Here is a 72089-nt window from a genome sequence, read left to right as displayed (position 1 = left end):
AGACTGGGGATGGGGTTGAAAAATGCACTTCATTGTGGGGACGGTGTGGAGATAGGGATTAAATTTTGTCCCTGCGTCACTCTTTATTTCAGAATGAAGTGCAAGAGTTTAGCCTCCGGAAGGAGGGGGCTTATGAGAGAGAGAAAGCAGCTCAGTTAGAGTGTACCAGGCTGGCAGGAGTGAATGGGTTATTGACCTAGGAGCTGACAGAACTGCAAGAGAAGATGTATATCAGTGTGCAGAAGCACTGAGGAAAGATTGAAGTTCTGGAGAGCTGAATGCAGCCACTGCAAAGCCAGCTGCCCCAGACACCAGCCTTGCTAATCCAGATAAAAGTCTCCAGGAGGGAAACCTTGAAGGAGTTGGAGTATATGCCTATCCTACTCATGAAAGCTGATCAGACAAGGATTCGGTTGAAGAACCAGCTCAAGGAAATCAGAAGAATGACCAAAAGGCGGATGATGCAAAGCACACATGTCTTAGCTCAAACCAGGGAAATGTCTCTAAAGTGGAGGGCTTAAAGAGACAGGTGGGAGAAGATTCTGAAGTTAATAGGGCCATAGGAGATGCCTTAAAGATTGCCAGCCAAGAGCTTGAGAGAGTTTGAGTGCTAAGATGGGATAGAACGCCTTAGGCAATCAGATGGAAACTACGCAGAATCTGATACTACCAAGGCAGAACTGCTAAACGAATACTTCTGCTCAGTATTCACCTGTGAAGCACCGGGAGCTGGTCCACAACTACAGATAAGAGACAGCCAAAATGGCCTGTTTCATGATTACGAGTTTACACCCAGTAGCGTCTACCACGAACTCTCAAGACTCAAAGTAGACAAAGCCATGGGACCTGACAATCTACACCCCAGGGTACTCAGAGAGCTGAGTGAAGTTCTGGCTGAACCACTATCCGTGTCTTCAATCTTTCCATGTGCACGGGAAAAGTACCCCTAGACTGGAAAACAGCTAACGTAATTCCACTCCACAAAAAGGGCTGCAGAACAGAGACAGAAAATTACAGACCGGTGAGTCTTACATCCATAGTGTGCAAACTCATGGAAACATTGATCAAACAGAAACTTGACAAAATTCTAGACGAAGAAAATTTACGTGATCCACACCAACACGGATTTACCAGGGGAAGGTCCTGCCAATCTAATCTGATTGACTTCTTTGACTGGGTGACCAGTCATCTGGATGCCGGGGAGTCCCTGGACGTGATATATTTGGACTTCAGCAAAGCTTTCGATAGCATTCCACACCGCAGGCTGTTGAACAAACTAAAATCGATGGGATTAGGGGATACATTCACTACATGGATAAAGGATTGGCTAGATGGTAGGCTTCAAAGGGTGATGGTAAACGGTACCCCCTCCAAAACGTCAGCAGTGACGAGTGGAGTACCTCAGGGCTCCGTCTTAGGGCCGATTCTATTCAATTTATTCATAGGAGATTTGACCCAAGGGCTTAGAGGAAAAGTATCACTGTTTGCCGACGCTGCCAAACTATGCAACATAGTAGACAAAAGCAGTGTGCCTGACTTTATGACGCAGGACCTACGGCAGCTGGAACAGTGGTCATCAACTTGGCAGCTAGGCTTCAATGCTAAAAAATGTAAAGTAATGCACCTAGGCAAAAAAAATCCACACAGAACTTACACACTAAATGGTGAAACCTTGTCCAGGACCACGGTGGAATGTGATTTAGGAGTGATCATTAGCAATGATATGAAGGCTGCCAATCATGTGGAGAAGGCTTCGTCCAAGGCAAGACAAATGATGGGCTGTATCCGTAGGGGTTTTGTCAGCAGAAAACCTGAAGTCATAATGCCACTATACAGATCCATGGTGAGACCTCATCTCGAGTATTGTGTTCAATTCTGGAGACCACACTACCAGAAAGATGTGTTGAGAATTGAGTCGGTTCAGCGAATGGCTACCAGGATGGTCTTGGGGCTCAGGGATCTCACGTATGAAGAAAGGCTAAAAAACTGCGGATGTACTCACTGGAGGAGCGAAAAGAGAGAGGGGACATGATTGAGACCTTCAAGTATATCACGGGGCGTATAGAGGTGAAAGATGATATCTTCAGTCTTACAGGGCCCTCGGTAACCAGAGGACACTCGCTGAAAATCAGGGGAGGGAAATTTCAAGGTGATGCTAGAAAGTACTTCTTCACCGAAAGGGTGGTCGATCATTGGAACGAGCTGCCTCAGCAGGTGATTGAGGCCAACAGCGTGTCAGATTTTAAAAGAAAATGGGATATTCACGTGGGATCTATAGGGGAGTAAAAGTCGGGGAGTGGGTCATTGGTATGGGCAGACTCGATGGGCTATGGCCCTTTTCTGCCGTCAATTTCTATGTTTCTATGTTTCTATGAGTTGATGCCAGGAAGCACAAGTCCAAGCAGTTATAGAAGTGGTTCAGTGGCAAACCAGGTATGTGTCAAGTGAGCGACTAATATCTGAAGAGCCACATTGGAGAGTGGTCTGACTAGTGTCCCTGAGTTCTGGAGAACAGTCACCAAAAATACAGATGTATTGAGTTGCTTGCAGGCCTATAAGGAAGCCACCATGAATAAGCTAAAGGACATTATTATGACGTTTTCAGAATGGAAACCCAATGAGTTTTGCATTAGTGTTTCACCCAGAACCATTACAAGATGTGCAGAGTTGGAGGTCCCAGCTCAAAAAAAAGTTTAGAGCAAACGCTCTGTTGCTGCGTTATAAGCAACTTGAGGAGCACTTGAGGAGTAACTGGAGAAAGAACAAAGGTAGCTGGAAGAAGTACAGATTGCTAGCCCAGAGTTTGTACTTCCTCAGGAGCGCTGTGAGTTGGAATCCTGAGAGCAGATGATGATGTCAGAACTGGAAGCATCAGGTCAGGAAGAGTGTAGCCTGACTGATACTAAAGAGAATGGTCAATCCAACACCCCAGAGGGGGAGGACAACAGTTGAGATGCTGACTTGAGGAGTGAAATGCTTTATGAAGAGGATGGCAGCACCATGGAAAGACTAACAGACATCAGTGTGACAAGTGAGCATCCTGTGAGCTGGGGAACAGCCTACAATTCAAGATGATGATCCTTTCCATATAGAAGGACAGTGGTGAACATTGGAGAAGATGATTGGAGTGCAGCCCTTAAATGTCCCTGTGATAGGGTTGGATAGTCTATAACCATTGGTGTGATGGAGTCCAATGGCTGCTATGTTTACTTTGCCCTGTTCAAGTGAGTGTGCTTGAAACATGGAGTGTGCAGGGTGGTGGTTTGTTTGCCACCCTGGGACAGTCTTGGGGATTCCTAGTGGTTGGGGGGGATCCTGGGTACCCTATGGGATGGTTATCCTCAGCCTTGGGGGGGGGGGGGAGGGCTGGTTGTGGCAACTGCACAACCTAGTAGGGTTGAGCTGAAGGGTGGGTATAAGAGGGAATGAGTTGCATAGTAGTAGATATCCCTAAAAATACACCCTCACTGATATGGCATTTAAGCTATCTTTCAGCAGGTGGCACCAACTTGAGGAATGTTAAGCTGTCTGGCCAGAAGGCAGAGCTCAACAGGAATCACTCAGGATGCAAAAATCCTCTGATAGGACAGAACAGAGAGGCTCTCAATTTAGCAGCTTCCAGGACGGAGGTCCTAAGTCAAGAGGACTCTGTGAAAAGGTGAGGCATAGTATCTGAAGAGACTGGACCAGGGAAACAGGATGGCTCAGGTACCTGTGTGTGGGGAGACACTATTATAGTAGGAAGTCTCTTACCGCTTTGGGATCCAGCTAGGTACTTGGGACCTGGGTTGGCCACTGTTAGAAAGAAGATTCTGGGCTTAATGGACCTTTGGTCTGTCCTAGTATGGCAATTCTTATGTTCTTATGTGAGCCAAGTATAAGACAATCAAACCATTGTGACATCAGTGATGAGTCTGGCTCTTAGGCATTAGTGGAATGAGGCATTATGACATCACAATCTCAGCTCTGAAATGTTGCTACTCTTTGGGTCTCTGTCTGGTTAATAACATATCTAAAAAAATTTTTTTTTAGTTTACAGATGTTAAGGAGGGTTCGTTGTTTTTTTTCATCAATATCACTTTGCTATATTGGTCCAAGCTATTATATTAGCTTATCTGGACTATGCCAATTTTCTCTACATCAGCTTAAGTAAGTGTAACTTGAAGAGATTACAGCTTATTCAGAACATGGCTGCCAAATTGATTTTTGGTAAAAATAAATACGAACATGTTACTCCATTGTTGAGGGCTCTCGATGTATTAGAGGGTTCAGTTTAAATATGCCAATGTTATATTTAAGAGCTTATATGGTATTTTCTCCTCATTATTTTCCCTTTCTTTTAATTCTCATCGACCCCTTTCCCTTCTATTAGAGGGATTAAAACTTTAGGTAGGTTTTCACATTCTATGGCATTTAGTATGGTGAAAATCTAGAATGATCTCCCTTCAGATATTAGAATTCTTTATTCGTTGACATGCTTTAGAAAAACTCTGAAAACGTATCTGTTTAAGAAATTCTTAGCCGATAATTGAAAGATGATGTATCTGTTTAAGAAATTTTTAGTTGATAACAGAATGTTAGTATTAGTTGAATTTCTCCTGCCCTATTACTGTTTTTTAATGTTTCCTTCATTAACTTTTGTTAACCAGTTTGAGTCCCTTAGGGGAATGACCCGGTATATAATAATAATAATAACAACAGTTTATATACCGCAGGACTGTGAAGTTCTATGCGGTTTACAATGATTAAAAAGATGCTACAAATTGAGTGGAACTTACATAGTTGGAGATTAGTGGCTAACAGTTTAAAAGATCAGTTGTTATGGGAGAGATTGAGATGAGAGATTGTGATGGGAGAGATTGTGCAGATCAGCTACCTAGGTACTTCAAGAACAAATATGTTTTTAGGTGTTTCCTAAATTCACCATTGTTATTTGCGTGCGTAATTAGTTTTTCCAGGTCTTTGTCCCATAATGCTGTTTGATAAGAGAGAAGATGTTGATGGTGTCTTTTAAATTTACATCCTCTAACCGGTGGGGAGACGAACTTCAGGTGTGTGCTTCTCTTATGTCTATTGGTTGGAAAGGAGAAGAGGCCAGTTATATATTTAGGGGCTAAACCGGATAGTACCTTGAAGCAAAAACATCTCAGCTTGAACTTCGCCTCCATTGGCAACCAGTGCAGGAGTCGGTAGGAAGGGGTAATGTGATTAGACTTCTTCAACCCAAAGATCAACCTGACCGCTGCATTCTGCACCAGTTGTAGTCTCTGCATGTTCTTCTGGGAGATTGCCAGATGGGCAATATTACAGTAATCGAGATGGCTTAGTATTAGGGAATGTACCAGAATTCTGAATGATGAAGCATCAAAGTATGCTCTAATGGACCTAAGCTTCCAGAGAGTAAATAACCCTATCTGACTAGTGAGTCCACTTGGTCTTTCATGGTTAGGCCTTGGTCCAGTATTACACCCAGAACCTTCATTGTAGGTTGAATAGGATAGCTGAGTTTGTTGATGCATAGTGATGTTTTAGTGACAAGTGAGTGTGGCGAGGCTACAAAGAATTTAGTTTTTTCTAAATTAAGCTTCAGTCTAAATTCTGTCATCCATTGTTCCATCAAGTTTAGTACTTCTGTTGCCATAGGGGTATATAAGACTAAAGATTGATTTGGATTGGATTGGTACTTGGGACCTGGTTGAGCCACTATTGGAAACAGGATACAGGGCTTGATGGATCTTCAGTCCATCCCAGTATGGCAATTCATATGTTCTTAAGACCCAGATAATAGGGTCAATAAAAATTTAAATATATAAAAAATAGTGAGCCCTCAAATTATAAATCACTGAAAAATTATGAACATGAAGGGATTCTGAAAAGTCCCTCAATTCTTACTAATGGCCTAAGTACCTTCACAGGCATTTATTAGAGATGTAAATGCTTCTATTGACATGGACAGCTGATTCTATTAGGACTACAAGTTAATCACAGTTAATTATGTGATTAATGCATTAATTATTAATCACAATTAAGAAAATGAATCACATTGCAGCATCTCCTGTCTCCTCCAAATATCTCTTCTTCTCTTTTCCACTCCCAACCCCTGTCCTTGGCACAATCCAGCATCTTTCTCCCCACTCACAATTCAACATCACCAGCCCCCCTGCTCCAGTCTACCTTAAAGATGGTCTTCTGTTGCTGGACATTTATGGTCTATATCCCTCAAATGAGATGATTTGGATAGGCTGGAGTGAGCTTCAACGCAACTCCTCAAAATGGGCATATTTATTAAGAAGATGTTAATGCATTTCTTATGGAGTGGTTTCTTTTTAGAAGGCATGCACCTTTTTCTTGTATGATTGCATAGGTCTTTCATAAATGTTATGGAGTTCCTTTCTTTCTTTTATTGAATATATGTTTTAATTGTTAGCTGCAGAAAACCAAATTTTAATAAACGTACACATAAATTTCTATGGTCTATGGCCCAGAAATATCAAATAATTTAATGTAACCATGAATTTATAATATTGTAACTACCGTATTGGCCAGACTAGATGGACAGTTCAGGTCTTTATCTGCTGTCATTTACTATGTTACTATGTTAACCTGCAACCTGATCTGAAGTTTTCCCTCTGAACGGCACTGCCTATGCAGAAACAGGAAGTGATATCAGAAGTGGCGGGACAGGCCAGAGGGAAAGCTTTGGAGCAGGCCACATGCAGCATATGTGCAACACAGCCACTACCAGAGACCAACAGAAGACCACCTTTAAAGTAGAGAGAGGAGAGTGAACTGTGGGCCCGCAAGCAGAACTCAAGGGACCATCAGTAGAATGTATGGCCAATGTGATGATCTGGAGGTGGGAGTGAGTGAGATTATGTTATGTTATGTATTTATCAGGTTTTCTATTCCGCCTTTACCTACAGTTCAAGGTCAAATTACATTGCAAGAGGTAGAGTCAAGTTACAATGGACAGTTTGACACAGACATTCAATAGAATTGCTAGTACAGGTAGATCAGTATAGTTATTAATAGTTAGGTCATAGTTATAAATATAGTTACAAGTTCAAGTAGGTCATTGTTGGCTCATTGTTATGTCCCAGGAGTTTCATTAGACCAGTGTCTCTCAAACTTTTTTTTTAGCTCTGGCACACTAAACGGAGCAAATGTTTTTCATGGCACGATATTATTGAAATTATAAAATTGCATAACCATCAAAAAATAAAATTTGAGAGTTATTTATTTAAAGTTCTTTAAGCTAAGTAGGGGTAATTGAAAGAAACAGTACATACCAGCTTGTATGACAGCTACCGGAGGAAGTGATCCGGCAGAGTACAGTACAGGGATTCAAACAGGGATTGGACAGATTCCTGAGGGAAAAGGGGATCGTGGGGTACTGAGGGAGGTGCTGGGGTGTTGCATAAGTATAGACAGCTCACCAGGTCGTGCAGGTGCAAGGCCGGAGGGTTAGGACATTGATGGGAAGATAGGACTTCGATGAGAAACCTAGGGGGCAAGGGGGCCCCTTCTGGTGATTAAGGCAGGTCATGACCTGTTGGGCCGCCGCGGGGGCGGACTGCTGGGCAGGATGGACCTCTGGTCTGACCCGGCAGAGGCACTGCTTATGTTCTTATGTTCTTATGTTCTTATAAAATATCTCTTGTATTTCCCTTCACTGATTGTCAGTTGTCTATGTTATTGTGAACCGCTCAGAACTGTAATGGTATTGCGGTATACAAAAATAAAGTTATTATTATTATGGTCAGTCCTAGTAGAGCAGCAAGCAGGGCTTCATTTGTGGGGAAATGGCTTGGAACGCAGTTCCACCACTTATTCTCAAACTCCAGAGAAACAAAGGCATTCTTCTCTAGTCCCTTTCTTCCAAACAGCATGCAGGTAGGGTTACCCGATTATCGGGAATGAAAACAGAGACCAAAGGCCCTGTCCCATTCTGCCCCTAGCCCCGCCCCCTCAACCTGGTCGTTTGTCAGGAGGGCATCTGTTCATGGATTTCAAAGTCCTCCTCGAGGGCCGCAATCCAGTCGGGTTTTCAGGATTTCCCCAATGAATACGCATTGAAAGCAGTGCATGCACATAGATCTCATGCATAGTCATTGGGGAAATCCTGAAAACCCGACTGGATTGCGGCCCTCGAGGAGGGACTTTGAGACCCCTGCGCTGGTGTGACGCTATGATATCACACGCATGCACGCATTTGCGTGACATCACTGCGTTGCATCCACGCATGCGCAGATGCTGTCCTGACATCATTGCTAGCTGGAAAGCTTTTCAAAACCCGGACAAAGTGTCGGGTTTTGAAAAGCCGTCCAGACCCCTGGACATGTCCTCGAAAAGGAGGACATGTCTGGGTAAATCCAGATGTCTGGTAATCCTATCTGCAGGGAAGAGGAGGGTAGGTGGTGAACCTGGAGCAAAGCAGTTACTGTAATTCCTTTCTATCTGCAAATTTCACATCTGCAAGTTCCACTTCCTTTTTTTTCTGCAAATTTAAACTCTGGCAGCAAGCAGGTCCCTGGAGTAGCCTAGTGGTCGCTGCAGTGACTATAGAGAAGGGGACCAGGCCCATATCCCACTCTAACTAGTACACTTGTGGTGGTGGAATATTTGAGCCCTCCAAAATCCAACCAAATCCTACTATACCTACATATAGGTGATACATACAGGTATTAGAGCTACTGTTGTGTGTAGTTGGATACAATAGGTTTTGGCAAGCTCACCACACTGTAATGGGGTAGGTCTCTCTTATCTGTACTAGAGAATGATACGGTGACAAAATTCATCACCGTTCCCGTCCCCGCGGATAACCACGGGAAATAATCCCATGTCATTTTCTAGAGTCTATTTCAACCTCGGTCCTTCTACACCAGCATTCTTCAAAGCAAAGCTTGCAGGTCAGTGGTTGTGCCCAATTATACTCTGATTTTTCTCTCTCTCCTTAAAGAATGACATGAAGATGGTTTCCCGCGGTTATCCGCGGGGACGGGGACGGTGATGAATTTTGTTACCGTGTCATTCTCTAATCTGTACCCTTCTCCTGTACTGCCCATCCATCCCTTCTATCTTACTGCACTGTATGCCTGGAACAGACTGCCTGAGGCAGTATATCAAGCTTTATCTCTGACAGCATTCAATTTCAGGCTAAATGCCCACTTTTTCGAGGCTGCTTTTAATTCCTAACTCCCACTCAGTTGTAAAGTACTCATGTCTGTTTTATCATTCCCTCTGTGAGAAATTCCTTAACTCCTATTTGTCCTGTTTGTTTATTTTAAACAGATTGTAAGCTCTTTTGAGCAAGGATGGTCTCTTACAAGTTTAATGTATACATCTAGCAGTGCTATAGAAATGAGCAGTAGTAATGGTGAGATGTGAACTTGGGACATTTTTTTTTTTTTGAATTCTTTATTTATTTGATTATTCATTACATTATCTTTGTAACAAACATGCATGAATGAACACAGAAAATACAAATGTAAATTCCCTAACGGGAATTAACATAATATAAGGAAACTAATTCAACCATGTCCTAGTCCACATTAAAACTGATCGCCAGTACAAATAAAACATCAAAGCAAATCTTTCTATCTACTATCTAGGAACAGGCAAATGGCTATTATATATATTATACATCATCCTCCAAAAATAAACTGAATATAAGGAATTAAACTTTCAACAAAGGTTTCTCTTTGATAAAATCTTCCACCTGGGCTGGATCAAAAAACACATATTTATCATTTCCATATGATATCAGGCATTTACATGGAAATTTTAAGAAGAAAGTAGCTCCGACTGCCAAAACCTTAGGCTTTAGCTGAAGGAACTGTTTCCTCTTAAACTGGGTTTGTCTAGAGACATCTGGGAAAATTATCACCCGTTGACCACAAAACATCTCTTGCTTTTTCAGGAAATATAATTTCAAAATATCTTGTTTCTCAAGTTCTGTCTTGAAGGTCACGAGAAGAGTTGCTCGTTTCTCAATTATGTCTTGGGACATTTTATGTGAAGGCCACTGCATTGACCCCTAGGATCCCCCACTGCTCTGCTCCTCCAGGAAATTGTCCAAACCTTTCTTAATACCAGCTACGCTATCCGCATTTAACACAACCTTTAGCAATGAGTTCCAGAGTTCCAATAATATCTGCCCGGCCTCAAAATCCCCACGCTGATTCACACCAGCCCACTTCCTCCCAAACCCCCCCCCCCCCCGAAGAATCAACCATGCTTCTTTAAAGTTTGTTTCCCCTGCCAATCTCCTCAACCTTGCCTCTGACTCGCTCACCCCAGTCCTAACACTATATTGCAACGCAAGATCCGCTTGCAACAAGATTCAAATTCTGAAGGACCTACTTGAAGATTCTGACCCTGGTTTCCTATGCATCACGGAATCATGGATTAAAAAAGATGACCTATTTACACAAAATGAACTCTGCTCCCATGGCTACCAAGGTCTCTTCTCACCTAGATCTAACCGTAAAGGAGGTGGCCTGGCAATTCTCTACAAATCCTTTTTCGATGTTCAGCTCCTCGAAAGGGGTTGCCACACCTCACTAGAATACATGCTTGCTTCCGTCAACGATGAACTTCACCCTCACCCACTGGGCATCCTGCTCCTATATCGCCAACCTATCCCTTGGAACAACTCCTCCGAACTAATCCTTGAGACTATAACAAACGCCTTCCTCAAGTTCCAAAGGTTATTGATCATCGGAGACATCAATCTCCACCTAGACGACATCACCAGCAAGGATACGATTTAACTTATTAGCTTCCTCACCTCCCTTAGCCTCCCCCCCTGCACTATCCCCAACCCATGAAAAGGGGCACACACTAGATCTCATTAGCTTCCTCGATCTTACCGCTCACAAGACTCAGTTGACACTCGCTGGGAACATGTCCTCTGGTCTGACCACTTCCTAGGGGCTTTCTGTCTCCCCATCTTTATGTCGCACCTTGGGGCTCCACCCCGCACTTCCAACCCCATTACCTTCCGCAAAAAAATCACAAGCGATCTGTTCTGGTCTAAATTTCTCAATCTATTCTCCTCTGCCCCTAAGCCTGCAGATTCAGGTACTAATTGGCATAACTGGGTCGCTCTCTCCGAATTCACCTATCTTTCCCTCGCCCATCTTTCCACTAAATCCATCTCCTAGCCCTGTAAGGCCCTTTGGTACCTCCCATATCACAGAGAGCTAAAACAGAAATGTCGAGCTCTGGAGCGCATATGGAAAAAATCAAAATGCCCCATAGACAGACAGTCCTGGAGAGTCAATATCAAGCTGTACAATACTGCGCTAAAAAAAGCAAGAAAGAACTTCTATGGCAACAAAATCTCCAGGTCCAACAATCAGAGCAGTACACTATTCAACATCTGGCGCTCCCTAACCTCCAAAAGAGACCCCACCGTGCTCCCCTACACTCCCTCTGCCGATGTTCTAGCAAAATTCTTCAACAATAAGGTTTCTTCCTTGAGATGCTCCTTCCCTCCTTCAGTCTCCTACAACTCCCTAGTGCCCACTGATTCCACTCCCACCCTAATGGTCTCCAACCCTATCCCAGCTGACAGATCCTGGACCACCTTTGAGTGCGTATCTGAATCTCTGGTCCTCAATCTCTGCCTCAAACTGAAATCCTGTAACTGCTCCTTGGACCGATTCCCCTCCTACCTATACGAGAACATTCCCGCTCAGGCTATCTCTTCTATCACCAATCTCATAAACTCCACCCTTCAGTCGGGCCATTTCTCCCCAGAAATGGGTCATATCGCCTTGACCCCACTACTGAAAAAATCTGACCTTGACCGTTCCATACCATCCAGCTATCGCCCAATTGCAAATATCTCTCTCCTAACCAAGATGCTAGAGTTCATCATTTCTACCCAACTCTCATCATACTTAGAGAGATTCTCTATTCTTCTACCCTATCAATATGGCTTTTGTCCTAACTTCAGCACCGAATCCCTACTGTCTTCCCTGATTTCAAGGGTTCAACAACTTCACTCTCGAAACAAGTTCGCCGTCCTCCTACAATTTGACCTTTCCGCTGCTTTCGACGTTGTCCACCATGATATTCTTGTTTACCAACTCTCTGAGATCGGCATCAACTCCACAGTCCTAAATTGGTTCTCTAAATTCCTCCGCTCTCGTTCTTACATTGTTAACATGAATGGCACCTCATCCTCCCCCTGGAAACAGAATTGTGGAGTCCCGCAAGGCTCTCCACTTTCTCCTATCCTTTTCAACATCTATATGTCCTCCCTAAAACTCCTCCACCTATCCCCCCTTGAATCAATTTACACTTATGCAGACGACATCCTCGTCCTCCTCGAGACCGATTCGAACCTCACCGACCTGTCTAAGAACATATCCTCTTGTATAACATAAGTACATAAGTACATAAGTAGTCGCCTCCGCCGGGGCAGACCAGAGGTCCATCTAGCCCGGCGGTCCGCTCACGCGGTGGCCCATCAGGCATATTGCCTGATCTGCGGTCCTTGACTAATTTTATGTCTACCTCAACACTTATCTCTAAACTTTCCACTGCTCTTATCTGTACCCCTCAATCCCTTTGTCCTCCAGGAACCTTCAATCCTGGGCCCACACTGTGCAAATGAAATTGAATGAGTCCAAAACAAGACTTCTTTGGCTCGGCCCAAAACTAGGCCACCTACCCACCTCCATCCCACTACCCTCTGGCTCCTCTCTGCAGCTTGAGTTCTCGAGCAACGTCTTGGGCGTCACCATCGATTCCACATAGTCCTTCAATGACCACCTCCAATCCTTGGTAAAAAAAATGCATTTTCAGCCTTCATATGCTGAGGAAAGTTAGATCCTGCTTCCATCAAAAACATTTTACCCTCCTTGTCCAATCCATCATCCTCTCCAGATTGGACTATTGCAACTCTATCTACTTAAGCCTAACTAAGAAAAACCTCCTCAGACTCCAACGGATTCAGAATGCCGCGGCCAAGCTCATCTTCGCTAAAAGTAAATTTGACCATGTCTCCCCGCTCCTGGCCAAGCTCCACTGGCTTCCGATAATCGCCAGGGTCCACTATAAATGCGCCTGTTTAACTTTCAAAATCCTATATGGTATCCTCCCTCCCTTTATCCCTCTTTCTTGGAATTCCTCAAACCCTAATACCACCAGATCCTCCCACAAATTAAAACTATCCTTCCCCTCGCTAAAAGGCATTTCCCACACAGGAAAGCTAGGGACCTCCCTCCACTTCAAAATCACTGAGCTCTGGAACAACCTTACTTCCCCTCTTCGGAACTTGAGCTCTCTCCAAGTTTTCCGCAAACATCTGAAAACCTGGCTTTTCTCAAAAATGTAAGTCTCCCTCCAACTTAGGAATCAAGGAAACTCTTATATCTTGGCATCCCAAGTCCTCTAAATTTTCTTCACACTTCTATCTCCAACCCTCTGTTGTAGTTCCTATTTCTTCTACTGTAAACCGCGCCAAGCTCTACGAACGTGGAGATGATGCGGTATACAAACCTAAGGATTAGATTAGATTAGCTTAACTATTCTCTGAGTGAAAAAATATTTCCTCCTATTGTTTTTAAAAGTATTTCCCTATAACTTCAGTGAGTGTCCCCTAATCTTTGTAATTTTTGACAGTGTGAAAATTCGATCCACTTGTACCCGTTCTACTCCACTCAGGATTTTGTAGACTTCAATTATATCTCCCCTCAGCCGTCTCTTTTCCAAGCTGAAGAGCCCTAATCTTTTTATCTTTCCTCATGTAAGAGGAGTATCATCTTGATTGCTCTTCTTTGAACCTTTTCCAGTGCCACTATATCTATAAGGAGACCAGAATTGAACGCAATACTCCAGGTGAGGGCATACCATGGAGCGATACAGAGGCATTATAACATTCAGTCTTGTTAACCGTCCCTTTTTAAATAATTTCTAGCATCTTGTTTGCTTTTTTTTTGGCTACTGCTGCACATTAGGTGGAAGGTTTCATCATATTATCTACAATGACACCTAAATCCTTTTATTGGGCAGTAACCCCAAGGTGGACCCTAGCATCTGGTAACTATGATTTGGGTTATTCTTCTCAATATGCATCACTTGTCCACATTAAATTTCATCTGCCACTTGGATGCCCAGTTTTCCAATTTCCTAAAGTCTGCCAGCAATTTTTCACAATTTGCATGTGTTTTAATACCTTTAAACAGCTTAGAGTCATCTGCAAATTTAATCACCTCACTCATCATTCCAATATCCAGATCATTTATAAATAAATTAAATAGCACTGGTCCCAATACAGATCCTTGTGGCATTCCACTGTTTACTCTCCTCCATTGAGAAAAATGACCATTTAACCCTACCCTCTGTTTTCTATCCAATAATCAGTTCCTTATCCACAACTGAACTTTGCCACCTATCCCACGACTCTTTAATTTTCTCAGGAGCCTCTAGATATACTACATCAACTGGCTCATCCTTATCCACATGTTTATTCACACTTTCAAAGAAGTCAAGCAAATTGGTGAGGCAAGATCTCACCAATGGCTGAACCCATGCTTACTCTGTCTCATTAAATGTCTCTGTATTCTCGAATGTTGCCCGAGTAAGACCTGGGCATCAGTGTCTCTCTCTTAAATTTTTAAGTTTTTAGTTATATGTAGTTTTATTTTGTTGATTTCTATTTTATTTTGTTCCTTTCATCTACCTTATTCATAGTTTTACGGGGTTCTCTACTTTTTTCTTTTCATTTTCACTCGGGTGAGTCAGAAAACATCTTGGATAGGAGGAGTTTGACAGTTATAGAATCTCAGTATAACTGTCTACTAACTTAAAGGCCTGAAATGGTTAATTTTCAGTAGAAGCCCTTCCAACCTGCATGTGGTGATTGGAGATCGCTGCGGGGAGATCATTGCTGGAGGCAGGACCAGTGGAGGCATGGTTGACCGCTGCTGGTTGTTGCCTAGGATGGGGCGGCATCTGCTCTCTCATTGGGGATGAGCTGGTGGTGTCTCCGGATCCGTGGAGTGGGGTAATGCTGTGGACTCCTCCTACCGATTGTCCGCCGATGGAGGCAGAGTGCTGTATTCTTCGGGAGCTGCCCACCAATAGCAGTGCAGCCCAGCACTGGACTATTCGATCTCTGTGCATCTTCTGCCTGGAAGCGATGAGTAGGGGCTGCAGCAGCTGGAAAGCCTATGCTGATATCTGTCCCATCAGGTCTTTTTGCCGTTGGGATTATTTAAAATATGCTGAGGCAACAGAGCTGCTTCAGAAAATTGGACTTCTGTCAGACTTATTTGATTTTTTTTTGTCCCCAGTTTATGAATTATTTTAAATTTTATTCCATTGTTTTTACCCCTTTTCTTTTCTTTTTATTTTATTAATTGAGTTTCCTGAATTCTATTGTTTAATGGTTCCTTCCTTCTATTCCTTTTTACATATAACTTTAACTCATTTAGATGGTGCTCCTATCTGTAAATTTAGGAATTTCTATAAAATATTCTACATGCTCCTTTCCTCTTCACTCCTTCCTGCCCTCCATAGTCCTCCCTACCCTCTTCTAACCTCTTCCTCTATAATGTCACCTAGAGCTTGTATAGGTATGTGCGATGCACAAATGGAAGAAATAAAATAAATCATGTTTGTCTACGTGTTCCACAATTTTATTTTTTATCGTTATTTCCACCATTGTGCCCGGTACTGAATTCAGGCTTACTGGTCTGTAATTTCCCAGATCTCCCCTGGAACCCTTTTTAAAGGCGCAACATTGGCCACCCTCCAACCTTCAGGTACTACAGATGATTTTAGTGACAGGTTACAGATTACTAACAGCAGGTCAGCAATTTCATGTTTGAGTTTTTTTAGTATCCTGGGATGTATACCATCTGGTCCAGGTGATTTATTACTGTTTAACTTGTCGATTTGGCTTGGTACATCTTCCAGAGTCACCGAGATTTCTTTCAATTCCTCCGTATCATCACCCTTGAAAACCATTTCCAGTTCAGGTAGATCTCCACACTGAAGACCTACTGAAACTGGTCTGTTCCTGGTGGTGCTTTATCTCCTGCATGAGGATTCCGGAAGACTGGGGACGATAGTAAGGGCAGGACCAGTACAACCACCAGCTAAGTATCGGCATTCTCTTTACCTTCTATTGTGTGGATTTGTTGAACTGTGCCTATTTTGGGAAGATTTGGAACCCTTTTTCCTGCAATTGGAGTGGTAGCTTTCTTTGGATATACATGTACTTGGAAGAATATGTGTAATACAATCATATGAGACTGAAATTGATAAATATGAGAAAGTGGAGTTTTTTGAACCAAATGAAACTAAACTGAGGTTTCTCTTCACTTTCTCTTCTTTTTTGTTCTCTACGCTCTTTAGTAGGTATTTTTTGAAACAGGGTTGTATCACTTTACGCCATACACTCAATTCAGGGGAGTTTGTTGAATAGTGCTGATAGAGTATGATGGTTTGATATTGTATGATTGAACATACTCTCTCCTTGCATTTTTGGTAATCGAACTCACCCATTATTTATTTATTTTAAAAATTTCTATACCATTTAAAACTAAACGATACAAACAATCCCCAGAAATCATGACTACAAAATAATGCCATAGCTTGCATACTAAAGAACACAAATAGTTCATCAACTCTGCCAGAGGAAAATTAATAAATAAATGAAAAGAAATCACCCATTATTATACTGTTAACCAATTCTCCAGCTTTCCTAATCTCTGAAAAGTTTCTATTTTGATTTTTGTCTACAGATGTCTAACTTTATGTCTTCTATTCTGTATCTGTGACAGTCCTAATAGGCACATTTCCCTCAAGGGAGATCTTCTGTTGGAGCAGGTCAGTTTCTGTTTGTCTGTATGTATAGGTTTATTTGTTATTACACAAATACTCTTAGGCATTCTATAATGAGAGGAAGAGTCCTTTGCAGACTCTGATGGCGGGGCCCAACCCCTACTAGCAGAAGAAGACTTGAGGATCTGCCCGGTGGGGTTGGGCTGCGGGCAATGTTATAATTTGTCTGCCACAACAATGAAGGAAACCATCCAGTACAAAAAATGAAGTTGAAAACAGGTATGGGAAGGGAAGGAAAAGGAAAAAGAGGAAGGGGGCAGTTTTGAAAGGAAGGAGACTGAAAGAGAGGAGGGGGAGAAGGGCAAGAGGAAGGGGACAGAGGTAAAGGGGAGAGGGGAGGGGTATAGGATGGGTGTCCAGTCCTATTTGCCTTTTTCTGCTCCCTCCTGCTCCACTCCTCGCCTTCACCTCACCTCCAATACGTTCACACACACATACTCAACTCCACTCTATCCCTCCCCATGACACACACTCCTCTACCCCTCACACATATGTGTGACACCCTCCCCCCCTCCGCCCTTTACACCAGTGGTTCTCAATCCAGTCTTCAGAACACACCCAGCCAATCAGGTTTTTAGGATATCCAAAATAAATATTGTCCTTGATCTCTCACTCTGCCTCTGAGGATTGTCAGCAGCTTAAACTCATTGAACCTGTAGCTTATAATATTATCAGACTGGACTCTTTATTCCTTAAATAAACTTCTTTAATATATACAAAAACAAAGAAATAAACTCACAGTTGAATTGCTCATAAGACCACACTCTACCAGCACATTCCAGAGGTAGAAATGGGCAGGAGTATATCCCACATACTCTGTGGGGGATAATATTGTCCTTCAGAACTTAGTCCACTAAACTGTATTTAGACTAGCAGATTCAAAGCTAACAAGTTCCAAGCTAACAGATTGAAAGATAAAAACCAAATGGGGAACACTTATTTTCTATGACCATGTGCTGGCTAAAAATGGAGTCTGAATAGAACACACAACAGAAGCAGGCAAGAAGGAAAGGGGAGCAACATCCCACCAAGCCTACAGCAATACGCATACACACACACACACACGCACACAGACACGCACCTTCTCCACCCCTCTCTGGCATACCCCTTACTCCATCCTTTACTCCAGGGTTACCATATGGCTCCAGAAAAAAGAGGACTGATTGAGATATCTGGGTTTTACTTCCGTTGAAAGCAATGGAAGTAAAACCTGGATGTCTCAATCCATCCTCTTTTTTTCTGGGGCCATATGGTAACTCTACCTTATACACATACTCCTCATCCCACTCCCACCTTTCTCATATACAATACAAACACACTTCTCATCCTCATTCTTTTCTTTCTCAGACACCCCTCACACATCCATACCTCTATACTCAAGATAGACACAAATATGCACACAATATCCCTCACACACAGCTGCCCTGACAGCCCTGCAACCCTGATAAGATACACTTCAGCATTTCTGTTCCCATTGAAACCCCTACCCAGAAATGTCTAAGCTTGCAAATGAAGGCTAGGAAATGCACCATACACACATGCCACACTTTTCAGAATCAGCATTAACTCAATTCCCTTTCTTTACAGGTAGAAACATAGAAACATAGAAATAGACGGCAGATAAGGGCCACGGCCCATCTAGTCTGTCCACCCCAATGACCCTCTCCTACCTTTCTCTGTGAATAGATCCCACGTGTCTATCCCATTTGGCCTTAAAATCAGGCACGCTGCTGGCCTCAATAACCTGAAGTGGAAGACTATTCCAGTGATCAACCACCCTTTCAGTGAAAAAGAATTTCCTGGTGTCCCCGTGCAGTTTCCCGCCCCTGATTTTCCACAGATTCCCCCTTGTTGCTGCGGGACCCTTGAAAAAGAAGATATCTTCTTCCACCTCGATGCGGCCCGTGAGATACTTGAATGTCTCGATCATGTCACCCCTCTCTCTGCGTTCCTCGAGTGAATACAGCTGCAACTTATCCAGCCGTTCCTCGTATGGGAGATCCTTGAGTCCCGAGACCATCCGGGTGGCCATTCTATGGACCGACTCCAGTCTCAGCACATCCTTACAGTAATGCGGCCTCCAGAATTGCACACAGTATTCCAGGTGGGGCCTCACCATGGATCTATACAATGGCATAATGACTTCAGGCTTACGGCTGACGAAACTCCTGCTTATGCAACCTATGATTTGCCTTGCCTTGGATGAAGCTTGCTCCACTTGATTGGCAGTCTTCATGTTCTCACTGACGATCACCCCTAAGTCTCGTTCTGCTTCAGTTCTTGTTAGGATCTCACCATTAAGGGTGTAAGTCTTGCATGGATTTTGGCTGCCCAGGTGCATGACTTTGCATTTTTTGGCATTGAAGCTGAGTTGCCAGGACCTAGACCAGCGCTCCAATAGGAGTAGGTCGTGCATCATGTTTTCGGACATTGAATTTATGTCTGTTGTGCTTTTGCCCACTACATTGCTTAGTTTGGCGTCATTGGCGAATAATGTTATTTTACCTCGCAGCCCTTCTGCCAAGTCTCTTATAAAGATGTTGAATAGGATCGGGCCCAGGACTGAGCCCTGTGGCATTCCACTGATTACCTCCGTCATTTCGGAGGGGGTGCCATTCACCATTATCCTCTGAAGCCTACCTCCAAGCCAGTTCCCAACCCATTTTGTCAATGTGTCGCCCAATCCTATAGAACTCATCTTGCTCAGCAACCTGCGGTGTGGTACACTATCGAATGCTTTACTGAAGTCCAGGTATACAAAGTCCAGGGACTCTCCAACATCCAGCTTCCTCGTCACCCAGTCAAAGAAGCTGATCAGGTTGGATTGGCAGGATTTCCCCTTAGTAAATCCATGTTGACGGGGATCCCGTAGATTCTCCTCGTTCAGGATCGTATCCAATTGGCGTTTGATTAGAGTTTCCATTAGTTTGCACACTATTGATGTGAGGCTCACCGGTCTGTAGTTTGCTGTCTCCATTTTGGAGCCTTTCTTGTGGAGTGGAATGATGTTAGCCGTCTTCCAGTCCAATGGGACGTTACCCGTACTAAGGGAGAGATTGAAGAGCGCGAATAGTGGTTCCGCCAAGACATCACACAACTCCATGAGCACCCTGGGGTATAGGTTGTCAGGCCCCATTGCCTTGTTAACCTTAAGCTTTGAAAGCTCTCAGTAGACATCTCTCACCAAGCAGTCCTATGGGGCAAAGACCTAGACCAACTGCTTTCGCCCACTACATACGGGGAATTCAGGAAACGCCTAAAAACATACCTGTTCCAGAAATACCTGAACAATTGACCCGCTCTCCCTCTTCCTCCCCCCTCCCTATTCCACCTGAACTTGCAGCACTGTTATAAATATAATCTGTTATCTTCATCTTATCGTAACTTTACGTTGCTATTTATCCCCAACAGGTCCTGTCGGACATTACCTACTAAAATGTACATATTACATTTTCGCTCAGCAAATTGTATTTCTATACTATTGCCTCCTGAGGTCTCTGATCTCTGTATTTCCTCTGAATTTCCTCTGTATTTCCTCTGAATATCTACTTATTGTATATCTACTTATTGTATTAAATATCTACTTATTGTATTTCGCTGAATGTCCAGCACTCTTGATTGTAAACCGCCTAGAAGTCGCAAGATTGTAGCGGTATAAAAGAATAAAATTATTATTATTAATATTATTATCTGCGTCAACCCTTGTCTGTAGCTGAGGGCCGAGTCCTGGCGCCTCGCGGGTGAAGACTGAGCAGAAGTATTCATTTAACAATTGGGCTTTTTCCGAGTCCGCTTCTACATAGTCTCCATCTGGTTTCCTAAGACGTATTATCCGCCTGAGTTCTTATTTCTGTCACTGATATACCTGAAGAAGGATTTATCTCCTTTCTGGATATTCTTCGCTAGAGACTCCTCCATGCGGAATTTGGCCTCCCTAACTGCTGTTTTGACGGCTTTTGACTTGGCCAGATAGACTTCCCTAGAGTCCTGTTTCCCTGATTGTTTGTAAGACATGAATGCTTTTTTCTTCTCCTTGATGAGATCCGAAATCTCCGCAGAGAACCAGTGTGGCTTATTGTTCCTTCGCCGTTTACTTACTGATTTAACATAGCGGTTTGTTGCTTCTTGTATGGTGGCTTTCAAAGTCGACCACATTTCTTCCATGTTATCGGTTTCTGCTTGGCTTTGTAGCGCCTGGTGAATGAAGTCTCCCATTTCTTTGAAGTTTGTGTCCTTGAATTTGAGGACCTTGGTCAGTGTGGTAGATTTAGTGAAACCTTTCCTGAGATTGAACCATACCATGTTGTGGTCACTGGAGGCCAATGTGTCGCCCACCGAGACCTCTGTGACACTTTCTCCATTGGTAAGTATCAGGTCCAGTATTGCCTGATCCCTTGTTGGTTCCAACACCAGTTGCCTGAGTCTTGCTCCCTTCATAGAGTTTAATAGCCTCCTGCTGCTGCCGGAAGCAGAGGAAAGTGTGTCCCAATCCATATCAGGCATGTTGAAGTCACCTAACAATACTGTGTCCCCACGCAAGGTGATATTCTCTATATCTCCGATTAATTCCATATCTAGGTCATCCTGTTGTCTTGGGGGGTCTGTATATTACGCCAAGATACAGGCATTTGTCCTTCCCTCTGGCCAAATTTACCCAAAGGGATTCCCCCATGTAGTGGACATCTATGATTCTGGTGACCTTAATGTCATCTTTAGTATATAATGCTACACCTCCTCCCATTTTGCCCTCCCTGTCCCGCCGAAGCAAGTTGTAACCCAGTATGACCATGTCCCACCCGTGGTAGTCCGTGAGTCAGGTCTCAGATATCGCCACCACATCCAGGTCGGCATTCCTCATTTCTGTTTCTAATTCCAGGATCTTGTTTCCCAGACTATGGGCGTTTACGTACTATGTTCTATGTTTGTTACGTCTCAGTGGGGATGTTCCCGCTTGAGCTACTTGGACACCTTTAGCATTATTCGCATGTTTTGTACTTTCCCTAGACCCAGAGTTATAACGTGCACCTATCCCGGACTCCCCAGACCCAGAACTACAGTGTGTTCCTATCCCAGACTCGGAAATGTGTGTACCCTGTGGGGGTATTCCCGCTTGGGCTACTTGAACTCCTTTAGTACAATTTGCAATGTGTGTTCTCTCGCTGGACACAGAATTACAATGTGTACTCCCTCTAGACCCAGAATTACAATGTGTACTCCCCCTAGACCCAGAATTACAATGTGTACTCCCCCTAGACTCAGAATTACAATGTGTACTCCCCTTAGACCCTGAATTACAATGTGTACTCCCCTTAGACCCAGAATTACAATGTGACCAGAATTATAATGTGAGCCACCACAGACTCGAAAGTGTGTATACTCTCCCCTGACCCAGATCGGTGTTTACTTACCTTAGTCTCAAAAAAGTATTGGCAGCTTAGCTCGCCAGGTAGGTTGTTTGTGCCCGTACCCTCCCCCAACTTACCTAGTTTAAAGCCCTGTGTAGTAGGCGGGCTAGATGGTAGAGGAAGCCATCAGCTCCCTCACGATCCATCCCCTTACCTATTCCAGTCAGCAAAATATCCTGCTTCCATTGCTCCCCTCATATCTCCACCTGTACCCTTAGGACCTTAAAACATTCTTACCAGTGACTCCAGCTAAGCAGGCAGAAGAATTTCCTTTTCTAACTGCCTAGTGGGGCATCCAGCGTGGCTCTGATAATGCTAGTGGTATGTACCGCTAGGGTTGTTGGCAAGGCAATGGCTGATGCCAAGTCAGCATGAGGGAGTGGTGCTGTCTCTGTGGAGGCTACAGGGGAGGAAGGGCTGTTTCGAGTTGTGAGGAATGCTTGCGGGAATCTGGGAGGGAGCAATGAAGGGACTGTATTTTCACCATCCAAAAATAACTAGGAAATGCCCGAATCAAATCTCGAAAATCAAAAAGATATTCTATTACAAACAGCACCGAATAAGACTGTTGTTGCTTTGCTAGACAAGCAGTGTCACTCCAGGTAAAGTAAAATTATCATCATTAGGGCACCCATGTGTTTTCACATTCTTGTACTAATACAGATAAATATTTATAAACCTTGTTCACTTTGATGAGCCATATATTGGTCATTGACTTGGGCAGGTGAAATTAAGGTGATGTAACCATATCACTTTGGTGAAGGTTGTACTCATAGTGGTGTCTATTTATTCTTAATGATTCAATGGCTTACTAGCACCTGAAATGATATGCTGGAAAGGAGATAGACTCTGGAATGAACCATTTCTTCAGACAAGGGGTGATGGTGTGAGAATAAGAGAACCCCCGGTGGAGCGAAGGTCAACACAAAAGATCTTCAACAGAGGCTAGTACAGGGGAACAGGAGGTGGAGCAGGATCCACTGTACTGGCAAAGGAAGGGAGAGGGGGCAGGGTTGGATAACTCTGGAGGTTTTGGCCCACCATCATTTTAACACTAGGGACTCCTTTTACTAAGGAGGGCCTTAACGTGCGGAATAGCGCGCGCTAAATTACCACGCGCTAGACCTTAGGGCCAGCATTGTGCTGGCGTTATTCTAGAAGCGTACCGCGCGGTGTAGCGCATGGTAATTTCATGCGTGCACTAAAAAACGCTAGCTCACCTTAGTAAAAGGAGCCCTAGATGTTTCAATGATTGATCCATCACTTTTCGCTTATTGTGCTTCTTAATCCTCCTCTCCTCAGAAAGAAATCTAAGAGGAGAGTGCCTTCAAGCACAATTTTACTCATAGTAACATGGTAACAAAGTAGATGATGGCAGATAAAGACCTTAGAGTAGAGAATGACACGGGGACAAATTTTTCCCCGTCCTGTCCCCTCAAGTTTTGTCCCTGTCCCATTCCCGTAAACTCTGCCTTAACCACACAAGCCTCGAACACTTATGATTTTAAAGTGGTTGAAGCTTGTGCAGATGAAGACGGAGCTTGCAAGAATGGGGCAAGGACAAGGAATGAACTTGCTGGGATGGGGAAAAATTTATCCCCATGTCATTCTCTACCTTACAGTCCATCCAGTCTGCCCAACAAGATAAGCTCATAGTATAAGGTATGATGCGATACTACATATGCGTAATTGATTTGTCCTTGCTATTTTCAGGGCACACACAAAATTAGAATAAAATATACAGAATTTCACCCCTCCCCCCCAAAAAAAAAGTGTTTATCCCATACATTTATGAATTCCGGTGTAGTTTTTATCTTCAGCACCTCCCACGGAAAGGCATTCTAGGTATCTATCTACCACCCTCTCTGTGAAAAAGTTCTTCCTGACTTGGCCCCCTGCAACCTAAATTCATCTTCTTTAGTTCTACTGCCTTCCCATCTCTAGAAAAGGTTTGTTTGTATATTAATATTTCAGTGTTAACAAATTATATGAGGACGCACAACATATAATATTCTCATATAATGATTCGAAATGTTGTGTGATCGTGGCACCGAGGTTTCCCCCCTCTTCAAACCCAGCAAGAGAGGGAGAAAAAGCCTCAGCCCAAAGTATCAAAAGCAGTTTTGATTTGTACCTTTTGGTTTTATACTGCTACATTAGTCTGAGGTTTTCCTCCCTCTTTTTGGGTGCGTGCTGGTACCTCGGTGCCACGATCACACAATATTGTCAATTATTATATTCATATTTTTCAAATATTTGAAGGTCTATCATATCATCCCTGTCTCTCCTTTCCTCCAGGGTATGCATCTTGAGGTCACCAAGGGCTCCTTTTACTAAGGTGCGCTAGCGTTTTTAGCGCACGCAGGAAATTACCGCGCGCTACACCGCACGCTACGCTTCTTGAACTAACGGCAGCTCAATGCTGGCGTTAAGGTCTAGCGTGCGGGGCAATGCCCTAACGCGGCTTAGTAAAAGGAGCCCCAAGTCTCTCCTGATACATCTTGTGGCACAAACCCCATACCATTTTGCTACTTTTCTCTTAACCACTTCCAGCTTTTATCTCAATATCAGTACCGCAGAGACATCTGAAAGAGAGACTGATTATAGCCTGGAAAGCTCATGTGCTACATTATCTCTGATAATTCTTATGCTGGTTCAATAAACGGAACCACAACCAATCCAATTTTTTGTCCAATTTTTATTTTTCTCTGTCCTGCTGGATTCAGCACACATGAAAGTGCTGAGCTATATGATGCAGAATCATAAATACAATACCATAACATTAAATAACAAATACACACACGCTTTAGACTTGTACAGGTGACCCTTGGGCTAAAACTTTAAAAAAAAAAAAAAATCAATAAAGTACAATGCTGTTTCACATAAAAAATGAACTGTCAAGCGCATTAAAAAAGAACAATAATACATTCTTCATTGATGGAGTTAATTAAGAGAAAGGCTCTTTAAATTCTTGTCGTCAAGCCTGTCTTCAACCGCACTTAATCAATAGTCAATGTATTACAGCTTGGCACACAAAGCACTGGAGGCACAGGGAAAGCATCCATTACATACAAAAACATAGCTGCCTGAAGCGGATCAGTGGCGGAACAAGGATATCCTGGAATTTGAAAACACAGCAGAGTGAAGGAGCAGACAAACGGCTGCTTTCTAACCACAGGAACAAGTCTCTTGGTAGCAACTTCAGACAGGAATCTTCTCATGGTCTGCGGGCGATACAACGTGGTCCTGTAACATCTCGGAGGGTGTCGGTATCTGTCCGCAGGCTCAGGTACATCTAAAGTAGTGGTTATCAAATGGCCAGCCTTTTGGTTTAAAGGAATTTCGCAATGAATATGCAAGCAGACAAATTTATCTCATGCATACTTATTACGGCTCTCTTGTAAACCAGGCTGGCTAGGCAGATTTCAAGAACCAGACTGAGAATCACTGAATGAGAGCATGGTTTTGCCCTCCTGCTGCGCACATGTTGAATGCGAGCAATGACCGGTGCAATAAGCCTGTCACCAAACAGTAGTTTGGTTGAGGGGGGAAGTGATAAATCATTAATTGACTGGGTTTATTTACAGGTTATGCCCACGGTCTCCCTCCCCCCCCCCCCCCAGTCTCACTACCTGGCAGCAAGACAACTTTGTTAGCAAACTACACAAGACAGTACAACTAATTTTTTCGTAACCTTTCAATATAGCTTGGTGCTTGTGTATTTCTAAAAGGCAGGTACTGAATCTTCTGACAGGCTCTTCTAGAGGGAGACATTGCAATTGTCTGCAGACTCAGTGGCAGAAAAATGTAGTAGGATACACTACAACCCAACAACGCACAGTCTAGCATGGCCAAGAGCCCACAGGACTGAACTTGCCCATATAGAGATCATCATGGGGCTTTAAGTAAGGACAAGGTTTTAGTAGTGCTTTCCTTCATGAAATGAAGAAACACAAAGTGACTTTCTGCCACTTATACTTAGTCTTTGCTTCCAGGTTGTTCATACCTGGAAGCTGAAATAAAGGCATTTATGTTACAGCTCACTCCATAGGTTTAAAATTTCTCTGAGTTTTTGGGCAGGGGTTGGGCAGAGTAGAGCTCAACGGATTGCTTGCTGTCTGACTTGTGTTCCCACGTCTCCTCCTCGGGTTCATAAGTCCCTTTCAGAATAGCCAGCCTTTCCTTCAAACTCCACTGGTACGGGAAAAGTAGGTAGTTGTAGAACAGAGAGGCCAGGAGGGCCCCAAGCAAGGGTCCTACCCAGAAGACCTGCAAAGAGACATAAAGCATTCCTTATTACCTGTGCTCCAGATGCTCCTCTGTTCATCTCTCTTCCACCTCTCCCACTAGAGCAGGGGTGTCAAAGTCCCTCCTCGAGGGCCGCATTCCAGTTGGGTTTTCAGGATTTCCCCAATGAATATGCATGAAATCTATTAGCATACAATGAAAGCGGTGCATGCAAATAGATCTCATGCATATTCATTGGGGAAATCCTGAAAACCCGACTGGATTGCGGCCCTCAAGGAGGGAATTTGACACCCCTGCACTAGGGCTAACAATTGGCTGAGCTGATTTGATTTGACATGTTAAATTTGATATATCGCTTTCCACCAAAAAGCATCAAAGTGGTTTACAATAAAACAAATTTCAACAACATAAAGCACAACCAACCCAAATCAGCACAGTCCTCAACTCTGGCACCTAATACAAAAAAAAAAAAAAAAATCACCTATCACTTGATCCCTACTACCCCCAGTCTAACTGAAGTCACTTTAGACGAATGTTGACCCAAACAACCAAGTTTTGACAGCTTTACGAAAGCTGAGATAGCTAACCAGTTTAGTCAGTTCTTTGGGAGAAGAGTTTCATAAATTCTGGTTTTATCCTATTGTATGTTTAGATTTAAAGTTCCAGTTTCACTAAGGAAAACGTGTAAATAAATGAAGCAAATGTTAATTTCTCGTGTAAGCCCGTTCTGGGATCCATGAAACCAGTTACTAATTCTATTAACAGAGTTATCTTTCCATGTGTGTTGCCCTCTACTGTATTGCAGTACATGCACTTTCATTCTTGTCTTCAAATCCCTATTTTCACGAGAGGCAAAGCAGCTTTTAAGTGCATTCTGAAACTTATAGTGAGAATAACAGATGTAGTTAATTCTCTATTGAACTATGTTGTACACCATATGCTGCTTGTTTAAAAAAAAATAAAAAATTTATGTATATATTTATTTTTGCAAGATAAGATTGTCACCTTACTGAAGATCATGTCAGACAAGTCCACAATTGCTCCCCCTTTAGGGTTGTCCAGAAAAACCTAAAGTTGGAAAAACTGTAAATTAAAGTTTTTCCCATGAACTTGATTGTGCTTAATTAGAATTTTTTTTTTTTTTAATATCTTTATTCATTTTCCTGAGGTCCCTCAAAGCCACTGATTACATAAAGTTCAATTTTTTTAAATTTGCTATTATTTTTGCTTAATGGAGCAAATTTCACGGCACTATGGCTATAATTTTTATGTTTTCACACTCAGCGATGATACATTGATTAAAAAAAGACATTTTGGGCTCCTTTTACGAAGCCGTGGTAGCGGCTTTAATGTGCGCAACTTTTAATCATGCGCTACCCCCGCGCTAGCCGAAAAACTACCGCCTGCTCAAGAGCAGGTAGCAGCTAGCGCAGCCGGCGGTTTAGCGCACGCTATTGCGCGTTAAACCGCTACCACAGCTGCGTAAAAGGAGCCCTTTTTGTCATCTGCTTTATTGAAAAAGAACAATAAATCATTACAGAGTCTCCAATATGCTTATTATAACAAGTGGAGTTGGATTCCCTTAGAACCTCACTTATACAGTGTTACGACAGCAGAATAGGAAAACATTCTCCTGTCTTCAAATAATGATTTAATGATTAAAAAGACAATTTATGGAAAAAAAATCTAGCAGTATTTTATTAAATAATTTAATATTTGCACTTTCTTGTGGAAAATAACAGAAATTTAACATACTGTAATTCACTAATAGCTAAACACGTGCACTTTGGTGTAGTCATCTACTAATGGCGTTCCAAACACTCAAGCATTCAATGTCTTCCTGAGATAGTCAGGATAAAACCTGCAATGCTAGTTCAACTCTTTTCAACGAGGCCGCACGCTGCACTCAGTAGAACTATGATCAGTTAATATTAATGGGCACCCACTCTTACCCCGCCCCCCTCTTTTACAAAGCCATGCTAGCGGCTGCTGTGTGGCAAAAGCCATGATGTCCTTTAAATCCCTATGGGCTTCAGAGCACTTACTGCAGCAGCCCGCACTAATTGGCTTTGTAAAAGAGGTCCTTAGTCTTCCACTGAGAGGGAATGGCCAACTTTCAAGCGGTGCTCTCTGATGGTCATTTTAAGATGTAACACCTGGGATTTGGCACAAAGCCCTACTACTGGGCCAATTGGGCCTGTGTGTAAACTGGTTTCAGTTTAAGAAACAATTAACTCAGTTTGTTACTGCATTTCTGTGAATTCTTAGCCGGCATTTGAAGACAAGAAACTGTTTAGCTATGGGCTCCTTTTACTAAGGTGCGCTAGCGGTTTTAGCGCGCGTTTAGCGTGCGCTACAATGCTGCTCGCGCTAAACGCTAACGCCTCCATAGAGCTTGCGTAAGTATTTTTCATTTAGCGCATGGTTTGCGCGTGCTAAAAACGCTAGATCACCTTAGTAAAAGGAGCCCTATGTTACTGTATTCTTGATTTATTAGCTGATATTTGAAGAGAAGAAATTGGTTAATTATGCAGATTTTAAGATTTTAGTTTGTCTCTTATGTATGTTTTTATTGATGTAAACCGCTTCGGTTTTTTTTGTAAACGGTATAAATAAAGTTTTAAAATAAATAAAATGCTTTGGACTAATGGTGATTTTTGACAGGTGTGCAGAAGTAAGATTCCCCTGATTTGAAAATGAAACAAAGGACTGTTTCTCCAACTTCAGGACAGTAGATTGACCTATCAATTGCTTCAGCACCTGGTTTATGACTTTGTTTAACTTTCTTGTGTAATTTAAGCATGTGGTTGTTATGTTAATCCACTAAAATATATAGAAATAAAGTCACTGAACATGTTTGTTGGCAATTATTATTTTTTGGGAGTTGGACTACATTTGGTTTGTTGATCTTCATTTCATCTGTGTTAGTATCTCTATATAAGATTATTGGGTGACCTCATATCATCTAGAACAGGCTACACCAGTCCTGGTTTTATGTCCACTACGGACTTGGAGATCTAGTTCAGTTTTTCTTAATAAAATCAGACTTACAAGTCTAGGCATTAAAAAGAGGCAAAACAGGACTAGTCTACTCTGTTCTAGGTACCGTTTAGGGGCATTTTCAGAAAAAGTGTCTAAGTCCAACTTGGACGTTCCCAACTGAATGTCCAAAGTTGGAGGTACATAAATGGCCATTTTTGAATGGCAAACTGCTGGACATCCAAATATAATTTTTTCTTTTTGAAAATCATCTAATTAGATGCCTTGGTCACTGTGACATCTAGGCCACCACAACGTCTAACTTTATACCCCATTTTCGATCAGAAAAATATCCAGATTGAAAACATCCTAATCCTGACCATTTGGACATGGGTGGGGCCAGCACTGTAATGGACTGGCCACATAGACATCCCGACAGAGCAATGGGACACCTTAAAGGGCACTGCTGTGAACTCCACATTAAGAGTGCCAGCTGTATATCTCACCATAACCCCTTTATAATTTAGGGTGAGTCTCCCAAATTCTACTTTACTCTTCTGCAGGGGTGCCCAATACGTCGATTGCGGTCGACAGGTCGCTCGCTCAGGCAACCCCAGTCGAAAGCAGAGCAGGTTCCCTTCTTCCCTTCTCTTTTTTCCCCTCCTGACTGGTCCGCTCCTGAATTCTGCTGCTGCCGCCGCTGCTCAACAATTTAAAAAAAAAACTGGCTTGGAGAACTTATGCTCCGGGGGCTAACGTGTGCTTGTACCGGCTTCCCTTCTCTTCCCTCTGAAACTGGAAGTTATGTCTGAGGGGGGGGGGTGAGAGAGAAGGGAAGCCGGCACGCACATGTTAGAGCCCTGTTCGCGGGCCAAAGCGGGAGACAGGTCAGTGAAGCTTGCAATTTGCTCTTCTTGCTGCCAGGTCCTGCCTACTTTCTGTTTCCTCAAAGGCAGGACCCGGCAGCATTTCTCCCAATAGGTTGATCTTGGGCCGATCAGCCTTCCTCTCCCCGACATCAATTCTGCCGTCGGAGAGGAAGTTCTGGCCAGCGGAACTTCCTCTCCGACGGCAGAATTGACGTCGGGGAGAGGAATGCTGGTTGGCCCGAAGCAGGGAGAGCTTGGCCGGCGGCGGGCAGCTTTGGGGGCCTGTTATCCGATGGCAGCGGCAGTTGCAGTGGCTTGGGGGAGGGCAGGGAGGGAGAAAGAGGACAGGCAGGGAAACAGAAGGAAAAAAGAGAAACAGAAAAAAAGAAAGGGGGCATGAAGAGAGAAAGAAAGAGAGGGCAGGGAGAGAAGAAGAAAATGTTGGGAGGGGAATGAGGTCAGGAGGAGAGGAAGCATACAGGCTAAAAGAAGGGAAGAAAGATTGGATTCACAGTCAGAAGAAGAAAGTGCAACCAGAGACTCATGAAATCACCAGACAAGGTAGGAAAAATGATTTTATTTTAAATTTAGTGATCAAAATGTGTCTGAATTTATATCTACTGTCTATATTTTACACTATGGTCCCCTTTTACTAAACTGGAATAGAGGATTTTAGCGCAGGGAGCCTATGAGCGTCGAGAGCAGCGCTGGGCATTCAGCGCAGCTCCCTGTGCTAAAAACTGCTATCGTGGTTTAGTAAAAAGGGAGGGGGGTATTTGTCTGTTTTTGTATGGTTGTTAGTGAGGTGACAGTGCATAGAGTCATCTGCTTTGACCTCTTTGAAAAAACCCTGGAATAGGAATGATGATTAACATTTTCTATGCGTACAGTGTGCTTTGTGTTTTTTTTTTTATTTTATTGTTGGTAGATCATTTTGACTTGGTCATTATAAAAGTAGCTCGCAAGCCCATAAAGTGTGGGCACCCTTGCTCTTCTGTGTACCATCCCACTAGCACTTATGATTGCAGGTGGCACCTATATGGCAGTATAGTAGGGCGCACATGTTGTACCATAAATGTAGTGGTTAGAGTGGCTTATGGGCCTGGGTCCTCCTCTCTATGGTTCATTAGCCCACCCACCAGGCTACTTAAGACACCTGTGTGCAGCTCTACTAGGCTTCCCCATCCCAGACGCTGCTGTTTTAGAGACAGGTATCTCCCTTTTTGTTCTCATTTTAGTGTGGTGGAAGAGGGTCAATGAGCACTGGGGGAGTATGGGGGTACATGCAGTGGTCATCTGGTCAGTTTGGGCACCTTTGTGGCACTTAGACCCTTCTAAAACAAGTCTAGTTCCAAACATATAAGTCCCATCCAGGATGTCTTGCAAAATGTTTGATTATCGCTGCAAGGTGTCCATGTCTAATCCGCCCTTGAGACTGCCCAAAGCCCGGCAATAACATGCCTCCACCATGCCCATCTCATGCTCTGGACATACAGAGGCTGGAACTAGGGTTACCAGACGTCCGGATTTCCCCAGACATGTCCTCCTTTTTGAGGACATGTCTAGGGGTCCGAACGGCTTTTCAAAACCCGGCACTTAGTCTGGGTTTTGAAAAGCTTTCCTTCGTGCAAATGCGCAGATATAATGTGATGACGCCCAACGAGAACAGGCAGTGGGGGGGGGGGGGGGACTGGGGCAGGATTGGAGGCATGGCTGGGGCGGGCTTGGGGTCATGATGGGGCTAGATGGGCCTGGAGGCAGGTCTAGGGGGTCAACTCTAGCTGGAACACCTAGTTAAACGTAAAGAAAGATAGGTTTGATTATTGGCATTTGGACGTCTTGGCGATTAGGACGTCTAAGTGCCGATTTAGGATGCTTTTTTGGACATCTACGCTTTTTATTAGGAGCCTGAAAGAGTACTTTGGAAGCACTAGAAAAGGAGATAGGTGGCATTTAAGAAAAACAGAACCAAAATACCCTATAATTGAGTTAAATGGTGCCCAGACAGAGAATCATGAGGGTTCATTGCTCCTCAATTTTGACTCTAAGCCCACTCTTTCCCATGAGCTTCTCTCTCCCCTCTCTCTGGCTGGTAGGCTAGAGGAAAGCAACATTTCTTGCCACATCTGCCTTCTACGAAGACTAGTTTCAGGCTAAGACGTCTTCAGCAATGCTCAAAGTACAGCATGAAGTATACTGGCAAAGGATGCAGATGTGGTGTAAAATATCACTCTGCTATCTTTATATTTTGCAAAATACAGGGGAACTTGCATCACTTTTTCTCTTTCTTCATTGTTACACTATGGCTTCTTGGGAGAGCATCGGGGAGCGGACCGGAGAACATGGGGGGGGGACTGTAGGGGAGAGCATCGGGGAGGGGGGCTGAAAAGCATGGGGACGCCGTAGAGCAGTATATCGCAAACTGTGTGCCGGGCACACCAGTGTGCCTCCTGAGATTTCAAGTGTGCTGTGGCACACTGGGGAGGACGAGAGGCACCGGTGCCAGCGCCGGTTGACTGCCTATAGGAAGTGTCTCTTGCAAAGAGAGGCATGTCCTGTGGGCAATCGACTCACCTTCTCTCTGACCGGCCCTTTTCCTTGCAGGTACCTCCCCTCCTACCCCACTGCCGGGTCAGGGCCCATTTGAAGGGTCTTTGTGAATGGGTGGACGTCAACGTGATGATGTCACACATGCGTGTGATGTCATCACAGTGACGTCGCACAGTTCCGGGTGTCTTGAGCTGGGATAGATTGCAAGACGCTGCTGTAGAGGAAAGCATCGGGAAGGGGGGTTGTAAAGCAGGGGGAGGGGCTATCCCAAATGTTGTTTATGGCCCATTATCAGTAGTAAAAGAAATATTTTAGTAGCTTGACAATTTTCATTTTCAGGTGCCACGTGCACCTTTTTGAGTTAATTTTCAGTCTTGCTTTAGAGCCACTAGTCATTAGACATGCATTTAAGAAGGCAGCTCTCAAGATCAAGTTCTTCCTATATGTGGATGATGGGTTATATTTATTTATTCATTCATTCATTCAATTTTTCTATATTGTTCTCCCAGAGGAGCTCTTAGAAACAAAGACATAGAAACATGACAGCAGATAAAGGTCCATCTAGTCTGCCCATCTGCAGTAACCATTATCTCTTGAGTGCTCAGAACGGTTTACATTAATTTATTCAGGTACTCAAGTACTTTTCCCTGTCTGTCTCATTTCATTGATTAGGTTCTCTAGGTCTGTATTTGTTGTGGGCTTTTTGTAAGGTTTTTTTGTTTGGGGTTTTTTTGTGTGTGTGTGTGGGGTGTTTTTTTTTGGGGGGGCTGAGAGTTTAATCCTATTGCTTTTGCAATGGGTTCAACATCCTGTCTTCAGTGGAGCCACACTGTAAAGTGTAGTTACTTACCTGTAACGTAGGTTCTCCGTGGACAGCAGGATAGTCAGCTACATATGGGTGTTGTCCCAACAGCTCCCAATTTGCGGATAAGCTCTCCAATAGCTCAGAGAGATTTTTTTTTTTTTTTCTCTGAGCACGTGCAGTGCCCGGGCCCCACTGGGCATGCCCGAGTCCTACCCATTTCCCCCTGCTTCCCCCTAATCCCCAGGATGTTGCTAGCTGTGGCCGGGTCGGCTGTATGGGGAGGCGGGTGGGTTGTGTGGCTGTCTATCCTGCTGTCCACGGAGAACCTACGTTACAGCTAAGTAACTACACTTTTTCCTAAGACAAGCAGGATGAGTCAGCCACATATGGGTGACTCCCTAGCCGAGGGATGTAACGACTGGACCTGCGCCTTAGCGCTCTGTGCATCTCTCGCCTGGCTGTGGAGGCTGAGCCGGGCAGGGTAATCAGGCGAAGCAGGTGGAGTTGTGGAAACAAGGTTTTTGATAAAGTGCTGTGTTAACTGAGCAATAATACTCACAGAACAGTGAAGCTGGTCAATGACAATCAATGAACAGTGAGAAACCAACTGGTCAACAGTGACAATTCGTACTTGCATGTGAGAATTCATACTTGCTTATTCCACATTCAGTCTAGACAGGAGTGCTGGAAGACCTACTTAATCAATATCTATCACACCCTACTTGATCAGTGTTTTTCGATATTTATAACACCCTACTTGATCAGTGTTTGTCAAGGCTGTGCTAGTAGTTGCTGCCCCTCCCGGGAGGGAAGAGCCACTTCCAAGACTGCTCAGCCGAATGCATTTGGAGCGTGGAATGCTATGTCGAGGCAGTAGTGCTTGGTGAAGGTGTGCATGGAGGACCAAGTGGCTGCATTGCAGATGTCCCCTATTGGTGTGTGGTGCAGATGAGCCGTTGTGGTGGCTATGGCTCTGCGCTGGTGGGCGTGGGCTCCCACATGCGGTTGACGCTGCGCTCTTCTATAGGTGAAGGGGATGCACTTGGATATCCAGTGCGAGAGCCTGCGTTTGGTGGCCGTCAGTCCTGGTCTGTTTTGGTCGTAGGAGACGAACAATTGAGGCTTGTCTAGTCTGTTGCATAGTCAGGGCCCCCACACAGTCCAGGAGGTGTTCCTGAGGTGGCTGTGTGCCTCCCTGTGGGGGGATGTAGAGTGCCAGGAGGCATGCTGAAGCCACCTTTGGCAAGAATCGGGGGTGGGTTCTGGGTACCACCCTGTTCTCATGGAGGAGTGTGTCAGGGGGTGATGGACCAGGGCCTGGATCTCGCCGATAAATCTGGCCGACGCGATGGAGGTCAGGGTTTTCCTGGCTAGGAATACGGGATCTGCCTCCCCCGAAGGTTTGAAGGGGTCGAGGTGAGCTGATGCGGCACCAAGTTGAAGTCCCATCCGGGCGGTGGTGGTCTGACCGGTGGGTACAGATTGGACAGTCCCTTCATGAAATTTTGTGATTACTGGATGCCTCGACATTGGTTTGTTGTCTAGGCCAGTGTGGTATGCCGCGATTGCACTTAGGTGGACCTTGATGGAAGTGGGTTTTAGGTCCCACTGAGATAAGCTCAGTATGTACTGCAGGATGTCCGGTATGGGGCAGTTGTAGGGGTCTCGCTGCGTGTCTGTGCACCGGTAGCGGAACCTTCTCCATTTCAACCCATAGCATTTTCTGGTTGAAGGTCTGGCTGCCATAAGAGTGTACTCCACGTCTTGTGGTAGGTTCATCCTCTCATCATCCATGCAGTCAGGGCTAAGGAACGCAGGTCATGGTGGAGGGTAGGGTTCCCGCGCTGTGTTATGAGAACTGCACTGATCGGGAGGGGGGAGAGGTGGGTGAACCGCTATCACTTGCCGGAACGGGAACCATGGTTGCTGGGGCCCGAACAGGGCAATCATGATCACCGTTGCTCTGTCCTGAAGGATCTTCTGCAGAACTTAGGGTATGGCGAGTAGGCGTATAAGAGTCCGTGGTTCCAACTCACAGACAGACCGTCGGGGTTGAGGTGACGATGGGTTGATCTCTTTGCGCAGAAAGTCGAGTATTTTGAGTTCAGTTTGGTTGCAAACAGGTCGATGCTCGGTGTGCCCCAGGTGCTGAAGATCTTCTTCGTCGCCGCTGGGTTGAGACACCACTCATAGGGATCCAGCTGGTGACTGAGGCTTTCTGTCAGGTCGTTCTGCTCCCCCGGGAGGTAAGTTGCCTGGATGGGGCATTGAATGGAGTTGGTGAACTCCCACATGCGGCAAGCTTCCTTGCATAGCGAGACTGATCCTGTCCCTCCCTGCTTGTTGATATAGTGCATGGCCACCTGGTTTTCTGTTTGGGTGAGGACTGCCCTGCCTGTCACCCATTGTTTGAAGGTTTCGAGGGCATTCCCTATGGCCCTGAGCTCCAGTAGGTAGATATGGAGTGAGGACGCCTGGGCCGACCATATGTCCCCTGTGCGAAGATGGAGAAGATGTGTCCCCCCTCCATGTTTGGAGGCATTCATGGTGGCCACCAGCTGGTGAGGTGGTGGTCTGGTTTCCCTTTCGCTAAGTTATCTCGGGCCGTTCACCAGTGAAGCGTCTTGTGTATGGGCTGGCGAATGGGTATCTGGGTGGTCAGAGGTTGGGCATACTGGTCCCAGTGACGTCTGAGGTGCACTTTCAGGGATCTCATGTGTAGTCTGGTGTGCTGGACAACAAAGACCGCAGCCGGGACACAGGAGGGAGCGTGCTGACGATGAGCTGCTGGCAGGGATGCACTGGGCCAGGGATGTCATGGTATCGATCTGGTAGTCCCGTAGGACGGCCTTGGTTTGTGTGGTGGCGATGACTGCCCCGATGAACAATATCCCCTGGGAGGGTATCAGGTGGGATTTCATGTAGTTGATGAGGAAGGTTATGGTGGTTGTCGGGGCTGCCAGCTGTCGAGATAACATAGGATGCACACCCCTTGAAGGCGAGGATGTGCCACTGCCACACACTTTGTGAAGGCTCTTGGAGCCGTTGAGAGTCCAAGGGGTAGGACCTTGTACTGAAGCCAAGGCGTCTGTCTTGGCTTTAGAGGTGACGATGCCTCCTGTGGGCTGGGTGGGCACGTGAGTGTATGCATCATGTAAGTCCAAGGATACTAGCCAATACTCGGGCTGTAACAGGGCCAAGACTGTACCCAGAGAGTGCATCTGGACTTTGTGTATGCACCTGTTGAGCTTGCAGAGATCCAGGATCGAGCATTGTCCTTGTCCATGGGGACGCGGGAGTTCCTGGAGTAGAAACCCCTTGGTGATCTCCTCTGTTCGGCACCGCCTCTATTGATTCTGCTGAAGCAGGTCCTCTCCTTGCTGCAGGAAAATTGGTCGTCAGATGGAGGGTGCCCCGCCCACTCTGGGGGGGGGCGGGAGTGGAGACGAATTTAGAATCCCTGCTTGATGATGCTGAGGGCCCACTGGTTGATGGTGATCCTGGGCCAAGCCTTCGCAGACAATCTGATCCTGCTGGACCGGAGGGTGGTCAAGGTTCTGTTTTTGTTTTGGGGAGAGAGCTGCCCTTGGATGTCCCTGCCCCTCGGGCGGTGCTTGTTTGCGTAGCAGTTATGTTACTGTTGCGAGCGCTGGGGCACAGACTGCTGCCAGTGTGGACTGGCTCGGTGGTGAGCTGAAGTACCTGTTTAATTTTATTTATTTATTTTCTCTCACTGGCCTCCTGATAAAGCCGCATCTGGAACTGGAGCGCAGCAATTCGTGCGCTCAGCATTGTGCCCTCAAAGGTCTTTTTCCCCGTGGAATCGAGGGTTTTTCAGGTCCTTCCCTGATGGGGCATTGGAGGGGGGGTCGTGCTGCCCTGTTTCTCTTAAGCGCCAAGGCTACATCAATGTCCATGTATGGCTGCTGCGGGTTGTCGAATCCCCGGGCTGGAAAGATCTGGTATTTCAGTCCCAGTCTCCTTGATGTTGGTTGCCCTGAAGAGGGAGTCAGCCAAATCTCATCTCTGCAGTCCAGGAGGTTCTGTGGACTGGAATCGGCACTGCCTGCCTTAAGTACTGGTACTGGTAGTTCAGGCATTGTAGTACTCTGTCTTGGGTACTTGTGGTCCACCCATGTGGATCTTGAGAAAGGCTGTGAGTTTCTGGAGGAACTTGGGGTGAGTCATCGTTTGTGGTGGGTTTTTTTTTTTTTTTTAATAGTTATTTATTTATTTATTTTTGTGGGTGGTGACTCGGGGCGTGGCTGGAGGCTGGTGTGTTGCTTGTTCCTCCGTTGCTTGAGTGCATGGCATGCTGCTGGAACGCGCCATGTTGTTGTGCGTGGCTCCCTCTAAAGGGGGGCATTGGGGGAGTGTTGCCCGCTGAGAGAGGAGTGGGTCAGCAGGATTACCTGTTGCTGCTGGTCCCATCCCTGGTGGTTCGCAGGTTCATGTGCTGCTCCACTTGACTGGTTGGGTGGCTCCATGTACCCCACCGACATTCTCTGTCCTTCTTGAGAGGGGGGGAGAGCCTGCAGAGAGGGGCAGGATGCAATGGGGCCTGACAATCTACACCCTAGGGTGCTCAGGGAGTTGGGTGATGTCTTGGCGGAACCGCTATCCGCGCTCTTCAATCTCTCTCTTAGTACAGGTAACGTCCCGATGGACTGGAAGACGGCTAACGTCATTCCACTCCACAAGAAAGGCTCCAGGATGGAGATGGCAAATTACAGACCAGTGAGTCTCACATCAATAGTGAGCAAACTAATGGAAACCCTAATCAAACGCCAATTGGATAAGATCATGGACGAGGAGAATCTACAGGATCCCCGCCAACATGGATTTACTAAAGGGAGATCCTGCCAATCCAACCTGATCAGCTTCTTTGACTGGGTGACGAGGAAGCTGGATGCTGGTGAGTCCCTGGTCATCGTCTACCTGGATTTCAGCAAAGCATTTGATAGCGTACCACACCGCAGGTTGCTGAGCAAGATGAGTTCTTTAGGCTTGGGCGACACATTGACCAAATGGGTTGGGAACTGGCTTGGAGGTAGGCTTCAGAGGGTAGTGGTGAATGGCACCCCCTCCGAAATGTCAGAGGTGATAAGTGGAGTGCCACAGGGCTCCATCCTGGGCCCGATCTTGTTCAACATCTATATAAGAGACTTGACAGAAGGGCTCCGAGGTAGAATAACATTATTCGCCGATGATGCCTAACTAAGCAATATAGTGAGCAAAAGCACAACAGACAAAAATTCAATGGCAGACGATATGATGCATGACTGGAGCGCTGATCTAGGTCCTGGCAACTCAGTTTCAATGCCAAAAAATGCAAAGTCATGCACCTGGGAAACCGAAATCCATGCAAGGTTTACACCCTAAATGGCGAGATCCTGACAAGAACTGAAGCAGAAAGAGACTTAGGGGTGATTGTCAGGGAAGACATGAAGTCTGCAAACCAAGTGGAGCAAGCTTCATCCAAAGCAAGGCAAATCATAGGTTGCATACGCAGGAGTTTCGTCAACCGTAAACCTGAAGTCATTATGCCACTGTATAGATCCATGGTGAGACCGCACCTGGAGTACTGTGTGTAATTCTGGAGGCCGCATTACTGCAAGGATGTGCTGAGACTGGAATCGGTCCAGAGAATGGCCACCAGGATGGTCTCGGGACTCAAGGAGCTCCCATACGAGGAGTGGTTAGGGAAGTTGCAGCTCTACTCACTCGAGGAACGTAGAGAGAGGGGAGATATGATCGAGACATTCAAGTATCTCATGGGTCGCATCGAGGTGGAGGAAGATATCTTCTTTTTCAAGGGTCTCGCAGCAACAAGGGGGCATCCGTGGAAAATCAGGGGCGGGAAACTGCACGGTGACACTAGGAAGTTCTTCTTCACTGAAAGGGTGGTTGATCGCTGGAATAGTCTTCCACTTCAGGTTATTGAGGCCAGCAGCTTGCCAGATTTTAAGGCCAGATGGGATAGACATGTGGGATCTATCTGCAAAGATAGATAGGGAGGGTCATTAGAGTGGGCAGACTTGATGGGCCGTGGCCCTTATCTGCCGTCTACTTCTATGTTTCTATGCTCCTGGCTGCGTTTCCCACTGTGCCTGGAGGCAGAGAAAGAGGAGTGATGATGCCTCCTGTGTGGGCTTCTCCTGCTGTACTGCCTATTGTATATTAAACTGTACCACGCTGCATATGCCTTTCAGTGCTATAGAAATCATAAGTAGTAGCAGAGTCCCTCCTGCTGCAGTGAACAGCTCTTTAGGCTGAGGAGTTTCAAACCCCCACCTTTGGGGAGGCGTGGTCTGACATGCCGCATCACTGATGACATCAGCACCATGCTTTGAGAAGAGTTCCCCGGGACTGCCCTTGTTGCCGGGCAGGAAGGAAAAACCTGTGTTGCAATTGGTTGCCAGCGGTTTCCATCATGGCTGGTTGCTGAGACCCCGCCCAGTCTGAGCTGAATTCTGGGGCAGCATGTCTCCTGCTGGTGGGAGAGGTCTGCAGGTCCCCCCTGAGGGAAAGAAGCATGGGAGTTTCTTTCTCCTTAAATTCAGATTGGGAGGAGGGTGGAGCAGAGCCCTTGGGGCTGCAAAAGATTATCAGAGGTTTTCCCCAAAACAAGCAGATAGGACTTACCTTTGGGGCTGGAGGGGGAACCCCGATCGGCTCCCTGCAGAGGCTGGCTGTACGCGGCAGCATGCAGTCTGGAGGGCGAAAACCCCGATCTGCTGCTTGCAGAGGCTGGCTTTACACGGCAGCATGCAAGGACTCCATGGGAGATCTCTCAGTCTGGAGGGCGAAAACCCCGATCAGCTGTCTGCAGAGGCTGGCTTTACGCGGGAGCATGCAGTGACTCCAGGAGAGATCTCTCGGTCTGGTGAGACTCCTATAGGCTGCCCTGCAGAGGCTGGCTGTACGCAGCAGCATGCAGGGACTCCGGGAGATATTTCTCTACCGGGCCGAGTGCAGGCAGGGGGATTAGCTGAGCCAGGGCATCCTGGAGGCTCCTTGCCGCTGTAATTTGTGGATCCCCCGCTGCTGCATTCCGATGAGGATGGCTGCTGGAGGAAGATTCTCGGGCCTCACTTCTCTTCATGAAGTCTCTCAGTGCCCTCTTTCGTAGCTTGCGTGCACATGGTGACATGTGCGCACAATGCAAGCAACACGGAAACCTCGAACGCCGGATCCAATCAGTGGGCGCACAATTCATGAGGATCCAGTGTTTTCATCTTTCTCCTGCATCCCAGTCATTTCTTTAGATGATTCAGGCATCTTCAAGGTGATGAGTAGAAAAGTTGTAATGGAGAGCTGTAGAAAATCCGACCGATGGGAACGGGCGGAAACTAAAGACTGGGGATTAGGGGGAAGCAGGGGGAAATGGGTAGGGCTCGGGCATGCCCAGTGGGGCCCAGGCACTGCACGTGCTCAGAGAAAAAATAAAAATAAAAAATCTCTCTGAGCTATTGGAGAGCTTATCCGCAAATTGGGAGCTGTTGGGACAACACCCATATATGGCTGACTCATCCTGCTTGTCCTAGGAGAATCCTAATCTTCCTATTAGTGTATATGCCAGTTACTTCTGAACCAGCTTTGCTCTCTCATATTTGCCATTTTGAACAGATAATCTGGAGACAGAATCAACTGGGACAAAACCAAATGTGTCCAATTAAACAAGCATGAACGGAGTTTAAATATAGAAGAATATCTTTTTAAATTGTAACAAAATCTCAAAGAATTTCTAGGAGTCCAAGTCAGTAGAATGCTAGAGGAGACATTAACTAACAGCAGAGGAGAATTACTTAGTATAATAGGGCTGTTCTCAGTCATTATGTCATGGAGCAGGCACAAACAGCAACAGCTTAAGAGGGGGGGTAGAGACAGCAGAAAGCCCAGCTACAGGAGGTGCAGCTACACTAACCCTGACACTGTGCACATTCTCCAGTCACTTCACTGGCTCCCCATCCATTTCCAAATACAGTTCAAACTTTTCTTACCGACCTATAAGTGCACTCACTCAGCAGTCCCTCAATATCTCTCCACACTTCTCTCCCCCTGTGCTCCCCCCACCCCCATGAACTCCGTTCAACGGGCAAGTCCCTCCTATCCGTACCCGTCTCCTCCACTGTCACCTCCAGACTTCATCCCTTCTATCTTGCTGTGCCGTATGCATAGAACAAACTGCCTGAGTCGTTATGTCAGGCACCATCTGTCAGTATTCAAATCCAAGCTAAAAGCCCACTTTTTCGGTGCTACCTTCAACTCCTAACTCCTACTCACCATAAATTACCTATGTCCATCCTATCATTCTCTCTGCAAAACACTCCTTAACCCCTATATAGTTTATCTGGTTATAGCTCCCCTTTAACAAAGTGGGTTACAGTACCACATTCACAATAAGTATTACAAAACAACCATAAAACAGGCATATATAAACACATATATGTTCTGTCTGTCTGTGCAATTAGATTGTAAGCTCTTCTGAGCAAGGACTGTCTATTGCGTGCTGATTGTATAGCGCTGCATATACTTTTCAGTGCTATAGACATGATAAATAGTGGTAGTAGTGAGGAGGGGAGACGATTGCAAAGCCTATGAGCCCGGTGAGAGAGGGATGATGATGTGGTTGAAAAGCAAAGGATGGCACAGGTTAGGGATGAAAGAGAGGGTCAAGCAAGTTACAAGATAAGGGGGGGTTATTATATGTCTTCTTATGTTAGAAGATAAGATAAGATAAGAAGTTGCCTCCACTGGGTCAGACCGAGGTCCATCTCGCCCAGCGGTCCGCTCCCGCGGCGGCCCATCAGGTCTGCGACCTGTGAAGTGGTTTCTGACCACTTCTATAACCTACCTCAAGTTCTATCTGTACCCCTCTATCCCCTTATCCTCCAGGAACCTATCCAAACCCTTCTTGAATCCTTGTACAGAGTTCTGGCCTATCACTTCCTCCGGAAGCGCGTTCCATGTGTCTACCACCCTCTGTGTAAAAAAGAATTTTCTAGCATTTGTTCTAAACCTGTCCCCTTTCAATTTCTCCGAGTGACCCCTAGTGCTTGTGGCTCCCCACAGTTTGAAGAATCTGTCCTTATTTACTCTCTCTATGCCCCTAATGTCCTTATTTACTCTCTCTCTAATGTCCTTATTTACTCTCTCTATGCCCCTAATGTTTGATGAAAGTTATTGATTGGGGGGGAGGGATATGGGATTTGAATTAGATTTTAAGTATAAATTGATGTTAAATGTTGTTGCACTTATTGTAAGTTTTAAAAATGAATAAAGAAGATTTAAAAAAAAAAGAAGATAAGGGACAGGATGGTACAGAGGAGAGGCAACGGGTTATGAGAGTGTAGGAAGGGGCAAAGAGAGGATCAGATAGGGAGGGAGGCAGCCCCTTCCCAAATACTGTAACTGAGTGCCTCTACTCAATACTCAACTGCCTGTGTACGGGAGGCTCTTAGGAGCTTACCCATTGGTCTTTAAAGTTTGTTGTTATCACTGAAGGGCCGAGGGATCGAGCAGGATTCATGGAACATCCAGTGAAGTAAATCTAGGGGACAAGGTTGAAAAAAAATATTAGTACCTTTCTTTTTTTAAAAATTTTTATTTATAAAATTTTCATTCTTACAATAAATGAATAGCATAATATTTAGTTTATAATAATTATAGTTGTATGTACAATATCATATCATATATATTGAATCCCTTTCCCCTGTTATTTGTTTTTTCATTTTTCCTCATATTAATTTCTATATTTCCCTCCCTAACCCTATATTATTATTATCAATATCAGTACCTTTCTAAAACTTCCCAAACTTGTTCCGTAGACCCTCTGCCCCTTGTTAGTTTTCAGGATATTCGCAACAAATCAGGAACAATTTGTATATTTGTTTTTTTGTGAGAATTAGGTCTGTCTGAGGATCCCAAGAATTGTGGTGGAAAAAGCCCTCCTCTAATAAAGTCATTAAAATCGTGTTACCGCTCTGTTTCGCCAATTTGATTTCATTGCCCAAGCAGCGTCCACCTGCTGGGAGAGGCTGACTGCAGTAGCTATGAGTTTCCCCACAGTCAGTACCTCACGCAGGGGTGTCAAAGTCCCTCCTCGAGGGCCGGAATCCATTCGGGTTTTCTGGATTTCCCCAATGAATATGCATTGAAAGCAGTGCATGCAAATAGATCTCATGCAGATTCATTGGGGAAATCCTGAAAACCCGACTGGATTCTGGCCCTCGAGGACCGACTTTGACACCTGTGAATGACACAGGAACAAATTTTTCCCCATCTCCACAGGAACTCAATTTCCCCATCCTGTCCCTGCGAGTTTTGTTGCTGTCCCTGCCCCATTCCTGTAAGCTGTGCCTTAAGCGCACAAGCCTCTTACGATTTTAAAATTTTTGAGGCTTGCGCAGATGAGGACAGAGCTTGCAGGGATGGGTCAGGAAAAGAACTCTCCAGGACGGGAAAACGAGTTCCTGCAGGAACAGGGAAAAATTTGTCCCTGTGTCATTCACTACTTCAAAGGACATGGGAAGTAGAGGATGACACGGGGACAAATATGTCCCCGTCCCATACCCCTGAGTTTTGTCGCTCTCCCTCTACCGGCCCCATTCCTATAAGCTGTGCCTTAACTGCACAGGCCTCAAACACTTATAATTTTAAAGTGTTTGAGGCTTGTGCAGATGAGGATGGAGCTTGTAGGAATGGGGCAGGGACAGGAAAAGAACTTGACGGGATGGGAAAAATGAGTTCCTTCAGGGACGGGGGAAAAATGTGTCCCTGTGTCATTCTCTACCCCACACCATTCCCTACAGCAGGGCTGCCCAAGTCCGGTCCTCGAGATCTACTGGCAGGCCAGGTTTTCAGGATATCCGCAATGAATATGCATGAGAGAGGTTTGCCTGCACTGCCTTCTTGATATGCAAATCTCTCTCATGCATATTCATTGCGGATATCCTGAAAACCTGGCCTGCCAGTAGATCTCGAGGACCGGACTTGGGCAGCCCTGCCCTACAGTGTCTCCTGCTTGGAAAGGTTAGGAGTAGAAACTGTGACCTCCCCCATAGCTGCTGCTCCTGCAGGGTTCCCTACAGCACTGCCGCTAAGAGAAGCTGAGACTGCAGGAGTTGTAAGAGTCCCCAACCGGATGTACTCTAGCACCATTCCCTACTAACCCAACTACTGAAGGAGCAGGGCTCCAAAGGAGGTGTGAGTTACATTTTGTGTCCAATTCAAATTTGGCTAAGCAAACCTCTCTTTTTATCCTCATGAGTGAAACACAACACTCACCCCTAGAAGATGCCCCAATGCTACCGACAGGCCAATGGATATGGAAGGGGCTCCAATGCTATCATTTCGACGGCCATCAGTTGAGGCAAAGATGCAAAGGACCAGCTGGAAGGTGAGCAGCATTTCCACAATGACCCCTTGCCCACAGCTTGTATTGTTACTCAGCTGAAAAATAAAATGTCGAGAACTTGTTGGCTAACAACTCGGACCCACTTCATAAATAGCGTTTTGGAAATTCAGGAACCAGCTACGCGTGTGTGCAGTAAGGCATTTCTGACAGCATTCACTTTCTCTTGTTTTTTAACTTGCTCGGAGACTGCTCTAAATGATGCGATCAAAAGCTGAATTTCCTCTCCCATCTCTGCTTAACCTTACTGTGCTTATCCTGTTATAGCAGGAGAGTAGTCGGAAATATACCAAAGCGTAATGACAAGCCCTGGTTCACAGCCTATTTCACTACTGTTGCACTCACCAGCCTTTCTGAAGTCCAACTCACATGGTTGCAAAAAGCCTACGACCCCCAGCCCAGTGCAGGACAAAGACATCCATGAGTGTAGGAATAACCTAAGGGATAGTGGTAGGGAACTGGGTTCAATTTCCATTGCAGATCCTTGTGACTCTGGGCAAGCCACTTAACCCTTCACTGCCACAGGTACAAATACTGTGAAGCCACTCAGTACAAAGAAAGTACTTGCAAATAATAAATATCAACTGCTTTGGTTGCACTACAGAAAAGCAGTATTGCAAATTCATAACCCTTTATCTTTGACATCCCATCCAAGTCGTGACCCATCCCATCCCAGTGGTTTTTGGGGTTGCAACCTAGAATTTGGAAAACTCTACAATAGTGAGTCTGGCATCTTGCATTTGTAAAAGGATTGCCCAGGTTGTGGAGCAGCAAAGTTACAAGTGGTGTTCAGACCACTTTGAATCTATTTATTTATTTTTTTTTTTGCCCTTGATCAAAATCACTGAAGCTTTCCCAGACTCAGAGAATTACACTGTACAGTGTTATACACAATGACTGTTTTATATAAGCCAGAAGTTAAGCTGGCAGATTCATCTCAATTAGGATTAACCACTTCCTCTGCAATTACTGTGAGTCAAAACATTGACTGAGTACTTACCGAGTTAACAGCCAGCTTCCCTCGTACTTCTGCAGGGGCCACGGCGTACAGGATGCCTGCCCCAGCTATTGCTCCCATAATCTGGGCAATGATGTAGAAGAAAGCCCGCAGGATGGAAATCTGAGAGCTGATCAGAAAGGCCACAGTCACAGCTGGATTGATGTGTGCCCCACTCACATGCCCCAGTGACTGGACCAGGGTGGCAATGGCGAGGCCGAAGGCCAGCGAGATCTGCAAGATGACTGGAACAGCTGACTTCCAGTCGAGGGCAGAGCCCAGTCCAACAAAGACGAATATCAGCATAGCCACAAACTCGGCACACACTGCCCTGGCAAATGCCAGTGAGCAAATCTCCCTCTTCATTGTGCTAGTCCAAGAAAAATACACAAGGTAACTCTCTCTCTCTCTCTCTCTCTCTCTCTCTCTCTCTGCCCCTTCTGTTGTTGTTCTGTCCAGAAGGACAGCAGATATATATAGAGAGATATATAAATATATGCATATATGTAAAGGAAATCTAGGGAGTCATTCCAGAAAGGGGTGGAGCCCAGAAGGCAAGAGGCCTGACAACTTCTCTTATGCCAAAAGGAAATTTTCCAACTTGGAGGAATTCAAGCCTTCCACATGAACAAAATGGAAAGTTCATATTTGCCAAAGTGACACATGTGTCATGTGACAGCTTGTCGCATGCCACAGCTCAGTGACATACTTGTGTGTCTTCTACTGTATGTGAGTGTCACATGCTTTGTGTGTTTGTGCATCTTTGTGTGTATGCATAAGATATTTTGCAGGTGAACTTAAAAATCACTCTTTCATCCTTTGGAGCTGTTCCTCGCCTTTTTCATTTTATTTTTTTTCAATCTCATTATAACTTGTCACAGCACTGGAATATATAGTATCACAACAGTAATGTCTCTCTTTCCCTATGGAACTGTGGGCATGTTGTACATACAGAGCACACACATTATACACATTATACAGCAGCAAACGAAGTGCATGCTTTGCCTGCAACGTCAAATGGACATTTCTGTCAGGTCTGACAAGGGGGGAGGTGAAGGGGAAGCCTAATGGTTAGCGTAGTGGACTGAGATTCTGGGCTAGTCACCCATCCCTCCATTGCCCCAGGTACACACACACACAAAAATCTTAGATTTTTAAGCCTACTAGGGCTTTTTACACAGCTGTAGTAGCGATTCCCATGCGGCAAATGCGACACAGCCCATTCAGTTCCTATGGGTTGCGTCTCATTTGCTTTGTGGAGATTGCTACCACAGCTTTGTAAAAGGGGTCCATAGATTCATATTCTATAAATGGCACCTTAACTTAGGCACCAGTAAGCGCTCTCCCACCACATACGTGGAAAACGCCATTTAAAAGTGCTTTTAAAAGATATTTCAAAGCCCCTACCGGCGCATAAAAAAGACATTGCCGGAAGTGCACCTACGTAGGCGCTTTACGATGTCCAACATCACTGTAGGTGTGCCTAATTCCAGATGTGGAGTTAGACGCTGTAAAGCGCCTCCAGAGGCGTGATTCATGTCAAAGGTAGGCGCCATAAATGCAGGCCTTGGGAACTCTGGCCTAAATTTCTACCTTTAGGCCTACCTTTGCCAGAGGCGTGATTCTCTAAACAGCACTGTCATGTGATTGACACATGATCGGCAGCCGCTTTTAAGGCGGCTGCCAACAACAGCGCCATCTAGAGAATCCTGGCCATAATGTACGGTTACCATATTTAGCGAAGTAAAAAATCCGGACCAATGGCCACGCCCCCAGGACCACCCAGTTCTGCCCCGCTCTGCTCCCCCCAGCCTCATCCCCATCCCCAGATGGCATACGTGCATGCGCAGATGCAACACAATGACATCACGCACAAGAGCATGTGCGTGTGACATCACTGCACTGCCTCCGCGCCTGCGCCTTCCTGACGTGATTTCGTCGGGAAGCTTTTCAAAACCCGGACAAAGTGCCGGGTTTTGAAAAGCCGTCCGGTGAAATCTGGCATTAGCAGCAGGGGGAGAAGAGGGTTGTAGTCAGATGCATAACTAGGTTTCGATGTCAAGGGGAACAGGACTTTTGTAAAACAGGCATCAGTTTGAAGCTGAAGGACTGATCCGCAAAGGCGACATTTTATTCAAAATTCATCTGGGGAGCAGCCTCCCCCCTGCACCCCACCTTGCTATGCCTCTGATTGCAGTTACTCACAGTATTTTCTCCATGTACTATTATTGCTGAGGTGGTCCTTGAGGGGGTCTTTGGGTCACCTCACAATGCCCCAGATGCTGTTACTTGCATTGGGACAAAATATGAACCGGAACACCTCCCAGGGAAGAATTTATTAGGCTTTGGCTCCTATTTTACAACATCTAGTTGCGATTTAGACATTTAAATCCTGGCACAAACACATCTATCTATGGTAAACATTCAAAACTCAATGTTAGGAAGTTATCAATATGTGCATATGGCAAGGGTGCGTGGTTTGGGTGAGACTAAGAGGGGACAAGGGTTAGATTAGCTTTGAGATCAACATCAGGATTCAGCCCCATTCCCAAGGACTTCTAGGGTGCATAAATGCACTCAAACCAGCTGCGACAGCTAATAAACGGGGTCAGTACTGTGCACTGGCTGTCATGACATCCAGAGTGCAGCTGTCTACCTAAGGTGTTAAGTGCAACTGAACTACAGGCAATCCAATAGCATGGGACTGGCCCATATAAACAGGACCATAGGCCACTCCTGATCAGATTCCCCCCCCCCATCTGAGATCCCTCAATCCCCCCCCAATCAGACCATGACTAATCCCTTAAACCTGTTGAGACCACCCCCATCATAGGTTCCCTCTCCCTACCCCTGATCAGGTCACCCAATTTCCCCTCCTGTACCCCCCCCCCCCCCGAATTCCACAAAAAAGCCCTTCCTGATTCAAAACCTCTCCCAATTCCACCCTCCCACCCGTCTCATTGAACCTTCCAGCCCCCATTGGGACTCACCAGGGGTCATCCCTGGTGATGTCGTGGAATGGAGTGAGAGTGATCCTCTTTCCTGCCCCATCTGGCTCTGGGTGTCAGAATGGCACCAGTGATCCCTAGACGTAGCACCATGAATTTTGCAGGTGGCTGGAGTGACCGAGGGTGGGGGACGATGAATTGATTACATGAGAGGTTTCTGTGTCAGGGGGTAAGGAGCTGATGGGGGAACTGGGGCAGGCACAAAAGGATGGAGGGATATGATAGGGGAGCACGGGTCTATTGGGGATCTCAGTTTGGGGGTTGGTTTGATAGGGGGATCTCAGATCATGGGGAGAGAGTGGTGTGTTCAGGATGGTGGGGGGGGGGATCAGGGAGAATCTCAGATCAAGGAGGTGGTCTGATTAGAGGTGATCCACTTGGGGAAGGGGGATTAGGAATCAGCAATGCTGTGTAGGTTTCAGCACTTGGACATATGTGGTTTTGCTGTCTTTTTAATCTAAAACATTTGTAGTTTGCATTTTAATGTTTATTTTTGTAACTCACCTCAAATCCTTTTGGTGATGCCGGTGTTAAATAAAGTGGAGAAGTAGCATAATGGTTAGTGCAGTGGACTTTGATCCTAGGCAACTGGGGTCAATTAACCCTCTAAAAACAGAATTTGAGCCCACTAGGGACAGAGAAAGTACCTGCATACAGTGGTATAGCGAAGGTGAGAAGCGCCCGGGGGAGGTGGCACCCCTTCCCCAACCCCTCCTGCCAAGTGCGTGCACCCCTTCCCCCGTACTTCTTTAACGTTCCCGGCGCAAGCAGAAACCTCAACCTGCTGCTCGCACCAGCATCGGCTCTTCCTCTGAAGTCACGTCCATGGCACAGGTCCAGGAAGTGACATCAGATGAAGAGCCGACGCTGGCACGAGCAGCAAGTTGGGGTTCCCGCTCATGCAGGGAACGTTAAAGAGGTATGGGGGAAGGGGCATGCATGCGCGGTAGTGGGGGGGGGATGGAGAAGTAGCAGGGGGGTTGAAAGGAAGACAGGTGCCGGCGCCCCCACCAAGACGGTGCCTGGGGTGGACCGCCCCCACCTTACTATGCCACTGCTCCGACCGCCTCTTTCCGTAATAAAGTCGGGCTACACTAATCAGGAGTTGCTTTGATATGCAGCTCCTGATTGGTGTAGCCTGACTTTACTACAGGAAGAGGGAGTCGGAGCAGACTGCGAATGAGCGAGTCAGCGATTCTCAAACCGCAAATTCATAGGGGAACACTGTAGTAGTAAAGTCAGATCTAAATCCCCACATGGATGCTGAAGTGCCACACCTGGCATAATTATATGGCGGTGTGTTCTATTGTTAATATTATTGACAACTGCATTTCTGAAACGGATCCTCCCATCAGATGTACCACTTCTATAGCCACTGCATGGATGTTCAGTCCTGCACGTATCTTAGAAAAGGCCTTATACACAGTAAAACCTTGGTTTGCGAGCATAATTCATTCCAGAAGCATGCTTGTAATCCAAAGCACTCGTATATGAAAGCAAATTTCCCCATAGGAAATAATGGAAACTCAGACGATTCGTTCCACAACCTGAAAACTTTCATACAAAATACTATACGCACTTGCATTGCAAGACCTCGCTCATTTAGAACATCCACTACTCTCCTGCAAGCGTCATCGGCTTAGTTGTGATAATGTGAAACTGTATGCACTTGTATTGCAAGACCTTGCTTGTATATCAAGTTAAAATGTAATAAAATGTTTTTCTTGTCTTGCAAAACACTTGCAAACCAAATTACTTGCAATCCAGGGTTTTACTGTATTTGGCTGAATCCTCTCTAAAATACTTGTGAGATTGAAAACATCCCGATCTGGACATTCCAGTTTTGTTCTGTGCATCCTTTATCAAATGCCACTCTTTATTTCTAAAGTCTGTTTCCAATATCCTTGCCGCCTTTCTCCAAACCTTCTTTAATACCACTTACAACACAAATTATAAGAACATTTAATGGGCCTCCATTGTGAAGTGAACGAGCACATTTTCAGAGCCTCTCTGAATTTTCAGGGTTCATGCAAGTGTTCAGCGCCATTTGTACCCTCTTTCATTTCATGGTCAAGATTGAGACTGTTTGTTCATGTGGAGATGTGGAGATCTGAAAGGGTTAACTCCCAGAGGCAGTCAGTGACGGAGTGCCTGTTTGTGAAACATTTCTGTGAGATCCTGGTCTGCAGAGCTTGCTCTTTAGAAAACCGGTTGAAGGATATTTATTTTGCACTCTGGAAATATATGGTTTGAATTTTCTATGCATGAAGAAGGTAGCCTTATACTGAGGGTGAACTGTACAGAGAGCGAGCGAGCCCTGTAACGAGGATGAACTGTAAGCATGGAGACAGTTGGTTATCTGAAACAGAACCCTGTAGTAAGAGTGAACTGCATTTGAGAATTAGTTTCTTGAAGCCTTTTACTAAACAATTTTCTGACACAAAGGGAGGATGAACACTAGAAGGAAATTATTAGTACAGCAGTAGTTATGGAAGGCAACTTTAAAAGCCAGATTTACCAACATTTCACTCCAGTGCCAAATTTGCTTCAGACTTATAAATGGAAATATCATAATAATATCAGGACTACCATTAATTATTTCTATAGCGCTACTAGGCTTACGCAGCGCTGTACAGAGTCGGAAAGAAGACAGTCCCTGCTCGAAAGAGCTTACAATCTAAACAGACAAGACAGACAAACAGGATGTCATGGATACAGTTAATGGGAATGGTTAATCTGCTGGCTGGGTTGGAGGGCAGTAGGGAGTAGGATTATGGATTGAAGGCTATATAAAAAAGGCGGGTTTTCAGTCTGCTTTTAAACAAGATAAGGGAAGGGGCTTGCCGGACCAACTCAGGTAATTTATTCCAGGCATAGGAAGCAGCTAGATGAAAGGAACGAAGTCTGGAATTGGCAGTGGAGGAGATGGGAATAGCTAAGAGCAGCTTATCTGAGGAACGGAATTCTCTGGGAGGTGTTTAAGGAGAGAAAAGAAAGGAGAGATGAACACACTTGTAGGTCAGAAATAGAAGCTTGAACTGTATGAAGCCATGGGGCGATAACTGAAGGAGCAAGATGTAAAGCCAACCTCTCTTTGTACTCAACAAATTGTATAATATGTGGCAGAAAAAGAAACACCCCTAAGCTACCTGTTACAACTGGGAGGCTCTTTGCCTACAAAGGGGCAGGTTGCACTGCTATTTCACCTGTCACCTCGATTTAGAAAGAAGACAAACTATGCCAGGGTTCAGCCCCTCCCAGAGCATGGATAACCAGAGTCACCCTCTCTCCATAATAACTAAACCCTACTGTACTCCATGTACTTTTCCATGGGCAGAGAGAATTCCATTGTTGGGTGTTAAATAAACTGAACCCTAGTTATCTAAACTACAGGTAGAGGAAGGGTGTAGAGTAATAATGGCTGCATGTCCTCAGCACTAGTGTTGCATAACTGGAGCAAGGAGCCACCCATGCCAAACAGCTGGTGCTAATAACCCAGATACACATACTATCCATGTCGATGTGGGAGACCCAAGTATGGGGACCATTTTGAAGCAAAAGCAACAAAGGAGAGGGAAGTCAAGGTACAGTAGGTCTTCAAGAGTGGTTTAGAGCCAAACTTTAACGAGGGACCCAACACAGGCCGTGTTTCAGGAGAACGCCTTTGCCAGGGGTCAGTGTAGCCTGTCCTTTCAAGTTTATTAGGTTTTCATATACCGCTTGTCCAGATTATCTAAGCGGTTTTACGATCAGGTACTCAGTATTTCCCCTATCTGTCCCACAATCTATCTAACGGACCTGGGGCTATGGAGGATTGATTGACTTGCCCAGGGTCACAAGGAGCAGCGTGGGGTTTGAACCCACAACCCCAGGGGGCTGAGGCTGTAGCTCCAACCACTGTGCCACATTGCCAAGGCTGAGAAACATGAAAGAGAGATCTCTGTTTCAGGTTGATGAGCCTTGGCAGACTCTCCTGCTTGTTTAAAGTGCTTGTTGCTGCCTCACCCCCAATATTTAGCGGCACTAAAGCAGATAGTGCTGTAGCATGAAATAATTAATTTCTGCTGGATTTAGCAATTATAAAATATGGCTTGAACCTAGAACTCTGAGAAATCCTAGGCCATCTTCCTTTAAAAGGTATTAAGTACCCCTTTCAATGAATAACAAAAGATGGCAGGGTGTAGCAAAGTATCACCTCAGACCTTTTTAGTAATCAGAGGTTGGGGGACCTTAAACTCCAAGACAATGGCCCCGATTCACTAAAGTCAGTGATCGTCACTAACAGGTTTAGCAATGACTGCTGCTAATTGACCCAATTCACAAAATGGCCCACCGCGTGTTTTCCCCCTCAATCGCCCATTTTCCGATCTGGCCATGCAAATTAGTAAAACCCCATGCAAAATAGCCAGTTGATTGATTCACTAACATTGCTTGGCTATTTTCCATCGGATTTTATGATCCTAAAAACCCGTCTGCTGTAGACCTGTCAGTAACACATGGCACTGATATTTTGTGTGTATTACACACGCAAAATACCTGTCCCATTAAAAAATTTCCCCACCACTGGACCTCCCCCAATGACCCGCATGAAACGCGTGCCCGCCCCCCCGACACATGGTGACCCACAAATGGCAGGAGGGATACCCATTCCTTCCTACCACCAGACGCTCCCCCAAACACTCTCTCCCGTGCTGAACTTAGATATGGCAGGAGGGATGCACACCCCCTCCTACTGTCGGACCCCCCCCCACTGCCATCACACCCCTCCATCGGCCCCCTGTACCTTTAAGTCAGGAGCAGGAGGGGTGCTCAGTCAGATGCTCCTGCTCCTCCGGCTGCTGTCTGCGCATTGCGGGCCTTAGGCCCCTACCCGGTGCATCAACTGATGCACTGGGAGGGGCCTAAAGCCCTGATTAGCTCAGGTGCCTGAGGCATCTGAGCCAATCAGGGACTTCCTTAGGGAGCCTGCCTGCCGCTGTACTGAACTAGCATCATGCAAAAGGCACATTACAGTCTGACATTACAAAAATGCTACATCAATTATTCTGATATTTATTTAAAAACCTAATATACATAGGACTTTCCAAAGCAATGTATAATGCATAAACACAACTGGGTCAGTATTTAAACGCTGCAGTCAATGTTTTGTTTTGTTTTTAACAGCAGCAGTAGCATTTAAATATTTTACATCAATTCAGCACCGCAATCCTTGGAAGCAGTGGTGCGTAATATTTGTAAGCAGCGGCAAATGATGCCTCTCTGTGGGTAGTTGGTGATATTCAGTTGCTATCCGTTTCTCAGCGCGTTGTACGAGTTCCTTCGCAAGTGTTCCCTGAGGAAGTCTTTCTGATAACGCCAAAACTAGGATCCTTGTTGGGACCACATATATGAATAAAGGACTTTTTTTATTGGTTGAACTGACGTCCTCTTTGCCTTTTTTTGGACTGTCTATATTTAAGGCGAAGTTTCGCTCTTCTTTTCTGTGTTTCAATGTATTTGATTTGACATTATTCATCGTTCTCAATAAAACATATTTCCAAGATACATTGCATTCCACAGTTTCATTTTTGCTTTGGTTTAGCTTCATCGCTGTGGAACAGTTGGGCCTTTACTGTTGTTGACATCATACTGCATCTCTATGATACTTCCTTCCTTCCCTGATGCCCAGAACAGCCATGGCAGTCCATCTTTTTTATTCTAGAAGTTTTGTTCTCAAGAGATATTGTGCAGATGAATTCTCTCCTAGGATGGCATGGGAAATTTCCTGTTCAGGTTGCCCTCCTGATCAGTAATCATGACAAAGGATCAGATTTTCATCCCACTGATAATCTAGTTCTTTGCCAGTGAACTCTTTTCAACTGGGGTGGCATAACACATCAGAAACACCAGCTCGGTCATTGCCAACGTGAGATTTCATTCATTCTTTGTGAGGATTTATGTCTTATGAATGCCAGCAGAACTTGTGTGTCATGATTTGTGTTTGGGCTATGCTGGATGTGCCTTGGTGGATGGCACTTAATGAAGCCTTAATTAGGTCTTCTGTTCTTAAATTTTCCATATCGTATTTAGCCAAAAACAGTGTGGGAGGGGGACTAATTTTATAAGTGATTTGAGCATATAGAGCAGGCATGGGTTATTGGGTTTTGGCTTTTTTTTTTTTTTTTTAGAATTGATGTAGTGCATACATTTATTAAAGGAGGTGCTTGAAAATCACTGCAAACTTTAGAACATACCCTGAAGAAAGCCAGAGCATGGTGACTGAAACGTCGGTTTCTACCTGACAAAGACGCAGCGAGACTCAGAAACCTGCAACAAGCACAATGCCAGCTGCAGAAACCTGGAGAGAACATCTAACCCAGCTCCAAAGGGAGAAAATCTTTAAATCTGCCAGAGACTTTTCCACTGTATGGACTTTCACAACAAAATTCAAATTTCTGACCAACTGACTTTCCTGCCAAAATTCAAATTGGTGGACTGCCCTATTCCCAATCTGGCCAGTGAACCAATTATTTACAAAGTCAAACTGCAGACTACAGATCGTACCCTGAAGAAAGCCACAGCACGGTGGCTGAAACGTCGGTTTCTAGCTGACAAAGACGCAATGAGACCCAGAAACCTGCAACAAACACAATGCCAGATCAAGCACTCCAAAACACCTGTCCAATATACAAGTATAAAGATCATTAAATTATGTAGACCTCTGTAGTGCAGTCCCTTAGTAGGGGGATATTTCCTTGAGAAAGCCTGATGGCGAAACATGTCGGAAGGTACCTCCATCGACATAAAGCTAAGTGCATTTATGCTTAATGTTTGAGTGAAGATAGTATTATAAAAGTATTATATGAGAGAGCTTCAAAATCAGGGAATTTAATAAGAAAACAATAAAGTATTTTAGAGACCGGTGAAGAAGTGAGTGATAAGTTGGTTACTGCACTACTGAGGTCTATATAAATTTAAAGATCTTTATATATTGGACAGGTTTTTTGGAGCGCCTGTTATATAACATTATGCATCCACATCCCATAGCGCAGTGGTTCCCAACCCTGTCCTGGAGGACCACCAGGCCAATTGGGTTTTCAGGATAGCCCTAATGAATATGCATGGAGCGGATTTGCATGCCTGTCATCTCCATTATATGCAAATCTCTCTCATGCATATTCATTAGGGCTAGCCTCAAAACCCGATTGGCCTAGTGATCCTCCAGGACAGGGTTGGGAATCACTGCCATAGCGCATAACCCAACAGGGGGCGTGGCCACAGGAGGTGTAGGGACAGATCCTGGGCATTCCTTAAATTTTGGGGATGTGTGCCAAAATTGGGCGCTGGGAATTACATCTAGTTCCAGCAGACGTAAGTCCTGGCACCCAAATTTGGGTGTTGAAATCATAGCTCAGTGCTGCTCTGTTGTATAATGGGTGCTCGTCTTTGAGTGCCATGTACTGAATCCAGCCCAGTGTGCCTATTTGTATTATACTTGTTCCTTGAAAGGAGAATAGGTGAAATATGGGTGGGATGAGCCCTAATACATGTATGTTATAAAACGCATGCACCAATTTTTACCAGTGTGTACACACACACACCCCTTGGAGCAGGAGCATGTTGGAGAGGGGGGGGGGAATTCTGTGAAGAGAGCTCAAAAATGGATTAAACAAACAAACAAAAAAAAATCAGTGCTAAGTGCTATTCTCTAAAGGGCTCATGCCCTTTATAAAAGAGAGCTTTGGGCTGATTTCTGCACCTAACTTTGGGTACCAGACATGCCTGCTGAAACCTGGTGTAAATGTTGATGCCCAAGTTAGGTATGCTGAGGCAGTTTTCTGTAACTAGGCATGCAGCTATTCAGAATGCCCCTGACACAACTATGGCCATTCCCAGTTGCGTAGTAAGGGGGGGGGGGTCGGTCCTCCTCGAGCACTGTCTTGGTGGTGATGTCAGTGCTTGTTCTCCTCTCTGCCCATCCTTCCCACTACTGTGCAAGCCCGCATCTTTTCCCTTCCCATGTACCTCTTTAATGTTCCCAGCGCGAGCAGCAACCCCAACCTGCTGTTCTCACCAGCGTTGGCTCTTTCTCTGATGTCACTTCCTGGACCCGCGCCTAGGAAGTGACATCACAGGAAGAGCCGACACTGGCACATTGGGGTTTCCGCTTATCTTGGGAATATTAAAGAGGTAAGAAGGAAGGGAAGGGGCGTGCATGCACGGCAGTAGGGGGCAGGGAAGGAGCAGATGGGGGTGGGGTGGAGAAGAGAGCGGGGAGGTGCCCCGGTTGCCTCTCACTTTCACTATACCACTTGTCATACCCCTTTTGAGTTACACCCTAGTAAAGTTAGGTGTCGTGCCTTAGAATAGTGTGTAGAATCTGGGCACTATATATAAGAGTGATCTTCAAAAAGTTTCCGCATCTTTATTTTGTTTAAACACTATTAAATATCTCAAAAGCAAATTACATCACTTTCCCATAATCACCCTGCTTTGCCTGCTTGACTGGTCACATGACATTCTACGACACTCCCTCTTACCACTTATCCCGCCCCAACCATTTCCCGCGAAAATATGAAAGTGCAGAAACTTTTTGAAGAAGACTCATAAAATCCAAGGGTTGTTGTCTTTAAAAATAGGTAAAGTCCATTGATGCTTTTCCTGCCTGGGAACCATGTTATAAACACCCACTCTATGCTAATTTAGGACTAATTTTTTTAAAGGACCATTTGGACATAAAAGATTTTTATAGTTTATTTATTGGGATTTATTTACCACCTTTATGAAGTAATTCAGTCAAAGTGGTATATCACAAGATCAATCTGGACATGGCCAATAGACAATTCCAGTGTGCTTATAATCATACATTCAAACAGATTTTTTTGTGAAGTGCTCAGACCCGCAACCATATGGATTAGTATAAAACCAAACTGAAGTTGCTGCTGGGACCATCATAGCATATCACTGTCCCGACCGCCATAACCATAATTGCCATCAAATTCAAAAATATAACAAAATACTAATCCATATGGTTGCGGGTCTGAGCACTTCAAAAAAAATCTTTTTGAATGTATGCACACTGTGATCTTATATATTCTATATTAATTACATCTCAGTGGTATGAACTGGAACTCCCTGGAGTTGATTTTACAATAGACAATTTCAACAGATACAATTACCCCAGGGGTGAAGCATATAAAAGTACACCGGCTACACCATGATGCCAGAGGTGTTAAGGGGCAAGGTGTGCGTGAAGTGCAGAAGTCATGATTTACATGTGTTGCATGCATAAATGTTTAGAATGCTAGCATGCTTCCTAAGCACAATGGCCTAGTGGGACTCAGGGGGGCATAGAGAGGAGGACCAAGATACCCCCCACATGCACGTACCCCTGTTCCTATGTCCCAGGTCTGACATTTCACCCTGCTTTGCCTATAGATCCGGTATCGCTATCACCCCACACTCAGCTGCTTACCTGCCTGCTAGGTCCTCCTTCATGGTGTGACCTCACCTTGAGTATTATGTTCAGTTCTGGTTGCTGTATCTCAAAAAAGATATACAGTACTCCCCCGATATTCGCGGGGGTTCCGTTTCAGGAACCCCCGTGAATCTCGAAAAACTGCAAATACAGTTTTTCATGAGGGAGCTTGAAGAGGGCAGCAGGAAAGCAGCCGGAGCACCGCAAGTACAGGAAATCACTCGCGGTATGCTCTGACCGCCTCTTCCTGCACTAAGTCAGGCCTTATCCAATCAGGATCTGCGTGTCACCCTCTCCTTGTCGGCGGTTCACAGTCGGAAAATACCACGAATGACTGGGAACACTATAGAAGAATTAGAAAAAGTAAAAAAAAGAGTGACCAAAATGATAAAGGGGATGAAACTCCTTTCATATGAGGAAAGGCACAGGAGGCCCTTGGGAGTAGGCTTGGATATATCGGGCCCTGGGAGCCAACTCAGGTCATGACCTTTGGAGGCATGAGTGGATGGATGCTCATGGCTTAGTGGCAGGGGGCTTCTGTGGTGTGGTCAGGCGCAGAGCAATGGTTCATAGGATTCAGATTAGTATCATGAACTCAGTTGTAGCCCAGTGGAGTGTAATTGGCAAAGGGACAGGTCAAGCCACTTCGACTCAGTGGGCCACTTAGCAACCACCAGCCCAGAGTGCTCCAGCAGGAGGATGTGACTTAAGGACTTGGGGCTAGATGCACAAAACATGGTCGCTAAGAACAAGCGGGTTGCTGTGGGCTGATTTTTGGGCTGATTCTGGAACAGTGATTGATGTTCCAACAAGTTTGCATGCAAATGAGTTATGTGGTGGTTTGCTGTAATCTCATCCGATCAGTCACTGTGAGAGCAACTTTAACACATGCACAGAGCTGGTCTGGGGAAGACCGAACAGCTGAGTGGCAGGGGAAGCCCCAAAGCAGCCTCCTGCCACTCAGCTATTCGGGGCTTTTTTCTTTTTTTAATGGCACAGAGGCATAGAGACAAGAGGGATGCCCATGCCCTCCTGCTGGAGGAATGCCCACTCTCTCCTGCCACCGCAAAACGCCCCTGCCAGCCAAAATCAGCAGGAGGGATGCCCACTCCCTCCTGCCACCGTGACCCCCCCTAACAAACTGACACCCACCCACTGCCCTGATCCCCCCAAACCGACCCCTCCCCTTCCCCACTCCCCGTCCATAAAAAAAATCAGCAGGAGGAATGCCCACATCCTCCTTCCAGTGGATGCCCCCCCAGCCCCCTCACTCCTCAAACCTCCTTCATACCTAGTCAAGAAGTAGACAGCAGAAGGGATGCCCAGTCCCTCCTGCTCGCAGGCCCACCACTCCAAAAAAGTGTGCCTTTCCCAATCAGGGCCTTAGGCTCCTCCCTCTGTAGCCTGGGATACAGAAGGAGGACATGTAGCACTGATTGGTTCAGATGCCTAAGGCCCCTCCTGACAGGTCTAGACCTGTTGGTTTTTTTGGGTCGGTAATACTGATCCAATTCTGGCATGCAATGTTAGGCCATTGATCGGATGGCTGGTTTTAATATTAATGACCTCATTTGCATGCCAGAATCAGAGAATGTACAACTGCAAAGAAAACCACGTGGTGAGCCGTTTTGTGCATCAGGTTGGCAAATTCGATCGGTTGCTAAACCAGTCAAACCAGTTTAGCGATGATCGTAAGACGGAAACTTTAGTGCATCTACCCCTTGGTGGGAAAAGACCATAGAAGGACAAAAGGAAGGAGTGAGGGGTGAGACACTGGCTACACTGCCACGCCCACACAAAGACTCAACTTAGAGTCAAGAAGGAAGGCAGATAGGAATCAGAAGTTGCTGCTTAAGCAAAAGGACTAAGGGATTCAGAGTGCTGAAATGATGAGTTAAAGAGTACTATAGGAAAACTAATTGGTTAACCCCAAAATAATATTTTAATTGGTTTTTGCTTTTAAATATGTATTCATTACAGTACTTATGTACTGTATTAGCCATATCTATTTTAGATATTATATGATTACTCTGATGCAGGCTCTTATGAGCCGAAACACGGACAGTGTCGGTCAAGTTGATTTGCATGAATAAAGTCTATTTGGAAGAATTTCTCCTCTTCTTGATTAAATTATTGGAAGGAAGGGGAGGGATATTTTTCTTCTGCATTGTTATTGATGGAATTTAAGTGCTTACGTTGATTATTAATGTCTATATAGTCCCTGGCACTTTGTATTAGTTTTGAAAATTAATAAAGTTAAAAAAAAAAAAAAAAGAAAATAATTTCTCCTCTATGTGAGTTTTATTATGGACATTTCCTCAGTTGTTGTTTGCAGTCCCATCCCCACTTTCTGGACTTGCTTTGCTTGCTGTCGTAGAGTTTTCTAATCTTGTAAATGTACCACTAAGGGGTCATAGTACTATTTTTGAACCCGGAACCAAAGGAGCAGGAGTGACAGGATATTGCTTCTGTTTCCAGTAGACATTAGGGATTACTGGTAAGGCCTGGTGTTCTGCCCCCACATTCCTGGAAGCAGCTTGCTTGTATTGAAGAATGTATTAGAGATGTATATTATTTAGTTTATTTTTGGGTTTTCTTTCCTATTTTTAAATGGAGTTCTTTTCATTACTTTGATTGAATTATGTTGTTAACCACTTTGATACTATTTGGCTAATTGAGCGGTATATAAAGATTTTTAATAAGTATAAACATAAATAACGTTTGTAGCTTTAAGGGAAGCTCGTAATGTGCTTCTGCTTCATGCTTCTCTTTTCTACTCCCTCCTATCTGTTCTGAGTTCAAACTCCATACTAGGCAAGCACATGGCCATAGTGAGAGTATTGTTCTCCATCTGGTTTTTACCTTTAGAATTGTTAGTTTCTAAGTTGCTTAGAATTACTAAGTTCTAAAGTTCAATATTATCCTCCACAAAGTGTGTGGAATACACTCCTAACTATTCCTACCTCTGGACTGTACTGCTAAAGTAAAGGCAAAATTCCTTGGGAGCAACTGAATTGTAAGTTTATTGATTTCTTTGTTTTGCATTTTGTATTAAAGATTTACTTAAGGAATTCAGAGATCTGGGTGGAGGGTTTTGTCAGGGGGAGCCATGGTGGGGGGGGGGGGGGGTTATTCTATACATGTGGCAGGGAAGGGGTTCTTCATGTGGGATTGGATGTCAATGGGAGGTTGGCTATCAGGAAATTCGAATGTTGGAAGATGATCAGACGAGGGATCACTGTGTTGGAGGGGAGGATGATCGGGGGAGTGATCGGTTTTAGGGCGCTGCTAGGTCGCTGTGTTTATTTAAAATGGGAACAGCAATTATATAATGCTACTCGTATGCACGTGTAGGGGGAGGGAGAAGGTAAGTGCGTGGTCGTCATTACCATCTAGAAACATAGAAACATAGAAATAGATGGCAGATAAGGGCCACGGCCCATCTAGTCTGCCCACCTCAATGACCCTCCCTCTACCTTTCTCTGTGAATAGATCCCACGTGTCTATCCCATTTGGCCTTAAAATCAGGCATGCTGCTGGCCTCAATAACCTGTAGTGGAAAACTATTCCAGCGATCAACCACCCTTTCAGTGAAAAAGAATTTCCTGGTGTCCCCGTGCAGTTTCCCGCCCCTGATTTTCCACGGATGCCCCCTTGTTGCCGCTGGACCCTTGAAAAAGAAGATATCTTCTTCCACCACAATGCGGCCCGTGAGATACTTGAATGTCTCGATCATGTCACCCCTCTCTCTGCGTTCCTCGAGTGAGTATAGCTTTAATTTATCCAGCCGTTCCTCGTACGGGAGATCCTTGAGTCCTGAAACCATCCGAGTGGCCATTCTCTGGACCGACTCAAGTCTCAACACATCCTTACGGTAATGCGGCCTCCAGAATTGCACACAGTACTCCAGGTGGGGTCTTACCATGGATCTATATAATAGCATAATGACTTCAGGCTTACGGCTGACGAAGTTCCTGCGTATGCAACCTATGATTTGCGTTGCCTTGGATGAAGCTTGTTCCACTTGATTGGCAGTCTTCATGTTTTTTACAAGCACTGTTTTTACAAGCACTGCTCTCATTGCACATGAAGAGTCTGCAACATGCAGGCTTACATCTATTTGACAAGAGACTCTACGTTTGCCAGATCCTCTTGTAAAATACTTGGGAAATTCTTCACAACGCAAATTGGACATGGGAATTCCCCTCTATGTGTCGTTTGTAAAATAGGGTTCAATATGTCTGGTTTCTTCTTAAACCGAACAGACCTGAAGTTAAAAGGGGATAAATTCCGTACAAAAGTAAGGAAGTTCTTCTTCACCTAGAGAGTGGTGGAAAACTGGAATGCTCTTCCGGAGGCTGTTATAGGGGTAAACACCCTCCAGGGATTCAAGACAAAGTTAGACAAGTTCCTGCTGAATAGGAACGTATATAGGTAGGGCTGATCTCAGGGCACTGGTCTTTGACCTGGGGGACGCTGCAGGAGCGGACTGCTGGGCACGATGGACCACTGGTCTGACCCAGCAGCGGCAATTCTTATGTTCTTATGATTCCTATGCCTAACTCAAGACTACCTCTACTTCAGGAAGCAGCCTAAAGCCTGGCTCTTCTACTGAGGCTTTAACAGTTGTGCAACTCATTCCACATCTGAACTAGGTTGCCGCACGCCCTGGAACTGTGACAAGTTCCACATACTTTATTCAGCTACATATACCAACGCCTTCAATCTAGCCACCAACTCTTTTTTCCCAATGCCTTTATCTTGCACATCTTGTCTGTCTATATGTCCCAACATCTGTCTATATGTCCCAGCATCGTGTCTGTTACAAGAACATTCTAACGTGCTGCCTATTAAAGTGTCCTCAAAAAAATAATAAATGAATTATGTACTGTTATCTTGTATTTGCAGAGTCAATCAAACATCCATTCATATCAAAACACACCAAAAGAAATCATAAATCATGAATACAAAAAATGGAACGAAAGACAGACCTCATACACAGACCACTGGGACTGTACTGTACCCTAAGCAGTCTGTATCATCCCACATTTTAAATAAACACAGTGACCTAGCAGCGCCCTACAACCGATCACTCCCCTGATCATCCTCCCCTCCAACACAGTGATCCCTCATCTGATCATCTTCCAACATTCGAATTTCCAAATACCCCTGATAGCCAACCTCCCATTGACATCCAATCCCACATGAAGAATCCCTTCCCTGCCACATGAATAGAATAACCCCCCCCCCCATGGCTCCCCCTGACAAAACCCTTCACCCAGATCTCTGAATCATGGGTCTGAAAAAAAAAAACTCCACACATTAATAGAGTACAAATCGTTCATGCATGCATAACTTTCAATTTCAGAATAGAACGTGATTACAGGTTGGATGAATGATAATAGAAAACTGCAAAAAAACTTCAAAAAAACAAAGGCTACAGCTGAGAAATTCACAGTTCTTTTTGAAAATATACTATTTTCAATGTAATTCAGAAAGCGTGAAACAAACTTATCTGAATCGGTGGCACTATGCGACTTCAATCTTAGTGTGCTACAGACAAATTAGTCCCACAGGTTCTCACTTCTACATCAGGGGAAAAAAATCATATCTTTCACAATAAGATGAGTATCCAAACGACTTCTACGCCACTGAAAAGGAAGCCAAGCAGAACGGAAATGGCCACATTTTTTGTATTTATGATTTCTTTTGGTGTGTATGTCTGGATGCTTGATTGACTGCAAGAATAAGATAACAGTACGTAATTCATTTATTATTTTTTTTTAGGAGTGAATACAGCTGTTCGTCTCAATTTTTTCATTGGCCTATTAAAGTGTTTCATTTGAATTGTGCTGACATTGTGAGTTATACAGCTTTCTTATTTGAATATATGAATTTGTGCTGCCTACTGGGGTGCATTTATTCTGCTATTTATTTTTGAAACTTAATAGTTTTAAGCAAATATTAACAAAGCAAACTTCAAGAAAAATTCAAGAATGCTTTCCCACAAATCTCCATCCTGCCACCCTTGGCTTCCATGACTCCTATCAACACCACTGATTCACAAGGTCTGTACGAGAAACCGTACATTTCTCATACTCAACTATCCTGGTTATTTAACACTGGCACCCATCCACAGTGCTCACATTTTCTCCGTATTCCCATTCACTGGAGCAGTCACAGGAGTTCCATTTCCTTTAGAATACACTCTTCCACTCACCATCTTTCTACTGCTCAGCCAGGCTCTTCCAGCCTCCTAGCAAAAACTTCCTGCCCACTAACATCAATTTCTTAGCTGACTGAAACTTCAACCCTTTCCTAGAAATAATTGTGCCTGTGGTGCTATCGGAACCTTCACTTGTATTAGTCTTCTTATCTCCCTCTGTTCCCAATTCCAACATTTCTGTATGACTGGACATGTGCTTAATGTGTGTGACAATGGCCATTTCTTCCCATAGCCCCTCCAACCTAAGCCCTCTTCCCACTCTTAGCCTGCTTGGGTGAGGTAAATTTGCATTAAAATCTTGTACTGTTGTCCCCTTATATTCACCAATGATGAGCACTTCCATACTTCCTCTGAGAACTGGCGCCATATTTTTCTATCCACTTCCTCCCCCGGCTCTCTGTTCAAAGCCCCCTAGGATCTATTGCTTTTTATGTGGAGGAATGAATTGTTTACTTTGTTAAAATTTGAATATTTAGATGTCAAAAAGTGTGGATCAGGTCAGTGGGGAAAGTTTGAGGTAATTTTGGCCCCTGTTTGGGAGGGTCTGTCCCATAGAGCTAGAAGTGTTCTACTGAAGTTTTGACACTGGAGTGCTTGGGAGGGGTTTGTTTTCTATCTTGATATTGTTTGGTACCTTTAAGTCTCCATGAAGGAACCACATGGATGACTTCCTATTGTCTGTTTTATTATTGACTCGTTGTATTGTGTTTTGAAAAATATTTCAATAAAATAAAACTAAACTAAAACTTAGTTTTATAAACCGGGTCATCAACCAATATGGAGCTCGACTCGGTTAACATTAAGATCAAATAATAATACAGTGGAATAAAACAGAAAAGAAACTAACCAGAATCATCCTATATGTTCTGCTCCCCCTCTCCATCACATGCCCCTTTATATAGACTTCCAGATCTAATTCTGTAGATGCCCTAAAGAAACCCTTTTGACAAGCATCAGTTGAAAAAAAAATGGTAAAAAAACAGAAAACTCCTCCAGCTGGAATTTCTCTTTAAAGATATCCAGTTGTAAAGGGTTGTATTTTGTAAAGCTGATCAAATGTCTGAAAGGGGTAACCTTCAACCAGATACCCATACCCCATCTGGCCTTACCTTAAGCATCTCTGCTCAGCCAAAAATGGGCATCACCAGCTTTTCCTTCCTCCCTAGCAACCCTGCTTACATTTCACAGGCAACCACCATCCCCGTCTACCCCTTTCACTCCCTTTCATTCCAAAGTGGCCAGGCCCATCCCTCTTTCCCTACCAACTCCTCCAACAACCACTCCCTACAATGCTGGTTTGCCACCAGTAACTGCTATTGAGACAACAGTCCAAAGAGGGCTGCCATATAATCATGGAAAACTTTGGGAAGATTTATCCCTTCATCTTTCTTCCTCGATTGCAGAGTTCCTAGACTTATGTTTGCACCCCCCCCCCCCCCTCAATGATCTGCCATTATTTTTTGTTGCAAATACATTTTTATTAACCATTTTGAAAGAGAGAAAAAATATACAGTCCACAGCCCCAATTTGGGGCAAGAAAGCAATGTTACTTACCGTAACAGTTGTTATCCAGGGACAGCAGGCAGCTATTCTCACTAGTAGGTGACGTCATCCGACGGAGCCCCGATGCGGACGTCTCACAAGCATACTTGCTTGTAGAAACTTTAGAAGTTTCGAGTCGCCCACACTGCGCATGCGCGAGTGCCTTCTCGCCCGATGCACCGGGCGTGTCTCCTCAGTTCAGATAGCTAGCAGAGAAGCCAACCCAGGGGAGGTGAGTGGGACGTGAGAATAGCTGCCTGCTGTCCCTGGATAACACCTGTTACGGTAAGTAACATTGCTTTATCCCAGGACAAGCAGGCAGGTATTCTCACTAGTGGGTGACCTCCAAGCTAACCCCAATGGGATGGTGGGAGTGTTGGCAACTTAGGAGAATAAATTTAGTAATACTGTTTGGCCAAACTGTCCATTCCGTCTGGAGAAAGTATCCAGACAATAGTGAGAAGTGAAGGTATGAACCAAGGACCAAGTAGCAGCCTTACAAATCTCCTCAATCGGTGTCGATCTGAGGAAGGCTACAGAGGCTGCCATTGCTCTGACCTTATGGGCTGTGACTTTACTGTGAAGGGGTAATCCAGCCTGGGCATAGCAGAAAGAGATACAAGCTGCCATCCAGTTGGAGATGGTATGCTTAGAGATAGGGTGTCCTAACTTGTTCGGATCGAAGGAGAGGAAAAGTTGAGGAGCAGTTCTGTGTGGCTTGGTGCGTTCCAGGTAGAAAGCCAAAGCACGTTTACAGTCCAGAGTGTGAAGAGCTGATTCTCCAGGATGAGAATGAGGCTTTGGAAAAAACACAGGAAGAACAATGGATTGATTCAGATGAAAATCCGAGACCACCTTGGCGAGGAATTTTGGATAAGTGCGAAGGACCACCTTGTCATTGAGTAAAAAAACCCCAAAACCGCAGACCTAGAAGGCACAAGTGAAGATACTTCGCGCAGAGAGTCGAAGACGGACTTCTCGGCTCCGCGGAAAAGTATGAACTGAGGAGACACGCCCGGTGCATCGGGCGGGAAGGCCCTCGCGCATGCGAGGTGTGGGCAACTCAAAACTTCTAAAGTTTCTACAATCAAGTATGCTTGTGAGACGTCCGCATCGGGCTCCGTCGGATGACGTCACCCACTAGTGAGAATACCTGCCTGCTTGTCCTGGGATAATAACACTGTATCATGAAAACCATAATGAATAATATATGAATCCTAAATGTACAGTGCATAACCCATATCCAAACACCTAACTCCCACCCCCTGTGTCCCCACCCCATCCAACACCCCCCAACAGTACACAAATAGTTCTGCAGTGTTCATCAGCAAATTGTTATATAAAGAAAATAACAATATGAAAAGAAAACAGAATTATTATCCTATCACATTTCCACTGAATCATGCATAAGCAAATCTAATTGTATCCAAAGATTATGCCTCTGTATTGCTCTATGGTGCAACCTCATCTGGAGTATTGCGTTCAATTCTGGTCTCCTTATCTCAAGAAAGATATAGTGGTGCTAGAAAAGGTTCGAAGAAGAGCGACCAAGATGATAAAGGGGATGAAACTCCTCTCGTATGAGGAAAGACTACAATGGTTAGGGCTCTTCAGCTTGGAAAAGAGACAGCTGAGGGGAGATATGATTGAAGTCTACAAAATCCTGAGTGGAGTAGAACGGGTACAAATGGATCAATTTTTCACTCTGTCAAAAGACTAGGGGACACTCGATGAAGTTACAGGGAAATACTTTTAAAACCAATTGGAGGAATTATTGTTTTCACTCAGTGACTAGTTAAGCTCTTTAATGTGTTGCCAGAGGATGTGGTAAGAGCGGATAGCGTAGCTGGTTTTAAGAAAGGTTTGGACAAGTTCCTTGAGGAAAAGTCCATAGTCTGTTATTGAAAGAGACATGGGGGAAGCCACTGCTTGCCCTGTATCGGTAGCATGGAATATTGCTACTCCTTGGGTTTTGGCCAGGTACTAGTGACCTGGATTGGCCACCATGAGAATGGACTACTGGGCTTGATGGACCATTGGTCTGACCCAGTAAAGCTATTCGATTTAAGAAATGTATATTGATCTTATGGAAGCTTCGCACCATCAAAAAATTATTTGATGAATTATCTTTCCATTTACTGGTGCAAACATCTATAATGAGTACTTTGGATTACTGTAATATCATTTACTTGGGGGGCTTATAAAAAAATTCTTAAAAAATTAAGACATATCCAGAATACCGCAGTTCGTTTGATCTTTGGTTTAAAAAAATGGGAACATATTACCCCATATTACCAAAAACTCCACTGGTTGACTGTGGAATCTAGAATTCTTTTTAAATTTGCCTGTATTAGTTATAAAACAGTCTTCGGGATGTTACCAGTCTACCTCGCCTCCCAGTTCCTCTTGAACTGTTCCAACACAAGCACTCATAGAAAAACTTTATTTGACTATCCCTCCCTGAAATCATGCCAATATAAGAAGTTTCTTGATAGAACTGTAACATTCCAGGCAGCCAACCTGAATATATGGTTTGGTAAACTCATAGTTGGAGCTGCCTCTTATGCTGATTTCAGAAAACAATTGAAGACACATCTGTTTGACAAGTTTCAATCCTAAATCATGTCTAGGGCCACAACTTACTTGAATTTCTACGGCCTTAAATTACTATGATTTTATCAGTGGCCCTTCCTTAATTACCACTGTTTCATTCAAACTATGTTATTATCTTAACTTTTGATTTTAAAAGATGTATTTTTATAGACTTTATTACACTTAAGATTGTAAACTTCTCTTCAGTTTGTATTTTAAATTGATTGTATGTACTTTTGTTGTAAACCGCTTTGAATTTCTGGTATAGCGGTATATAAGAAATAAATTATTATTATTATTCTTATGTTCTTATCAAAACAACCATGATGTTTATCAGTCAGTTGCTCCAGAGCTACTAAAGATGTCAGTTTCAAGTGCCAGTCCAGCAATGTCGGTCCACTGGACTGTTTCCATTTTAGCATAATGACACTTAGCAGCTGCAAAACATACCCCCCTCTTCTATTAAACTGTGCTAGCAGTTTGTAGTGCAGAGAGCTATGCTGAATGGCCCGCGCTGCTCCCGACGCTCATAGAGTTCCTATGAGCGTCGGGAGCAGCACAGGCCATTCAGTGCAGCTCACATGCTACAAACTGCTATTGCAGTTTCGTAGAAGAGGGAGTTAGTCTCTTAAAACATGTTTGCCAATGGCACCCTCTCTTATTATGAAGTCCTAGTAAACACAGCCGAGAATCTAACAAAATGGAAAAACCTAAGCCCTTCTCCATAACTCAGGTGACAGAGGACCAAAATTGTTGTGTTCTCTCACATGACCACCATATGTGGAAAAAGGTACCTTTGTCCAACAGGCAACACCAACATATATCAGTAGCAAAGTGTGGAAACATAGCTTGTATACAATCAGAAGTATAATACCAATGGATAAGAATTTTATAAGCATTTTCCTTAATCAGTACACACCTAAAAGATTTGGAAACCTCAAGAAATACTCTTTTCCATTTCCATATCATTGTCCCAAGAGACCATGCATTTGTATTTTGTGAATGTGTGATTGTTAAAGAATCTATACAACAATGAAATGGGACCCTTCAGTTTACCGAAAGCCATACATAAATTTTCTAGCTTTTCAGTATCATCAGGGTCATCCTGGAGCTACCCTTGGCTAGAGATAAAATGCTTGACTTGCAAGTTAGGGAAAACATCCCCTGGGAGCAACAGATATAGGTCTCGTAACACCTCAAATGGGATCATCTCCCCTACATCTAGTAATTGTCAAAAGCGAATGAAACCCCCAAGTTCCCATTGGGAGAATAGTCCCCCTCCCTACCTGCCCAAAAAATGGGTTCAAATCTGATAGAAGAAAGTGAAGAGATTCCCCAGACCCATTGAATTTTCATCTCACCTTGCATCATAACCCCAACAGATGACTGACATAGGGGGATTAATAAAAGAACCCTTCTTCAGGAGAGTCCCAAGGTGTGAGGCCCAAAGAAGATGGCATAGGGGAAGTGCAGGAGCATTAGCCTGTTATTACAATTCCAAATCAAATAGCTGCTTAAGTTGGGCTGCCCAATACCACACCAAATTTGGCATCCCCCCTACTCCCCCATTCACAACCCTGCCTTAAAAGCAAGTGAGGCAATCTCAGAGAACTATTACCCGACACAAACTGAAAGAATTCCCTTTGGATATTTATCAAAACCTTTTCAGTTGGGTCATGGGATGTAGCAAGACTATCCTCTGTTCCCACTCTTGTTTGCTATGGTGATAGAAGATTTGGCAGAGTGAATCAGGAGGGACTTAAATGATAAAAATGGGAGGGGTTGAACAAAAAATTATATGTGGGCAAATATATTGTCTGACAAGGCAAGAGAAGTGGATTCCAGTCCTGTTGGAAATGTTTGAGGAGTATGGGAGTTTGTCCAGGTATAAGGTGAATATAGAGAAAGCATAGATGATGCTTTTAAATATAAGAAAGTACAAAGGATTTAGGAAGAGGGTTATAGGCCTTTATGCTGATCTTGCATATCACAAGCTCAGCACACTGGAAGTGTCTTTGGCACATTTTGAAGATGTTGAGTGTGACAGCATGGAACAGTGGGCATAGGTGCCAACACTTTAAAATGATTGGGGGGGGGGATGGTGGCAAACATTTTACAAATTATCCCTTACCCTCAGTAGATTCTTTCTGTTACTCACATTTGATCTTCTCTCTGCATATATCTTCAGTTCTCCATTCTGGTTTCTATGCTCTTCGTCAGTTATATTCTATTCATGACTTTCTAAGGGATAAGGCTTTACATACCTTATATCTTGTTTTTGTCAGTTCATGTTAGACTACTGTAACATAGTCAATGCAGGTGTGGAAACTGTAAATAAATAAAACACTAGCTTGTGCTCTGAATTAACAGCTGTTTATTAATATATCGATATATGAGGACATACACATCTTAAATGTAGACAAAATGGGCCTGATTCTCAAAACGTGTGTCCCGATTGTAGGCGGTAGTAGGCGTCCTACCGCCATCTAGCAGCCAATCGGGATTTTTAGAAAAAATTGAGTGAGGATCTATGTCTACATTGTAGGCCTCTATAGCGCATCTATGGAGATGAGCAGTGACGCTTAAACATGCCCAAGGTGGGGCATGGGTGTAGTTTTACCTGAAAATGGCCTTGGGCATTCTTAAGCATCTCTACATGTCTACGTAGGCGTGTGACAGACTCCTTAAATGTTGGCCTGCAAAATGCAGGCCTACATTTAAGGCATTTGTTCAGCGATATAGACGCAACTCTTTAGGATGCCGATGCATGGCTGACGTGATCGGTGGCTGCTTCTTAGGCGTCCACCGAGATTGGCTTCCTATAGAGAATCAGGCCTGATATGTTCTAATTTTTGGACATATATAGGGAATTTGACATCTAGAGCACAAAGGGATCACATAAATACGTAAAAGATTTATTATCATGAGTGCATAGGTCAGTCTACTAATGACTTCATAGATATGGTTTACATCTTTGCGATAGACTCCATTACCCATTATTTGGGGGCTAGAATTGATAATTGTTCAAGATATGAATGCCCCACGAAGTTCTAGAAATCTAATATAATAGTCTTACATTAGTAAGTATATGTTTAAGTTATCAATTTAATTTTTTTTCCCACTCAGGTATTT

At 44.6% G+C, this 72089-nt stretch overlaps 1 protein-coding gene across 1 annotated transcript; it reads right to left on the bottom strand.

Moving 5' to 3' along the window:
- Window positions 1–24946: 24946 nt before the first annotated feature.
- On the bottom strand, window positions 24947–46590 carry LOC117358180 (aquaporin-5-like). Its single transcript, XM_033939787.1, has 4 exons — window positions 46136–46590; window positions 45009–45173; window positions 43192–43272; window positions 24947–26537 (listed from the first exon to the last, which is right to left on the bottom strand). Exons 1-4 carry the CDS (start codon window positions 46496–46498, stop codon window positions 26322–26324), a joined length of 825 nt encoding a protein of 274 aa, XP_033795678.1. The 5' UTR covers window positions 46499–46590; the 3' UTR covers window positions 24947–26321.
- Window positions 46591–72089: the final 25499 nt, after the last annotated feature.

This window comes from Geotrypetes seraphini, chromosome 3 (assembly GCF_902459505.1).
Source record: "Geotrypetes seraphini chromosome 3, aGeoSer1.1, whole genome shotgun sequence".
Taxonomy (NCBI): domain Eukaryota; kingdom Metazoa; phylum Chordata; class Amphibia; order Gymnophiona; family Dermophiidae; genus Geotrypetes; species Geotrypetes seraphini.
This window is presented reverse-complemented; position numbering and strand designations above follow the sequence as displayed.

Bases quoted from the DNA above. Each gene is read 5' to 3' on its own strand.
- LOC117358180 (XM_033939787.1), bottom strand. From the start codon at position 46,498: ATGAAGAGGGAGATTTGCTCACTGGCATTTGCCAGGGCAGTGTGTGCC. The intron at 45,174-46,135 runs GTAAGTACTCAG...TTTATTTTTCAG, and splicing joins GGAAGCTGGCTGTTAACTCG to CTGAGTAACAATACAAGCTG. The intron at 43,273-45,008 runs GTGAGTGTTGTG...CTTGTCCCCTAG, and splicing joins CATTGGGGCATCTTCTAGGG to ATTTACTTCACTGGATGTTC.